This window comes from Talpa occidentalis, unplaced genomic scaffold (assembly GCF_014898055.3).
Source record: "Talpa occidentalis isolate TD23 unplaced genomic scaffold, MPIMG_talOcc4v2.1 talOcc4.16, whole genome shotgun sequence".
NCBI classification, from domain to species: domain Eukaryota; kingdom Metazoa; phylum Chordata; class Mammalia; order Eulipotyphla; family Talpidae; genus Talpa; species Talpa occidentalis.
The window spans coordinates 36950842-37022763 of record NW_023601653.1 but is presented as its reverse complement, the minus strand read 5'-3'; the positions used below and the strand labels follow the sequence as shown (position 1 = coordinate 37022763).

Sequence of the window (71922 nt, the reverse complement as noted above, 5' to 3'; positions counted from 1 at the left end):
GAGGTGGTGGGGCAATTGCTTTTGATTCCAAGTCAAAGTTGCAAGTAGGCCTGAGAGAGATAAGAAATGAAAATATTCCATTATGTGACCTGAGGATAACCTTGCAGTCTATTAAGATTTCTGAAAATGACTCTCTCATTATGTGCTACGTGGAATTGCTCACACTATGTGATTATACACATGCATAATAAACATATGAATGATAAGCTTGTCCTTCATTTCACCCTGCCTTGTTTGGAAATACAGTTCTGGCCACTGGAAGAGTTGAGAGAATAGTGAAAGTGTATTAGAATCAGGTTCCCAGGCCTCCCTGGTGGTGCAAGGAGTTAAGATGCAACCTATGAAGCTGTCTGCAGCTACTGCAGCATAAGTTCAATTCCTAGCCAGGGAGCTAACCACATGGCACAGCAGATCTCCCTTGGCAGTGTATTTCAGTCAATCCGCCTGTTTTGCTCCCCACTCTGTCTGTGGTGAATCCTTTCATCCCCCACATCTCTGGCACCCAGTTCTTGTATGCATAAATAAATAAATCTTTAAAAAAAAGAAAGAATCAGGTTCCAACTTCCCAATCATTTGATAGGCTTTAGTTTTCTCATCTGTAAAACGAGGAATTGGACTAGAACCATTTTCAAGTGCACTTTTACCATTCAAACTCCATTATTTATCAGTCTGCCAGGAAATACTTCTCCACCTGCCAAATACAGACTTGGCACCCACATGTTCCCCCAGATGCCCTCCATACCTCCTTGGCTTCAGCCTCCTACTTCCCAAGCCTCCTCCAAGACATCCTCACCTACTATTGGCAGCCCATTCCTAAAAATCTGATTTATTCCTGTTGACTTGTTCTTGTATCAGCCCTTTCTTCTTAATGCATTTAAATCATATTGGTGTCCAATATTTTTTCTGCTTGACTTTCACTAGCAATGCATAATTATTAATTTCATTTTGGTGGTTGCTTAAACATATATTAAGCACCAGATGTTTCTCAGATCTTGTGGTAGACCATGCATTTACAAAAGGAGAAAAATGTGATTTTACATGAAGTGAGCTCACAGCTGCCTGGAGGTGGTTGGGCAGCATGACTGTCATGGGCTCTGTGCACTTGTGCCTGTTATTCCACTGAAAAATATCAAAAATGGTATTTTACCACTGTGTTGGTATAAAGATAAAGTTTTAATATTGTATACTAAAACATTTTCTTCAAATTCAGTGTGTGTGTGTGTGTGTGCGTGTGTGTGTGCCCGTTTTGCCCAATGGATGCATTGATCTTGGAAGAGATAGACAAGTAAATGATTATAACATAGTATGGTAAATACGCTCATGTCCCATGAACCAGAAATTCTACTCCTAGACTTGTACCCAAGGAAAATTCCATTTTGTCTTCTGCATAGAGAGAGGGAGAGGCCAGAAATGACCCAGACATAGAGAAGCTAGAAATGGTAGATTAGGACTCTGGGGGATCCCTCTTTACTGTGCTGGTCTTCTATGGCTTTGAAAGTCCTCCCTTTGGTGATTGTAAGCCCTCTATTCTTTGTGTCAGTAGCGATTCTTTTACTCTTTGGATATCTATGCCACGCATTGTTCTAGGTGCTTGGGATATATCAGTAAATAAAGCAAAGTTTCTTGCCCTAGCTTGCTTGTCATATGAATCTGAATCTGAAGGCAGTTTTTTGAAGTGCCTTATTTCCCATGTTATGCATTGGGAACAAGAGACTGATGCATTTCCCACTGGCTAGAGGGTGAGTAGAGACCAACATTCAGTGCTCCCTGGCCTTGTTCAGTAGGAAGTGCTCCAGGGTATCGTGAAGGTGGTATCTGAGGAGTCACTTTGTGGCAGCTCACCTGATTACTTAAAAATTACCTTCCTAAATACAAATTGCTGTTGGGAAGCATGCTTGGTGGTGGGGGCTGGGCGGGGGGGGGGTTCCTCTCAGGTGCTTCATTTCTTTAGGAGTTTTGTGTTAAATATACTTTGTGGTATTGATGTAACTCTTGCAAAAAGTATTTCACCTTAAAAATAACAATCTAATGCTTTTATGGATGACCTGATTTTATTTTCAAGGTAACAGGCGGTGGGAAGAAAAAAAGAATACCAAATGTTCTGTGTTTGCAGGGAAAACTCAAAGCATTACTAATTCAAGTAATATTATTTATGAATTCATCATAAGTAGGAGACACAATGATGATTTTTAAGCGGAGGCCTAATTATTTCACTTTAGGAGTAGTCTCTGTGCTGGCCATTTAATGTTATTCCTTATTAGTTTGGGCACTGGGCAGACAGATCTCAAAGTTTCTAAAATTCTAGGGGAAATTGTTGGCTCCCAGTGGGAAAGAAAGGACATTAGCTACAACCCTGATGAAGGAACAGTGTCTCCTTTTCAAACTGACACATAAAAATCAATAGTGTGTCTCTCTTAGTCTCTGTGAGCTCAGAGTCCCTACACAGTCCGCACACGGGCTTCCTCCTGGTTTCATTCCACCCTATGGGGTGTGTGAGCTGGTTTAAGGAATAAGTAGGCATCATTGATTGAGTTCTTATGGCATCAACTGTTATAGGACAGAGTCACTCTAACAAAAAAACCAAAAAACAGAAAACCTGGGCCTTCCTGGTGCAGATTGAGTGCAGCACAGTGAAGCTGTTCTCAGCCTCTGCAGCACAAGTTCGATTCCCGGCAGCCAGGGAGATACCTGCGTGGTGCGGCAGACCTCTCTGGTCTTGCCCGCTGCTCCCATCAGCATGTTTTTAGTCCGTCTGCCTGTTCTGCTCCCTCCTATGTCTCTGGTGACTCTTCTCACCCTCCTATGCTCTGGCCTGTACCCCAGTTCTTGTATAAATAAAATAAATCTTTAAAAACAAACAAACAAGCAAAAACCTTAAGTAAGTCTAGATATCTCTGACTTATAATTATATCCTTACAAACAGGCAGACTTTTATTATTTTTTTTAAATTTTTAAAAGATTTATTCATTTATTTATGCAAGAACCTGGGTATAGGCCAGATGCGTGGGAGGGTGAGAGGATTCACCAGAGACAGAGCAGGGAGCAGAACAGGCAGACTGATGAAATACACTGCTGAGGGGAGCACCGAGTGAGATAGGAGAGGTCTGCTGCACCATGTGGGATTCTTGACAGCCGCTGGGATCGAACCGGTGCTTCAGAGGCTGCAGACAGCTTCACAACGCTGCACTCAACAGCCTGCACCACCTGGGGAGGCCCAACTTGCAGACTTTTAAAAACAGAAACCGCCCACTGAGGTTTTAGCTTGAACTGTAGCATGGATGGTTTGGGGCTTACACCATGAAATAATAAAATCTGTATAATTTACTCTTAATTATGAGCTCATTTCCATGACTTTCTATTTCTCTCCAATTTCTTACTCTTTAGGGTGATTAATTATAGATTGACAAGGAGAAGAAATAGACGTCCACACCTAAGGCTTAACGAAAGAAGTTATTACATTTAATAGTGGATCTAACATGAGGGCTGGTTAGATCTTTTGTTGCAGGTTAGTGTGAACAGGAATCCTGGGGAAAATTGGGTGAGAACAGTATTGAATTAAAACTTCCTTGGGTCCTCTTAGTCTATAATGCTCAGAAGCAGAAAAGAATGCAAAATTGGTCAGAACGAATAAGGAAAATGTAGGCAGCCTTGGCTGTGACTATGTAATTGCCGGCACTGCTCCAATTACACAATCCCACAGGGCACTGATGCGACCCACAGGTCATAAGAGTACTGTAAGCCCAGGGTTCAGGCCAAGCAACTTCAGGGACTATTTTGCCATTGGGTAGTTGGTGTGAAGAGAATTTTTATGAAGATTTGAAAGAAGCTGACAAAAAAAAAAAAAAAAGATGATTATCACAGCTCTTCATAGACTCCTTCTCTGAGGGAATAGCATGAAAGAGATAAGGAACCTCATTTGCAATAATTAGAGGCACAGTGTCATATAGACATAAATATTTTAGATTTCAGGGCATGTAATGGGTTTGTCATGAATATCGAGGTGGAAGGAATAAGAATAAGAGGTTGCCTTGAATAAGGACACCAAGATCTCAAAAGGCAGTGTAAACGGCTCTGACAAGAAGAATGATTTGGAAGCTTTTTGAAAACCACATGAAATGAAGAAGAAAAGAACCTGTCCAAAGTGTCAAAGTTTACAAACCATCATATGTAATTAGGAAAGAAATTGCATATTATGCAGCAAACTAAAATCAGTGCCAACGTGGGCATAAAGTTCAATGTAGGTACATGTTCTACATGGCTTCATTAGAGGGAAAATGTCCAAGATAGCTTCTCATCCCCTGTGGCTTTCCCTGTAGAAAGGAGAACCTAAGAATTATGACAAAAGAGCCTGGGCTTCTTTCACTTAAAACTGATAAACAACTGAATTGGATTCAAGACTCTGAATCTTATCTTCAAAGCTCTGAATAAATTAGATCTAGGCTATCTTTCTGAAGAATAATAATGACACCACCAAAGTTGGAGAGCTGGTACACTTATTTGGCACAGCTTTTCAGATACTGAAGATCATGATTTTCAAAACAGGACAGAGAACAACTGTTCTTTCACATCATTCAGTACCATCACTATAACCAAACCTTCTAGGCTTACTAGCAAGTTGTTATCATCACCATCATTGTCATCTTCTTCATTGTTATTGTTTTTATTGTTTCTCCTAGAGCCCTGATACAGTTTGTAAACGCATGTCCTTGACTTTGCTTTCACAGTGATATTAAACAATGCTTTCTTGGCCAAAACCCCCATGGTTTTCAGCCTATAACTTTATCAGAAAGGCAAAATGTATTACTTCTTCATTATCAGGTCAAGAAAGTGCAGCGTTTCAATTGACCTTTATAGAAAGCTATTTTAAATTGTGATAATTGCACCTTGCTTTTCTAGATAAAAATCTATAATGTGTAAATAGGACATTGGACTGTTCTTATAATTTCAGTGCATTATTAATTCCAATATTAGAGTCTGATAAATTTTGTGATGCATTAAATAGCATCATATGTTAATTGATTTTCCAGAATTTTAGTCAATATTGGAAAACATGAGATAGATTTTATCTTTAACCTAACATTATAATAAATTGAGGACTTGTTCTTATATTTATGAATATTTATAAATAAAACAATGATCCATAACTCCAAGATCTTGAATTTTCTGAACATTATGACCAATTGGTGGCAAAACTTAAACGAGACTGAACTCACTGGCAACATAATCTGACCTGAACTGACATGTGCCTATTTATTATTCTTTAACATTCTTAAATTTTTCTCATTTTATGTAAATATTACAAAATATTTCTACAGAAATATCAATGGGTATGATTGTGGGATACTGTATTAGAGCTACCATGTATATAAAGAACACATATTGTAATAGCTTTCTTTTTTTAATTGCAGTAACTTTGGCTATATCATTGTTTGTGTGTTAGAAGTGCAGTATCTAAATCCACAAAGTTCTGAATTCCAAAATATATCTGCCCCCAAGTTTGTTAAGGAATTGTCAGTCTCTTTAACTTCTGTATGAGACATGAAGCTTAAGGCATGAAAGTTGAATCTGAGTGGCCCAAAGCATTGAGTCATGGCTGAAACACCCTCTCCCTCCATAAGCAACTCCCCGTTGGAGAAATATGCATAGTGCCCACAAAACAAGAGATGGTCTTCTTATCTCCACTTCTTCACAGCAGCCATTTAGTTCCTTCTAGGGTTGCCAACTCATCTGTAATTGCCCAGAATTTTCCTGATTTTAACCCTAAAAGTCACATATTGCTGGGACTATACCAGGTAATCCAAGAGATTGCGCTACGCCTCACTTTACCTGGCAGTGGTCCTGGAGGGTTTGCTGGCTATTATTTCTTGCTAGTGTCTTGCTCTCTTAAGGCAGATCACTCAGCTTGAGGCCTGTAGCTTCCTCGGTTCACAGCCAAGGAGTCTTATGTGCTCATGGGATTCACAGATATCTTTCCCCTCCCCACTATCTCCCTCTTTCCTCATTTTTTAAAGTACTCACCTCCCAGCTTTCACCAAGATGCCTCCCACAATCTTTTCAGTGGGCTTATGATTTTGCAAGTGACAGGAAGAACAATTCACTCAGGTGGCTTCTGCTTTCTTCACAGTAAATATATCTGAGAGGTAGAAATTAAAAAAGCTCATTTAAAAATGAGAGAGAGAATTCAAAGAGAGCAAACCCAAATTAATGCACTGCTCTGCTGCACATAGTTCTGATTATAGAAGACGCCTTTCTTTTCAACTGGATGGACATCTTTAGAGGAAGTGTCTTTGTTCTCATTCCTTTGCTTGGACAGTGAGGCACTGGTTGTGCTAGAATCTTCATAATACTCTTTCACACACGTTATCATGGTGGGGTGGGCATTGTTATCCACACATCTAGGTGGAGAAATGAAGACTTGAAGGAATTTAAACAGCATCAACACTGGCATTACATGGAGTAATTCCATGCAAATAGTTTTTAAAAGTCTTACAAGATAAACAATGCTATCTATATCACTGCTTTGGTTTCCTAAATTTGGTTTATTTTTTCTTTAGAAGAAATCTTTTAAGGGATTACATACCCAAATATTGTGGATATAGTGATTGCACATCAGACAGTCCCCAATTTGTTGACTTAAGACTTTTTAACTTTACGATGATGCACAATTGATGTACATTCAGTAGAAACCATACTTTGAATATTGATGTTTTCCTGGGCTATCGATATGTATTGTGTCATTTTCTTGTGTTTCTAGTCAGCAGCAGTGAGCTATGGCTCTCAGCTGAGGAAGATCTGTACAAAGAATAAAAATAAAAACAGGGCCTCCCCGGTGGTGCAGGCGGTTGAGCGCAGTGCTATGAAGCTCTCTGCAGCCTCTGCAGTGCCGGTTTGATCCCTGCCAGCCATGGCGATACCCACATGGTGCAGCAGACCTCTCCTGTCTCGCCTGCTGCTCCTCTCAGCAGTGTATTTCAGTCAGTCTGCCTGTTCTGTTCCCCACTCTGTGATGAATCCTCTCATCCTCCTGCACATCTGGCCTGTACCCCGGTTCTTGTATGCATGAATAAATAAATCTTAAAAAAAAAAAAAAAGAAAAAGCAACAGTCCATATGGGAGATATTTTGGACCTCAAAGACTCCAAATCTCCACCGGCTTGAAGATTTTTCTCACTGATATCTGTTTCCAGCTATAAAGATCCCAGAAATCTCAAAACGTATGTTGGTATCTAGCAGATCTGAAGCCACCTTCTCAGCCTCCACTGTTAGAATGGCTTAAATCCCTCTGGGTTATGCTTCCTTCTCCTCTTCTCCTAAAGTTTTCTTCCATACCACCCACATCTCCCCAGCACCAAGCCTTGTAAGAGCTGCTGCTGTCCTTGGGTGCCAGGGTGGGGCAACACCCCATCTTCTAATCTTTACATTTTTGCTGTGGTTTCTGACTCTAAACTCCCCTTCCATGGTGGCTCTTGATGATGCCAGAGCTCAAGAGAGCTAATTAGAACTCAGTCTCCAACCGGAATCACCTTGTGTCACAACATAATCAATCTAAGGTCTTACGCTGGTGGCGTGTGGTGTTGTTTGCCATCTGCCTTTGGGTGGGGCGGTCTCCTTCAGGGTGTCTCTGCTGTTCTTTGTGCTTTGCATCTTCTTTATTTTTAATATTGATATACTGATTCTTTTTGTGAATAATTACTCTCTGTATTATTTTGTATCCTATTTCTTTTTTTAGTCTGTGGCAAAAGGTTAAGAGAGTAATATGTGATGGGTGTGGAGGAGAATTATTCCTCTCAAGACAGTTATAGGAATTCTATGCAGTACAGGCCAGCACCAAAGCAAGAAGTAGTATTTTTCATTGATTGTGCTCTGAGGATTTTCCCAATAGGCTTCAAAGGAGACACTCCTCTCTGAGTAACTTGGACAGGATCAGGTGCTGTGCTCAGCACATTTAGAGCTCCCTTTTTTCCCAGCACACACAAAATGATGCTAATGCTACATCTTGCTTCCCTGTCTGTATCCTTCATACCTTTAGGCCTTTAAAGTGAGAGTGATGGAAAACGAGAGAGAGAAAGAAGGAGGTGTGCCTGGCAACCATTGTCAGGGAAGCAGGTCTCAGTGAAGCTATAAATTAGGAAGCTAACCCACTTACTGGAGGTGGGTTCATATAAAATATTGATTAATCTGCTAGTGTGGAGAACATTGCTACCTTTAGCTTCAGCTAAAAAATATGTATCATTTAAGATTGCTAGAGAAGAATTTAATTTCTAGAGAAGAAAAAAGTTCATAATCCTATCATATAATCTGCTAACATTTTTTTTCTCATATAAATGTTTCTGTATATAATTTCAATGAATAATTAATATATAAATAATAACACAAAATTATTTTATATATTCAAATTATATAAATATAGATAATGTATAAGGCAAACAAAAATAAAACAGAAGAATATAAAACACAGAGTAAAAATCTATTTACATATGCTTCTGAAAACTTTCATACATATGTATAGATGTGTGCTCTTTTTATTTATATACGTAAGAGAGGTAATGCTGCTCGCTTATTTTTCCTTGCATCTGGAATTTTTACTTGTTGAAAAGGTAATTTTTAACTTGGTGAAAACATTGAAACTCTACTTCAATATTTTAATCCTACTCTATGGCTATATCATATTTTATTGATCCACTCTCCTTGACAATTGTATTGATGAGCATTGTTTTTAAATAATGATTAAGGAATGAAAAAGCTATGATATTTTATAATTAAAATAAGGATCAAAAATGGCATCACCTCAATGATCATTTTTCAGTTTATTCATCTGTTCAACACGTTTATTTATTTATTTATTTTTAAAGATTTATTTATTTATTTATTTATTTATTTATTTATACAAGCACTGGGTGCAGTCAGAAGCGCATGAGGGTGAGAGAATTCACCAGAGCCAGAGCAGGGAGCAGAACGGGCAAACTGACGAAGTACACTGCTGAGGGGAGTAGCAGGCATGGCAGGAGAGGTTTGCGCCCCATGTGTGACCCTCACCGGCGGCCAGGGATCGATCCTGCACTGTAGAGGCTGCGGGCAGCTTTGCAGCCCAGTGCTCAACCACTGTGCCACCAGGGAGGCCCTCAACACACATTTATTGAGCACCTACTGTAGAGCCAGATATTTTGTTAGGCACCAAGAATTTCAAGTAGGACAACTGTCTTTGTGTCAAGAGGGTGACTATTCAGTATCAGCAACTGTCACTGTTGAGAAACAGATCACCAAAGGACGCAACAGGGACCAAGATAAATGCCCAGAACAAAACCTGGGGAACAAACCTGGGGAAGGGATTATCAGAGGAGTCCTCAGGGCAGGTTACAGGGGGAAAGGCATGGAGAGTTGTAGCGTCCAGTATTTTCATGTTACTACAGGAATTTGGAAGCCCTGACATTTAAACTTTATTGTAAAAGTCATAAAAAGTCAATTGAGATTCTAAGTACTGATAAAAGAGAGTTACTGAGTGACATGCTACTTTTTTAGATAATCTAAGAAAAAGGAAAGAACAAAGGTAAAAGATAAACACAGGGAAAAAATCTCCTAGCTACAGATAAGTTCTTGGCATCGAGAAAGGGATAAAAGAAAGATAAGAAAAAGAAACATTTCAAATACAAAGATAAACATGGCAGAGTCTTGAACGTAAGAACAAGAAATCAAATTGCAGAGGGTGGCTAAGTAAGTGAAATTTTTGAAAGATTATTCTAATTTAAAACCTTTTGATGAATTTAAATTTTTTTTAAAAGATTTATTTATGCATACAAGAACTGGGGTGTAAGCCAGAAGTGTGGGGGGAGAGAGGATTCACCAGAGACAGAGTGGGGAGCAGAACAGGCAGATTGAGTGAAATCCACTTCTGAGGGGAGCAGCAGGTGAGACAGGAGAGGTCTGCTGTGCCTTGTGGGTTAGCTCCCTGGCTGGGATAGCTCGCTGGCTGGGATTGCTGCAGATAGCTTCATAGTGATGAGTCTTAACCCCTTGCGCCACCAGGGAGGCCCTGAACTTAAATTCCTAATTTATTTTCAGAACATTCATCTGGTAAGATTGACCTTGGAAAAGGAAAACAAGACTCTCTTCCAGGGGCATGCTGGAGCCAGCTAAATTGGTCATGGTGGGAGTATTTACACCATGAAAATTTGCAAACATTACAAATCAGGTTTAGTTTCCCTTCCCCCGCCCCCAGTACCTGTTAAACATTTATTAGCACATCATGGAATCATTGAAAACATCCACAATTTAATTCTTTCCAGAGAGACACCAGGCTGTTATGCATGTTCCCAATCCCCTCAAGTCCTAAAATCCATTTCATTGTCAAGATTATCAGCATTTCAAGAAATGCACTATAAAATGCATCATTGCATTTGTAAAGGGATTAATAAAGAAAAGCATAACCATAAAGGCAGGTCTGGGACTCCTCGACCCCGCCCTGGTGAAGACCAAGAAGCCAATGACAGGTGATGGTGGCAACTCTCCATTTTAAGAGCCTGTTTCCCACAGGTGAGATGGTCTTGGTGCCAGCCCATCAGAGGCCTGTGGTAGTTCTGATGATTCACAGTGAAGCAGCCGAGCTCGTTGGGCCAGTTTGAGAACTGTTTTCCTGACAGTCATGAATAGCCGTGGAGCTATGGAGCCTCCTTTCATCACCCAAAGTTTCCTTCTTGTTTCAAAGCCAGGGGTTGATTCTACTGCTACCATTTTGGTAGAATTTAATTTTTTTTCTTTCCATAAACTGCTGTATTAGAGTCAACATAATGGGAGTAGATCTGTCCTTTTTTTTTTTTTTTTTTTTTTTTTCAATTGTCCATGATCAGCCTACAGAGAAACCCAGCCTGAGTTTCAGAGCCAAGAGAAAACAACGGCCCTTTGATTAAGCTGCATCCACAGTGGGGCAGGGTCACCGGCTGTGGGAGGGGCCTCACTGCACCACCTCATTTCATTCTCCTGCCATGGGTGGGAGCGTGGTGGTCCAAACTGGAAAATTGAATTGACTAGCCCAAGGCTGGTGGAGAGTGGGCAGTGCTGGCTGAGATAATTCCTTTATTAGCTCTGGGTTAAAAACCAAAAATGACCATCTTACATCATCTCCACAGGACTGAAAATTTCACACGATTGTGCAAGTAACTGCAATGGTACATAGAGAGATCCTTGGATATGAGTGGGAAGAGATGGGAGGGGGCGGGGAAGAGAGGGAGCTGCCTGGTAGCAGGTTCTGGGCTCAGATTGCTTCCTACTCTCTCCCCAAAAAGAGAACACCAGGACCTGCCGATGGACACGGAAAAGGGGGTCAGTCCTGGCTTTCGGGGTGGTGTCCTGCCCAGGACACCCTCCAGTTTAATCTTTTTCAGAGAAACTCATTGCTTTAGGAGGGTTTCTGTGAATAGAGCACAGACTTAGGGAAACACCTTGCTAGACACCTCTGGGCAGGGGAGTGAAAAGGAGATGTTGGCTCCAGTCAGCTTTACTTATTATCAGGTAACTTCATTATTGCCAGGACAATCTCTCCCTGCTTTGTCCAAGACTGCGGCATTTCCGGAATGTTAACTTTTTTGTTAAAATAAAGAAATTCCCTTATTATAGTTAGTCTTTCCCCTGGTCCCTTATTTGGGTTTTCTAAATTCCTGCTATGAGTGAGACCACCTGGTATTTTTCTTTTTCTAGAAAATCAAAATCAACAAGCAACTATAAACCAGAGACTCACTAGGGAGGGTGGGGAGAGGAAGGATTAGGGTCAGAATAAGGGGGGTGCAATTGTATGGGGAATATAACCAAAATAAAAATGCATACACTGTGCAAAAATGAAAAATGATGTAAGAATTATATAAAATAAAATGTTAAAAATAAATAAATAAAGTAATTCCTGGCAAAGTGGGGTGAATTGATTACCCTAAAGATAGTAGTGTCTGATGAGGTGCCACAATTTTAAAAGAGACAATAAAAAGTGGTGAACGTTGGAACTGGTAAGATCACTGCAGCTTGGAGTTTCATATCGTGCTCTATAGTTTTACAAAGCACTTTCACACACACAATCTCATTTAATCTTATAACAGATTAAGGAAGGTAGAGAAGGTATTACAGTTGCTTTATGTTAATGAAACATTGAGTCACAAAGATGAAGTGACTTGCCCAATGACACACACAGCCAGTTAGCAACAAAAGACTCGGTGTGGTCTCCGCCTTCTGTGTGGTTGAGTGACTGAAGAGCAGCTGTCTGTCCATGGCGCCATCTTGCCTCTTGACTCATAGAACGATTCTCTCTCCTCAAGTTTTTTCGTCAAGATGCTTTGTTGTAGAGTGACAATGTTGCAGTGAAGAAGAATTAAATGGGATTCATGATCATTTTCCCCCTACGACAACCCAACAGGATGTACAATGGCTGGGATGATGGCCAGACTGCCACCTAAGGGCACTATAAAAAGCCACTGTCAAAGATGACATTCCAATGACCTGTGCTGGATTCCTGGAAGAGAGAGGAATTGAAGTCAGTGCCAGTGCAGCAGAGAATGCTGACTGGAGAATGTCAGAATGAGAGGGCCCTGCATGTTAAGGCAGGTGACAGGCCCAGAAGTGAACAGCCTCAAGGCCTGTAATGTGGAGAAGCACCAAGATTCTAGGATGAAAGACATGACTCAGCATTTCTCTTTCCCCATAAAACAGCAATGTGTTAAGGCCACCTTTGAAATTTGACTGCAAGACCAGTGACAGTATCCACCGTTGGTCTTGACGTGCATAAGTTGACACCAGGTAAGAGAGAAACTCTACTTAAAATTAGGGTCCCAAACATATCAATTCTGTGCATTTTTCAATGACAGTCACAAAAATATAAATATCTATGGGGAAAAAGTCATGAATCTACCCTTCAGTTCCATTTACATTTTCAGAACTTCAAGCAACATTTGATTTATGATAATTGTTCTGTTTCAAAATTAAAGATCCAGTTGATTACTGTTTCATAATACAAGAGAACTTGTTCAATATATAAGAATGACATACATACAATCTGTAACTTAAGTGACTTTATGCTAGTTAAAAGAAAACACTGAGGTGTTCTGGAAACAACATGGTATGTTCATGTGTATGTGTGTATGTGTGCGCGTTTGTGTAGTGTACAGAGAAGGGTGGGCTTCACAAGAAGACAGATTCAACTTCAAACCCCAGTTGTGCAGGGTATGCAGTCTTGGGTGTCCAGTTCCAATTTTTTCACCTGTAAAATGAGAATAACACGTGCACTTCATAAATTTGTTGGGCTCTTTGGATGAGACAATGTAAACATAGTGGCCTGCACAGAGCCTGGGAGGCAGTGGGCATTCATTCGACATGATTCCTGTCTCCCTTCTCTCCTGCAGAATTTGCTGCCCTGTGTGTTCCTTCACTATGCCTCTCTCCCCAAGTAGAACTGTAAGGTATAGAAATATAGTCTCCTCAGCTCCCTCTGCCTTACTATGTGTGAGAATGAGACACAAAACATAGAACACAAGAAAATGTCTAAGGATTAAAATCTTACAAAGCTTTTCCAAGTCGTGGTTCTGTGCCTAGGGTCTCTGACATAGGGGCCCTAGCAAGATGACACATGGTAAACTCCTAGTGTAGGAGCTCCCCTAGTGTAGGGGAGGTAGCCACACTGCTTGTTTTACAAATTACAATACTTACACTCTTTTTGGAGCAATTGAATAATGGAATGTTTCCAACATAGAAAAGTATTTGCAGCCCACCTTATAAAAAGCATGGATCTTTGCTTCCTTTATCTAAAATTAATGGTGCATGGAGGCACACTGAGGGGTACATGAAATCACTTGCCAGTTCAGAATTTCTGGCCCTTTCACACTTTGAGAAATTTTCTCACCTTAGAGACACTGCTGACTTTCAATGGAATAATTGTATTAAAAACGTCTAGTGGTGCAAGGGGTTAAGTCTCAGCACTATGAAACTATCCTCAGCCACCGTAGCACCAGTTAGATCCCCGGCCAAGGAGATGACCCATGTGGCATAGCAGACCTCTCCGGTCCCACCCGCCGCTCCCCGCAACAGTGGATTTCAGTCAATCTGCCTGTCCTGCTCCCCACTCTGTCTCTGGTGAATCCTCTCACTTCCCGCACCGCTGGCCTGTACCCCAGTTCTTATATGCATAAATAAATAAATATTTAAAAAAGAACACCTCTGGATGAGTACCTGTTTAAAAAAAAATTATGCTGTCTTCTTCCCTCAAACTTTTTCTGGATTGTTGGTGGTATAGTGGTTAGCATAACTCCCTTTCAGACTTTTTCTCTGGGTCTTAAATTGTTGAGTTATCTTGCCTTTAATGTCATGCTATTTTTCCTTGTGATTGTATACAGAAGGATGACTTCCAATGGGTGTGTGTTTTTAGAAAGGGTAACCTAAGGAAACAATTGTTTTTCTATGTTATTGAAAACTTTCATTGCAGAAAGTTTTCAGTTTAGAAATTGGATACATATCGATAAGATAAAAGTTGCATTATATTATTTCTAGTAATATTCTATCAGCCTTCATGTAGAAGTGATATTAATATTTATTTAATATTATTATTTTCCAGGGCCTCCCCGCTGGCGCAGCGGTTGAGTGCTGGGTTGCGAAGCTGCCCGCGGCCTCTGCGGTGCTGGTTCGATCCCCGGCTGCTCCCCGGCCACCGGAGGAGGGTCCCACATGGCGCGCAGACCTCTCCTGCCGCCCGCTGCTCCCCTCAGCAGTGTACTTCGGTCCTTCTGCCTGCTCTGCTCCCCGCTCTGGCTCTGGTGAATTCTCTCACCCTCCCATGCTTCTGGCTGTACCCAGTGCATGCATAAACAAAACAAACAAACAAACAAATAAAATAAATAAAACATGCCTCTATAAAAAAAATATTATTATTTTCTGTTGTAATAAGTTATGAATCTTTATTTAACATATTAGAAATGGGCATGTTGCTGTCTCCTGTAAATGTAAAATAAAAATTACATGTAAATGAAGTTGCAGGTGCATTTAGTCATGGTGCAATAAAACCTCAGAATTCATAGATATAAAAATGTTCAGATTTATTTGGTTACATAAGAAAAATTTCAGAATGTAAACAGTGTTTCTGAATATATTTTTAACTGCATTCAGATAAATATATAAACGTGTGTGTATTTCCACGATGGGATAATTTCTGATATTTCTCTAAAAAGTAACATTTTACAATAAGAAATAAGCACGAACAAATAAAAGCTGAAGTCCAGTAGATTTGGATAAAAGTATGGATTGTTTTCTATTTAACTTTTCAAAAAGTTAATCATTTAAAAACAAATTTTGTTGTTGATAAGTTTCACTGTGGTTGATAGGTTCATATCAGTAACAAATCTTAAATAAGAGGTACCTTCTAAATATTATACGTGGAAAAAAAGTGGGAATGAGGTTTATCTACTCTTATGAATGCTTCTTTCCTCTACAAATTTCTATGTTCAAGTCCTAACCCCCCATGTATTGGTATTTAAGATGGGGTCTTTTGGAAGTAATTGGTTTCAGGTGAGGTCATGAAGGGTGAAGCTTGGTCTGATGTGATTAATGCACCTATAAGAGATACCAGGGAGAGGCCCACCTCACTCTCTGCCACGGGAGGACAACTGAAGTCTCCCTGAGAGAACACAGCATGCAGGCAGCCATCTGCAAGCCAAGAAGGGAGTTTCACCAGAGACCAGACCACTTGACACCTTGATCTCATACTTCCAGCCTCTAGAACTGTGGGAAAATCAGTTTCTGCTGTTTAAACCATCGGGTCTATGGTGTTTTGTTACAGCAGCTGGAGCCAATGACTACATCCCTCAAAGGGTAGTTGGACTTAACACACTATTGCTAGGAAGGAATGAGTGCATAGCATTAAACCTAAATTAGTGGCTGTCTCCCTGGAAACTTGAACTTGTGCATTTATTTTGTTTTTTTGTTTGTTTGTTTGTTGTTTTCTTTCTTTCTTTCCTTTTTTTTTTTTTTTTTTGTTTCTAGGTCATCCTAGAAAAGAAAACTCACCGTTGGCAAGTACATGGCTTTATCTATGAAAAGAGGGTGGAGAATGTAAACCAACCACATTGGGAGTAAGGCCTAATGTCAGGGAAAGGTGAGGAGAATTTGACTGTTACTCTTGTGGGTGAGGACCTGATAATCACAAGCTACTTAGTTTGACTCTCACTATTCAGATTCTTCGGAAGACAAATGGAGAGCTGACTGGGGGTCCTCAGAGCGTGGGCTGCTAGACCACTTGTGACACAGCATTCCTGAAACAGCTGCTGCCTGGGAATTCAGCTTAAAATTAAACTGTGAACCTAGGAATTCCATTGAGAGTGCTTTTTATTTAAGCATTGATCAGAAGAAGGGAATTAACCTCATTCTAAATCCCAAATGGTAGAACCAGCTTCCTTGAAGGCCTTTAGATTTTATGGGCAACTTTTCTTTAGTCACACTATGTTGGTGAGAATTATGGCAGTAAGGGGCTGAGCAATGCTTGGGTGTGGAATTTGGGCTGAATCCCTAATCTGTGTGTGCCTTTGGGATTCGTAGATATTAAAGGGGAGGAAGTAGCTTTGAGAGTAAAAGACTGAACTTCCTGTTTGTCTGCATGTGGGTGCTGAAGCTTATTTTAAAATTTAATTTAGAACTTAAAATAAGTGACTGTACCTTGCAGTGGACAAGTTTGACTGGATGCTGAAGTCTGTGCATATTAGTGGTAAGGAGATGCTCTTGGAGTAACCTGAGGTCAAATGGATGGTGGTTCAGAAAGGATTCACAGTTTGTGTGTTACTTTTCAAAGGAATTAATGAAGAATTTCTTTCCTAAATGGTTAACATGGTGTTGAACATAAAACTAAATGAGTCTGAAAATTATTAACCCATTTCTGTATTTGATCTCTTCAGCAATCTTATTTTAATTGCTCTTTCAAGCTCTCTTCATGGGAAAAATGAATGGAAGAAATTTGTAAGATCAAACTTTGCAAAAGAATAAAGTTATAATTTCATTCTCCACTTGTGAGTCTCTGTGAAAATGAAATAGCTTATGAAAGCAAGTGCAGTAAGGTTAATGTCTGGGTGAACAGGCAGGTATAAAATCTAGATATTAATGGTCCATATTAATGAATCTAATTAAGATTTAAAAATGAAAATCAATTACATTTGGAGATACTAAATGATTTTAAGTAGAAATAAATTTTTTCTCACCTTGTCAAACACAGCCACTTCCAGTGGCTTCCAGATTCTACATTTTCAAATGGAAAAGAGACTTGGTTTTAACCATAATTTCTGTGAAGCTCTTTATCTTGGCATCTCTTCACTTTCTTTCATTCCTTACAGAAATCCCACCCAACTCCCAATTGTTGATTAAAATGTTTTCCTATCTAAGTTATTAGAATTATGGTAACAGTCTTAAAGATCCAATGGAAAAAAATGCATATAGATTTGAATAAAGAATCTTATAAAACTGAAATATACACATTTCTTATGTCTTCAAAATTAATCTTTCTCAGACTTGAACCTACACATGTATTATGTAAAACAAAATAAAATAAACTCTAATTATATTACAGTTAGTATGTAAGAAAACAAAATGGTAAGTACTTGGGTGACTTTTGGTTACTACTTTAGATTTTCCACACCTTGAACAGAAGATATGTAAGAAAAATGTTCTATACCTGTTTCCTGAATATTTGATGCAATTTATCCAGTGCCATAAATATGAAGGATATGTATAATTTATCATGTCATGAAAAAGTACCTTAAAGCATCAAAACTACCATAGACTTAACTATTGAAAACATCTGCAGATCAGCAGGTTAATAATCTTCATTCTGCGTTTCTCTTCCAACACAAACTCTAGCTCTTGTCCAGGATTTATTAAATTGACCACTTTGTCTTGTGAAATGCTTCACATTCACACACTGAAATTTCAGTTGAGAACTGTACTTGGCAAAGAAAATGGCAACACTGAACTTTGCTGTGATATGGTAGATATCCCACTAAAATGAATAAACAAAAGAACCCCAAAAAGATAAACCTTTCTGCTCTTTTGTAATTCATATGCTTTCAAATTTGATGCAACCTTGTTTTGTGGCTGGCAAAATGCTTTGTAGTTACAGCTTTTGGGCTCAATAACTATATTGTAGTTTAGAAAGGCCAACCGAATGTAGTTAATTGTTGAATTGTCTAAATTAGTCTCATTTCTAACTGGAAAAGAGCCCTGGAAAATGTCTTCAGCATCCAAGAAACACAAAATTTTAATGTGAAACATTTAGAATAAATAACATTTAGAAAACATTGTTTTCTAAGATATCAGTTATTTTCAAATACTTTCTCTACTGAAATTTGCTCTGTATACCACCATTAATGATACAGTATCTTAATCCTCCTAGTAGATATTGGAAACTTCCAGTGGCCTATGATAGATCAATACCTGTTTGATGATAATTAGCAGTTTAGTCCAGGTGCTATATTTTGCATAAAACTGAACAACTACATTGTTGTCTGTCTCTCACATGGGGTCATGATGTCCTTGAGACCAGGAGCTCCATGAGCAACTCTGACATCTCTTATCCTATGTACCTCTGCCTAGGACAATCCCATCCTTGTACTCACACATTTGTTTTTCTTTAAATAGTCATTGGATATTTCTTAGATGTGAGGCGTAGTGCCAAGGCTTTTATTTTAGTTACTTCATATTCTCAAAACAACATAATAGCATAGGTATATTATTGTCCTCATTTTTTCCGGGTGAGGAGGTGAAGACATAGAGAAAATGAATTACTTTTATAAATATTGCTTTACAGGAATGATCTCAGCTGAAGGTAGATGAGAAGAATAATGGTAAAGATAGACCTAAAAAAGACATAGTTAAGGTGGATGATAGAATGCAACTCCCCAAATCTTTAAGACAGATCTTTGAAAGTTGTTCCTAGCTCAATTCCAGTTTTCATTCCCTCAGTCACTCTCTTATAGTATCTGTAATTTATTTAAAATACCGCTGTATCCACATTATGTATACAGTTATACTGTATAGAGGCAGGTAAATAAGATTTGAAGTGGTTCAATTAGAAATCTATGCTCCAAGAATGGTAAAAGTTGGAAGGATCCTAGTAAGGGGTCCCCAGTCCAGTACTTTCTAAATATGTCTCAGAGGATTGATCATGCAGCACAAATTATATTAGAAATTATTTTTTTAATTGGTGAAATAAGTTGTGCTTATGATATGGTTACATGGAATGATCTTTATAGATTATAAAATATGTGTATTTCTGTCACCTGCAAACATGAACAAAGGATATTAGACCAGACAAAAAGGCCTATAAAAAATGTCATGAGATCCTAATGTCCCATTAATTGACTCTATAGCAAACCAGGGTTAAACAATTGCAAGTTCAAGAATGGTATGACAGAATTTCAAGCAATGCTAGCACCTTCACCTGGTTCCCTTCTCCTTTCTGAGCATATAAATCAATAGTGGAGAACAAAGGAAGGAAAGTACAGCTAGGTGTTACCCCAGTTGGAGAAATCCATATGGATTTAGGGGTAATCCAGAGGATGTTAGCAGAAACATTGCAATTGTACTTCCAGATGCACCTCTGCAAATGATTATCATTAAATCTATGCTGAGTAAAAATAAATCTACCATGCTAAGCATTTATATAATGAAGAGGGAAAAAATGCTTTGTTTTTTATGCCATTTTATGTATATCTACCATTTGGCACAAATATTTCTATAAGCCTCTTTATAGTTGTGGGATTGTTTTTCGATTTAGGTACTTACTTATTCCAGGGATGTGGATTTTAATGGGAAATTAGAACTGCTATGGCTAGTACCAAAAAAAAAAAAATCAGTAATTCAGTGCAAGGATTCTCAAAAAATATCCACAATGGTTCAATTATTGAATATTTGAGGAAGGCTTTAGAATTTTGTCTTTTCTTTAGATAAGGAGAAGTTTCAGAGTTTGTAAGACTAAATTAATTCAATTTTCCCAACTAAGAACTCAGCACTAGAAAAAACTGAGATTCCCTTTTGTTTCTTCCTTCTAAGTTAGTGTAAAACATTTGGGAGAGGTTGCATTGACAATGTCCTAAAATGTCTATGAACTAGAAGATTTCATATCAACCTTCCATTCCTGTAGAGCAACCATGTTTCATCTCTGCTTATAAATTTCACTTTGTGTCAAATTCTCTGTAGACCTGGCCTTAGTTTCCGACTTAAAGTAGGTTGTATTAGGAGTCTCCAAAGTATCTGGAGAAAGGTCATACTTAATAGTCACCAAGTAAACTTGGTAAATTGTGTGACTATGAAAATGTATGAACATTGTATTACTGTGATAAGCTATTCCATCTGACAAGTGCCTGTTAAGTACCAGACACTCTACCACACAAGGATAGATATATAAATGTATTCTGGCTCTTAAAAAGAACACCTTTATTTGTTACCAGGAAAAAGGTTGAAACCAGAAGTAAATGAATCCCACCAAAAGAAGTGGGATGGACATAATTTAATCAAGTAAATGTCAGGGCCTCCCCAGTGGCACAGCGGTTGAGCTGTCTGCAGCCTCTACAGCACGGGTTCGATTCCCGGCCGGCCAGGGAGCTACCCACATGGCGTGGCAGACTTCTCCTATCTCTCCTGCTGCTCCCCTCAGCAGTGCTTTTGGTCCATTAGCCTGTTCTGTTCCCTGCTTGTCTCTGATGAATCCTCTCACCCTCCCGTGTCTCTGACCTGTACCCCAGCAATCATATAAATAAATAAATCTTTAAAATAAAGTAAATGTCAAATGCTAAGTTTTCTACATACTAGTGTACTCATCTTGCGCTATCTTTTTTTCTCTTTTTACTTCTTGGGGGGAGAAAAAAACTAAAGGTGTAAAGGTAAATAATTGAAAGCATAGCTTCTAGAGCAAAGAGTCTTTCCATAGGTCCCTCATAGGCTAGAATACTCTTCTAGAAAAATAAAATTATAGAAATGAAACTTAGAGCCAATGTGCCTTAGAGCCTCCGGAGTGGCACAGGGATTAAGTTTCCATGGTATCAAGCTATTGCCGGCCACTGTGGCATGAGTTCAAGCCCCAGCCAGGGAGCTACCCACAAGGCTCAGCAGACCTCTCCTGTATTGCCTGCTGCTCCCTTCAGCAGTGTATTTCAGTAGATCCACCTGTTTTGCTCCCCACTCTGTCTCTGGTGAATCCTCTCATCCCCCACACCTCTGGCCTTCATCCCAATTCTTGTATGCATAAATAAATAAAATAAATCTTAAAAAAAAATGTCCCACAGTTGGTGTGTCAGATTAATTTAAAAGGAAACAAAAGACAACACTCAGGATTCTAGCCCAGTAATCCAATCACAGCGTGATTTTTTTGCATGAAAAAAGTACCTGAGTTTTCCAATGCTAACGATTAGCCACATGGCCATTTAATTTTTTTTTAAAGTAAAGATTTATTTATTTTTATACAAGAACTGGGGTACAGAGCAGAGGTGTGGGAGGGTGAGAGGATTCACTAGAGACAGAGCAGGGAGCAGAACAGGCAGACTGATGAAATCCACTGCTGAGGGGAGCAGCGGGTGAGACAGGAGAGGTCTGCCGTGCCATGTGGGATTCTCCCCAGCCAGCCGGGATTGAACCCGCGCTGCAGAGGCTGCGAACAGCTTCACAGATCAGCGCTCAACCTGCTGCACCACGAGGGAGTCTCACCATTTAATTTTTAAGATATGAATGGGTGATAGATTATTACTGTCCAACTTCCTGGAAGAGGTATCTTTCTTCTAGTAACTTTCTGCTCTAAGCTATCTGTTCATGTGTTTCCCCTAGCTTATAGGCACACAACTAGCCTACTTTTCCCAGCTTTTCTTGAAGTTAGGTTTGACTATGTGACTTCTCTTGAAGACATGTAGATCCCTTCCAGGCCTGCCCCAGAGATTTCCTACAAGGCGCTCCACACACTCACCAATTTCTTCCACTGGCAAAATGCTGAGCTTCTAGTAATGCACAGTGAGGCTTTATATGATGCCCCAAGGTGGATAAATTGTCCCATAGAGTTGCCACAACAAAGTCTCACAGACAAGGCAGCTGAAACAACTGAGATTTATTGTCTCACAGTTCTAGAGGCAAAAAGCTATCAAGGTGTCAGTAGGATCAGAGCCTTCTGAGGTCTTTGAGGGAAAGGTCTCTGAGGGTCTCTGTGTCATGATGCTCTCTTGGCTTACAGAAGAATGTCTTCAGGTTTCATGGCATTCTGCCTATACGTGTGCCTGTATACAATTTTATAAAGACGCAAATCCTGCTGTACTAGAGGCCTGTACTCTTCATCTTCACCAATTACATTTGCAACAACCCTCTTTCCAAGTAAGGTCATGTTCTCAGGCACTGGGGCTTCAGACTTCAACATGTGAATTCTTTCAGCCATGAGCAACCACATGGAAGGCTACCTGCCAAAGAGGAACACCTGCATGGGCATTGTGTAAGAGTTTAGGGTTTGCTGTCACAATAGTGTCTCTTATCATAACAAGAACACCAACTCATTACACTTACCTTGGCCTTGAGAGTTACAAAGATAATAATCTACCTATCCATTTGCCCTTTTTTAGATGTAAAGAAGAAGGAGGAAGAGAAGAAGATGAAAAGAAAGCAGGAGAAAAAGAAAAACATCCAATCAACCCTCAGCTTCTAAACTTGTCATTCTGCTTGCATGGCCAATATTTGATGGCCCCCTTGGGTGGGTCCCCATCTGAAGAGAGTCATCCTTAGTGCTGGGGTGCCAAGAGAACGGACCTTGAAGTCAGAGCACCAAGGTTTCAGTTCTGGCTCTTCCCTAAAACTCAGCATGCGCTTAAAGGAGATCATGTTTTTCTTTAAGTTTTCATTTGCACAAAGAAAACTTGGAAACTCAAGAGTCATTTCCCCTATGACACAATTTTTCATAGGACTGGCCCAGTCCACTTGAAAAGGACAAGATATTTCTCAAAAGCCATCTTCACTGCCATTGCCCTGCTTTGTCCTCTATAACCCAGTGAACACCTCATCACATCAGTCCCACATTCTGGAGAGATCCTACCTCTGCATCAACCCAGGCCATGCTTAGCACCCAGAAACCAGGGAGGTTTATACCCACAAGGAACTGGCAGCTGCTGGGTGTCAGACTCCTTCTTGGGCAGCATATTCTCAGTAACTGAAGAGCAGGTTGTTGACAGTGGACTTTCTGGACACAGAGTGGGGGTTGCCAACTCCATATCACTTCAAAGGGGGATCCCTTTAGAACCTTGTGGTCAGTTAAACTTGTCTTGCCTGGCATTTCTTTCCCTTAATTACCAGCTGTGATAGAAGCTTCCTGGCACCTATGCTCATCTCCACTTTTAGTGCTTCCTTTCCCTTGACAGCTTTCCACTGCTCCTCATCCCTCATCAATTTTTCCCTACAGAACCTCTACTCCATGGCACGTACACTCCCTACCTCCAACCCCTTTACCTGATTGAAACTCTCGCTGGACCCAACACATCTTCTGTAGTTGTTCACTCTCACACAGGACACATGTCAGGGAGGTGGGGTTGGGGAACCAGGCAACCAGCCCCTTCCCCCTGCCACCCCCAATTCATCACTTCTCTACCATAATATAAGAAACCTTCCTCCTGGGAAGGTTTATACCATCTGGATCTGCTTTCAGCTACATGCTTAATTGCTCCACAAATGGCAGAAAGGACTAATTTTAGCATTTCTGTCATTTAACAAATCATAAATTTTGAGGCATGAATTAATCCCACTTAATCTAACTTGGAATCCTTGCTCTGCCCCTTACCAGTTAGTGGAACTTTGGAAAGTTATCTGACTTTTTGAACTTCAATATCTTTATCAAGAAGGGAACAAAAATACCTGAACAGAGAATGTTTTTATAAACTGTGTGGCAAAATATAGGTGAAAATCATCATAGTAGGCATCAAATATGCTCAAAAAGTTATTTGCTGATGACACAAAAAAACCAATTGTGTGAAGCAGGTTTGTCCATGAGATGAAGCTGGTGATGGGCACATAAGGTTCATTATATATCTTCTTTCTACAATAATAAAGTTCTAAAGATCTATTTATTTAACTGAATCTCTCTTAATCAACCAGAGGGAGATATTTGACAACTTCAAATGCCAATATTCATTTTAATTCATCTAATATTTATTGATGTTCTGCTAATCACCAATATCAGTACTAGACATCAGGAGGGGTTCAGAAAGACTTTGGGACATAATGATTCCTCCTTCAGGAAGTCAAATCTTTGGCAGAGGCAAGAAAAATGAGTAACACCAATATGATTGAGAAATCAAATCCATGGAACAGAATACATGTCTATGAGAAGTCTGCAGGAAAGGAAATAAAAGCTCTATCAATAAATCTGAACATTTCTAACCATCTGAATGTCTGGAGTTCTGCCAGAGGAAATATATGGATTTTTGACTGACTTTGAGGCACAGGTTGTCATGTTCTGTTCAACTTGGATTTTTTTTTTTTTTTTTTATATACCAAAGTAAAGGAAAGATGATGCTGAAACCTTGTAGGAGGATCTTATCTTGAATTGAAAGTCAGGAAAAGATGAAACAATAGAAAAGCATGCTTTAAGGACTTCACTGTACCCAAAGTCGGGCTGGTTGCTATCTCCAAGCAGACTGCAGGGTCAAGCATAGAGCTAATGGTAACACGATATGCTGGTGGATGCTGGTGTTAGACTGTTAAGGCCCTGTTGGTTTGGTGAAGAGATCAGTTTCGTTTTAGTCTAGTTTAAAGTAAAAATATGTCTATGTGCATACTTGTTTCATAGACTTACTTTAGCCTTTGTAAAAATCTTAGAGATCTTATCGAGTACTTATTACAAGTATTATCTGATTGGAGAATTAAGTGATGGTTCTGCTGAAGATCCTAATGTTGATTCTCACAGAATTTCTATATTAAGTGATTTATCAAAAAAAGTAATAAAATATTGTATATTTAGGTTTTCATAGAGATACTCTGAAATTACATTCCTTGGGAACCAGGAACATTTGGGACACTTTGTGCAGGACTATTTGTTATTCCAAAATTAGATCTCAAAATCAAATTTCCTGAAACACAAAGTCAAGGGGGTTGTAAATTTCAAATTTTGGCAGCTTGCACAGCACACAGGTATCTGGTGGTGACTTTTAATTTAGATCTTGGAAAAGGAGACTGCAGATTTGGATCTAATTAATCTCTTTCTCTTTTTTTAAACTTGTGGCGTCTTTTGAAGAGTAAATAAACTTTTGAGGATTCAGAAGACTATCTCTATTGTGGAATTACTTTCTCTGACTTCTCAGGGAAGCTGCTAAATCATTCCCTGTGTTCCGAGCTGCTGCCAAATCCTAGAAATTGCCCTGGTTTTAAGAAACAAGTCCAAGAAACCACAGTTTTTATCTGGAGAGGAGAAAGAAACGTATTTGGACTGAGCACACTTTACACACAGAGGTCACTGTGGTCGTGTATCAAGCATAGCAGCTCTGGCTGGTGCTTTCCTGGTATTGACTGAGAATCCTGCAGCACTCGGCCAAGGAGCTGCTTCTATTTTCACAGGACTACACTGAGGGTCATTCTGTGGCAGGCCTGTGGACATGTGGCTGGTGCATGGCTAGTCTGACCCCCCAGCCCCAGTGTCATGTCATAATGCTGTCATAATTTTAGTTTGCTGACTCTAGGTCAACAATTCAACAGAAGAGAAATAGTGAGGCTCTTCTCTCCTCCCCTGAAGTCATTTTTATTATTTAAAAGATCATTTGTACACAAAACATAGAAATGAGCCCTTCTTGGGATCACTTAAGGGACACCTTCCCATAATGTAAAATATTCTTTGTCCCACCCTACAAAAGCATTATTCAAGTACATTATTGAGAATTCCACTATTATATATTCACCCTTTTGCATTAAATATTCTTTATCTTGGTTCTTCTTTTTAAAAGCAAAATATTCCCAAGAAAAGGATGGCCAATTAATCATTAAGAATATAGTCTTAATAATCAATTACTTACATACCTTTCCTTTTCTCAGAAGGGACTAAGGACATCCCAAAATACTAGAAAAAGGGAGGATAGACTGTCTATTGGATTGTAGATTTTTGAGGGTACTGGGATAAGGTACCTGAAATGGAAAAGCACTGAATTTTAAGCCTGAAAACCTGTTTCCAAGTTCTATGTTCACCACCATCAAGTTGTGTAACTCTACCTAGGCATCTTACTTTAAGCCTCAGTTTCTGTATTTATAAAGAAAAAAATAAGGCTGGATATTAATGACTTATTTTACCAACCTCCCAAAGCTTTCAGATGAACTAACATTTGGGGGGATATTCATCACAGTTTCTCAGAAGTGGTTAGGAGGAGGAGCAGATTGTGGAGCAAGAAAGAGACACTTGGCTTACCTTGTAGTTTTGCTCCAGGCCATTTCCTTCCCTTAAATAACATCTTTATCTCCTACACACCAGTATGACTCCTTTTTCAGCTCTAACTGTCAGAGGTCTATAAAAATGCCATAAATTGAAAGGTTAAAAATGTTAAAAGTTTACATCCTTGGTATCAAGATTTCCAAAGTGTGTGCCACTTACACACTTACATATAAACAATACAGAAATTATGGTCTCTTCAGAACAGATGGTGAGAATACTAGGTAAATACCAGCAGAATACCAGTGAATAGAAATCCAAGCAATTCATTTTGGTAGGTTGAGTAACTCATGCTGAGTTACTTGGTTCCTCACCAAATAAAAAATGGACAAATACTGAGGTGATAACCAAATGGGACATTTGCAAGACGCTCAGCCCAACAGTGGACATCCTGGCACAAAGCACTCAATGTTCAACAATATTTTGAAGCAATAATGAGGCTAGACCCTCCAGTTCTGAATGTTTAATGTTGAAAGTTCAAATCCCCTACTCCATATCTTCCCTGCGGCTGAATGAGAAGTAAGTTTTTCTCAAATGTTTCCATAATGGTGTCCCAAGGCAAACTGTTTCTCATAAGCCGTCAAGGTGGCCCCAAAGACTTGAAGCTGCTCCCTTGAATCTGGCCCTGGAAATTCTAAAAGGCAGTTTAGAATGTAAGCATGTAACCAAGCAGCTGCAATCCAGTGCTGCTGGGACATTTGAGGCTTAACTGGGGCGGATGGATCTGCTTCCAAGTTCATTATGGACTGGCTCTTAAAAGAAATCTAGGAAGGTACGTGATTTTGAGGTTGAGTAAGGAATTTAATTTAGCAGAAAATGGTGCTCCAGCCTCTACCTTGCCCTCCACTCTGAGCATTACACTTGATAGCCTCGTGTTGTTTTGACTCAGGAATGCTCTAAAATGTGAAGTGCCTTGCTGAAACTGGCATGGGGTTCATACCATAGCCATCCTTGCTAGAACAAAGGAGATTAAATGTCTGTGTGACCATTGGTAAGAAAACCACTATCCCACCCAACCTAACTGAAGAGTAGGAATAGAATAGCAAATTTGTTTTAAGTGTTCCAACTTTGGGAGAGGAAGGTTTTCAAAAAAATACTTAAAAGAACCAAAAGGTAAAGCAGAATGGAAATCAATCTTTGGAGGAAGGAACTGCTCACCTGGGTGAACTTGGGGAGCACTTCTAGAAAATTGCTTTTCCAGTGAACCAAGTATAAATACCAGAAGTGTTAATACAGCTTTGTTTCAGGAGACTATTTAGAATCCCCACTGTTATAATCACCAGGCCCTGAATCTGGAAGGAAATGGCGATCTGACTGTCCATGTACTTAGCTTGTTTTGGGGAGACTTGGGACAATCTGGGCCAGCAAGCATAAAGAACTAAGCCAGCTGCGGAATGAGAACCCCCAAGTGAGGAAGACCTCCTGGGGGATGCTTTGGACTCATTGAGCATGATTGTCTCCCAATGAAATGCTGATTTTCCAAACTTTCTAGAGTTAAAATTATTTGGAAAAAATAAGAAGGCATCTATTCTTAAAAGAATCAATACCTGTTTTTACTAGTAATTAAAATTAAATGGCTTGGCTTTTAAAAGCTAAAAAGACTCCTTAAGGAAAAACAGAGGTTGTTATTTCTTGATTTCTATCAAATTTGTCAGTAAGACAGCATATCATTGAAAAAATTACAGAAGAGTGAAAGACCAAGCTGGAAAACAACTCTTTTACCTAGTGTCTTGCTGGAGGATTTTGAGTAAGTTCATCAAGAGTTGAAAATTCAAATAGGTTCTCTTCCACACTTCCTAGTAAGGACACCTGTAAGTACTATAAGCTGACTCTGACCCCATCTTTTATTTTCCTGGTTGATTTTTTTAAAAGACTGGTTTATTTATGCATACAAGAACTGGGGTACAGGCCAGAAGTGTGGCGGGTGAGATAATTCACCAGAGAGATTGGGGAGCAGAACAGGCAGATTGACTGAAATACATTGCTGAGGGGAGCAGGGGGTGAGGCAAGAGAGGTCTCTGTGCCATATGGGTTGCTCCCTGGCTGGCCGGAGATCAAACTTTTGCTGCAGAGGCTGCGAATAGCTTCATAGGCTGTGTCGTAACCCCTTGTGCCACTAGGGAGGCCTCATCCTGGTTGATTTTTACATGAGAGATTTATCCTTGGTGTCTGTTCCTATTTCTATGAAATCGTTTTTTTTAAATGTCTTTTTTTTAAAAGATTTATTTGTTTATATAAGAACAGGGGTATAGGCCAGATGCGCAGGAGGTTGAAATAATTCACCAGAGACAGAGTGGGGAACAGAACAGGCAGACTGACGAAATACACTGCTGAGGGGAGCAGCAGGCAAGACTGAGAGGTCTGCTGTGCCATGTAGGACCCTCGCCGGCCGGCCGGGATCAAATCCGCGCTGCAGAGGCTGTGGACAGCTTCACAGTACGGCGCTCAACCACCTGCGCCACGAGGGAGGCCCTCCATGAAATATTTATCCTGTACACTTAAGGCTTAGCCTTACTTAAGGATCTCTGTAAAGCCAGTTCTGTTAATAATTTGGAACATGTTAAAATGCCCGACCATTAGTACCAAAGAGATTTGTCACCAGCTCAATTTAAAATAATCTGGAAACTTTATATACTGAAATATTAATAACGTCACATAAAAATCTATAATTTATATTAAGATATTAAAGTAAAAAAGCATTAGAAACATTACATATGGTTATTATTAAATTTGTGTACAAAAAGATAAACAAAAATAAATCATAAGACATGGCCATTCTAAGATGGGCATGTTAACAATTTAGTGCATATCCACCCAGTTTTTTTCATTTCTATGACATATTTGGACATGCTGAAATCTTGTCAGATCCTTGTCTCATGCTGCATCAAACCTGTCATTATGACTGTTTTTCGAAATCATTAATTTTTCATAAAATATTTACAGTGTGCAACTTCGTTTCTGAGTTTTAAATATTTTATTTCTTCTTCCTTCTTTTGAAAGATATATCATTTTGCTTGAAAACAATGCTGCCATGAACTTTTTCTTTTTTTTTTTGCCTCAATTTCTAAACAAACTTTCCCAGGACTAACAATAAGGAGCAAAAGGTGCGATCCTTTTTCAGATTTATAACCCATAGAGTCACATTGCACAGTGCGACAACTTCTATTTGCCCTCCCTAACAGTTTGAGAGTAAGTGCCTATATTCTCACATAATAGTCTCTCTCTCTCCCTTTTACCTCTTTTGTTTTCTTCTTGAAATACATTTTAAGTATCCCATGACTACTTTGCATGTTGTGGGTTACCAGTGTAGATAAATATTTCTATCAGATTGATTAGCTATTGTAGCCACAGGATAGGCACAGAGCAGGTTTTCTCTGATCCTGCAGACCAGTAAAGGGGAGTCCTGGAGCCCTCAGTGGCTTTCTCAGGTTTTTAGTGAGCTCTTACGTGTAGTGCAGCAACAAGGTACATGCCAGGCAGAGGTGCCAAGGGACCAAGAGGCCAGCAGGCCTCAAAGCCCCAGGTAAGTCTTCACTCTGAGCTTCTCTGGTGTTCTTTCTCCCCGCCTCTCTCTTGACTCTGCTTCTCCTGGCAAGTATCTCCATGCTTCAGCCATGGCCCAAAGAAGTGAACTACACGACTATAACAATGTAACAAATTCAGGTGCCCCCATCAGGCAGGATAATCCTAATGGCTGAGGGCAGAAAAGCCTGAAAATCACTTACCCTACAACCATTTATAATCTTTTTCTATAAAATATTTTCTCAAGCATAATTTTGAGATTGTCTCTATGCGACTTTTCCTTTTGACGAGTGTTAAATAATTTCTAGGATGAGTTCTAGTAAATTTGTACATTCTTTTTTAAAATGATCAAAACGGACATGATTCCAGAAGTGAGGATTTCTCTAATACTCCAAAGTTTACAGGAAACATTTGATTCAATGATGTCACATTGTTTTGCAGGATAATTATGTAGCTGCAACGACAAATTCATGTACCAAATCTTGAATATTTTTCCTCCCTCCAATTATATTCATTGAGGTAAAGTTGGTTTACAGCATTGTGTTTGCTTTAGGGGTTGTAGGTTGAAACCTCTACAAATGTTTGTTTTACCCAGTGCCCTCCACCAAGTGCCCTAATATTCCTCCACCATGTTCCATTGGGCCCCTTTGTTTCCCTGCTCCCCTCACCCCCAGCAGCCTCCCTTCCTAGTTGCCTCAGTTTTGCAATCAGATGTCAAGCATTTGTTATTGGTTTGGTTTTGCCAGATCCTTTGTTTTCAGGTTTTCTCTATATTCTACCTATATATGAAACCATCCAAGAGCACTTAATTCAAAGGGATCTATGCACTTTTATATTTGCTGCAGCCCTATTTACCGTAGCCAAGTTATAGAAATCCTGAATCCCTTGTTCAATGAACCCTTAACACTTTATTTTGCAATAATATTTAAAAAAATCAGAATTTAAATTAAATTATTTTATATGCCACCTTAAAATCAACTTGGCTGTGAATTTTGGGAAAATCCTATCCACAGGTCATAATGTTCCTGTGCCAAGATAACTTGGCTGACAAATACTGGATTAGATTCAGACATAAAGGATGAGACTTTCTCTTTGGCACAGAATTGGCTGCATCAGAAAACATTCAAGGCATATGAAAGAGGAAAAGAGGAAACTATCAATTAAGAGGGACCACTTTTTATTTACTAAAATAGAGCTAATTCCCCCCAAAAGGCTTCCATTCAAAATGTTAGCCCAAATCATGTCTGCCCTCTGCCTGGGAGTCTGCTCTGGTTCCCCTGGCCAACTTAGCCTAGACTTTAGGTCCCACATACCTTTTCACAGCATCTGCCCTGCCATCTCCTTCCCCTTCATTCACTCTGCTCCAATCACCCTGGCCTCTGGACTGTCCCTGGAATGAGCCAAGCAAACTTCTGCCTTTGATCTGGCCTTTGCATTTCTTATCCTAGACCTCCACGGGGAGAATACTTAGCTGCTTTTTCTAAAACTTGCTTAAATGTCACCCTCCCATGGAGCTTATCTAACTCCCTTATTTAAATTACAATCTACACCCTGTCCTCTTGCATTTCTGATCCCCCTTACCTTGCTTTACTTTTCCCCACTTAACAGTATCACCTAATAGCATATGTAACTATTTATTTATTATGTTTATGGTTGGTCTCCTTGTTGGACTGTAGATTTCAACAAGGCAGGAATCCTTTTTGCTCATTGTGTATACCCCAAGGACCTAGAATAGTACTGGCAAGTAGTAGAGAGTCAAACAATAATTTGTGGAATGAACTTCAAACATTTCTAAAGGATAATACAGATGGAGAATGTGTCATGGATGGCATTTAAACCAGTAGCTAGAAGTATGTAATCTAATTTAGTTGTATGTCACCTTTTTGATAATATAGAATATAGTTCATATGCTGATTGAGTAAACATTGGCTATAAACTTTGTATCAGCATCGTGCTAACTGCCAGAGATACAAGAGAGAGAAAATACAGTCACTATCCTCAAAGAATGAGTATACTAGCAGCATCTACAGGGACAGGCAACCGAGTCTGAGTGAGAGATGGTGAGGAAAGACTGAGAGTTGAAGCAGGGCCAGAAAAAGGGACAGGAGATGGCACAGAGGTATTCAGATAAAGGAGATAACTCATTCAAAGGTCTGGCATGCAGTGACTCCTAAATTATATGCAAAGGAATTTGGACTTTATCCTGACAGCAGTAAGGACCAATGGAAACTTGAAATAGGAGTGTAACATGACCAGATTTATATCTTAGAAAGAACACCATGTTCTCAGATTCTCAAGGTGTGTTAAAAAGCATTTCATTAGTGCTTAGTATAATCAAATGTTCTTCTTTTGTACCCTGGGGAAATGTTGAATGGTATGTCTAGGAAAAATAATTTGAAACTATATTGATAAACAATGTTTTAAGCATAAGAATAAGAGGTGTACAAAGAGTTGTGTTTCTAAAGTTAGTGACAATGTGGTTATGTTGGGAAAGATATAAAATCTTTGTAAACCTAAGGCATTGATCATTTTTGTTTAAAACTATTTCTCTATTAAATTAAATAATTTTGGAATCCCATTCTGAAAATGGAAAACTGAAAAAGAAATGCTTACAGAGTTGATTGAAAAGGAAAAGGAATATATTTACAATTTACAATGTCAGGAAACTTTGTGGTTGGTTCAGAAATGTGCAGCAGGCATTGAACATGTATTCTAAAAGCATGTTTTATGTACCTGACTTGGAATTTACAAGGAGACAAAGCTATTTTCTTTACAAGATCCTGGGGAGGTTGACCATAATGTCATTTGGTGACATATCCTGCCGTGGGTGTAGCTGAGGTGTGAAGAGACATACTGTCCATGTGGCCAATGGACAATGGACTAAAAAATCCCTGGACAGAATATCCTGGTAGGCCCTGATACCACCTTTCTGATGTTGCATGTTATCTAATATGCATGTTATCTAATATGCATGTTATCTAAATTTCATATCAGATACATGAGCAGATGAAAGACATTTCTGTAAGAGTTTATATTGCTTGAGGTTAGATTTTTACATTCTTAATTGGCTCTATCTGTTCAAAGGGAGTCAAATTCACAACAGTGCTATTGATTTGTCAAGAGAGAGATTTTATCTTAGATCTCCAACAGAACTTTCTTACTACTGTCAGGGAAGGGAGAATTTCTCCTTTCCTTCTTGGTTCTTTTAGTTGGTTAGATAATTCAATGAGCATCAGACAGATTAACAGGAGAAAAACAAATTTAATTATGTAGGTCTGGAGATGCCACGATATTATGAAAGGCCCAAAGACACTCAGGCAAAATGAGGCATATATGCCATTCTGGACTTAAGAGAAAGAGGGACTTCAAAGAGGGTGAAGATTATTTACAGGAAGATAAGAAGAGCAAATGTGTGGCAAACAAATGTTTGTAGGGCTATGCAGAGACAAAGGGACAGAAAGGAATTTTAACAGAGTTGCCAGGTTCCTCCCTGTCTGCCCTATCTAGCTTATATTATACTGTAGTTATCTATGGCAATAGCACCCTTCCTTGGAAAAGACCTCTACCTAATTCTTTTAAGCAGTTAAGGAGAAGGTCAAAGTTTCTTCCTAAATCTTTAGGACTTAAAATTATTTTCAGCTTGATATAACCTATATGCTAAAGTGGCACATCTTGGGGCTGCCTACCCTAACCTTAGTGGAACTGAAAATTCAACCCCTAATCATTTGGTCTTTGGGGTAACCAGCCCCACCCTGCATCTGTCTGGGAGCACCCTCCCCTAAGTCACTTCATTAGCATAAACTCATGTTTAAAGTCATCTTTTCTTATGAATAACAAATCATACTTCTGTCCCTCAGGAAACATCAAGACTTCAGGAACTCTGTACCAGAAAGTGGGAACAAAAACTAAGCATCTTGATTATACTACCTTTTTTTTTTTAAACATGATTAAGAGCATGGACTCTAGGGCCAATGACTTGGGTCAAACCAGACTCTGTCACTAGATTTGTAATTTCAGGCACAAATGAACATCAAACAGATTAACAGAGAAACAGTTATTTAACCTCTTTTTGCCTTTAGTTTCACATCTCTAAACCAGAGATAATAACAGTGATAGGGTTCAGGACACACTGCCCCAAAATATGACACCTTACGTATTAACTATCTTAAACTTAAGGAATTTAAAAAAACATCTGAAGGAGGAAGTTCATGCTGACCTCCCCATCCTTGCCTTTATTTTTTGAAACAGGTTATAAATCCCCCTTCCTGTGCTAAGAAGAAGGCAGACATTCTTGTCACCAAAGGTAGGGAATTTGGGACCAAGAGATCTGTGCAAACAGGTCTTGTTAAACTAACTTTAACCACGCTCATACACACACACACACACACACACACACACACACACACACACAACACACACACACACACACACACCTTTTTCTTGTCAATTCTTCACAAATTTATTGTTTCTTTGTCTAAAAGACGTAAAAGCTTCCTACTGTAGTCACTTCTTCCTGTCTTCATTCTCTTTTGAAAGCTGCTATGTGCATGTGAGAATGTAATAGAATTTGCATACTTTTCTCCTATTAATCTGTCTTTGTCAGTTAAATTTTTTTAACTAGTCTGGGACTCTAAAGAGTCAGAAAATTTTTTTCTTCCTATACAACAGTCTATACCTCATAACACTGTAACTTATTAAAATATGCAAAGACGTAGGAACAGAGATTGTACAGGCTGAGAGCTTTGCAAATTTTTGCTATTACCATATACCCAGCTTTACCTTGTCTCAGTGCTTTGAAGAAAAGTTAGCATTAAAAAATTCCCTGCAGGAAATGCAAATCAAAACTACCATGAGATACCATCTTACACCAGTGAGAATGGCACATATTAAAAAAACTAGCAACAACAAATGTTGGCGAGGGTGTGGAGAAAAAGGAACTCTCCTGCACTGTTGGTGGGAGTGCAAACTGGTCCAACCACTATGGAGAGCTGTGTGGAGATTTCTGGACCTACTAAACATAGAGCTTCCATATGATCCAGCAATTCCACTTCTAGGTATTTACCCAAAGGACACAGAAACATCAATTCCAAAGAACACCTGCACCCCTGTGTTTATAGCAGCACTATTTACAATAGCTAAGCTTTGGAAACAGCCCAAATGCCCAAAAATAGATGACTGGATCAAGAAGATGTGGTACATATACACCATGGAATATTACTCAGCATTCAAAAAAGATAAACACATGCAATTTGCAGCAACATGGATGGCGCTGGAAGGGATCATGCTCAGCAAAATAAGCCAAAAAGAAAAAGAAAAATACTGGATGGTCTCACTCATAGCAGGAATCTAGAAAACTTAAATAAGGGACCAGGAAAATGAATAACTATAAGAAAGTGAAAATCAAAATCAACAAAAACTATGAACCAGAGACACTTTTTGGGGGGTGGGGGGCGGGAGGGGAGGGATTGGGGTCAGAATGGGGGGCTTGCAATTGTATGGGGGAATATAAAAATAAAATTTATTATTTAAAAAAAAATTCCCTGCAATAAATACCAACTAGAGAATTAAAAATCATATTTGACAATTGACCACATCCCATTTTAACTTTTTTAGTGATATAACTTATTTGCTGGCATATGCAATGATCATACGCATGTCTAAATTAAGCCTAACAAATCATCATCCAGCGTAAACTTTAAGATGGCCAACATAGGGTCCATTTTGTTTTGTTTTGTATTGTTTTTCCTAAAGTAGCACACTTTGTTTTACTTTGTCTTTTTTTTTTCCTGAGGTTATATATTTTTCAGGTTCAGAAAAAGCATCTTACATTTAAATACATCATATTGTAACATCTTAACCCACATGAAGCTATAGAACTCCATTTAAAAGATAAATGGAGTTATATTATATTAAACATTTTAAGAGTTTATTTGAGTAAAAATCAATTCTAATCTGGCAATGCCAAAAGCAAGAGTGTTAAGAAGCACTCCACCCACAAGGAGCCAGAGAAGTAGTTGCACTATTTGGGAAAACTTGATTGGCTACTTGTGATTAGGGGTCCTTAGGTTTTCTTAACCTGTGCAGGGATTTACAGGTTTAGGTTTGGGTTTGCTTTTGTAGACTACAGAGGGCATTAAAAAAATCTCATTCTGGGCCTCCCCGTTGGCGCAGCGGTTGAGCGCTGGGTTGAGCGCTGGGTTGAGAAGCTGCCCGCAGCCTCTGCAGCGCGGGTTCGATCCCCGGCTATTCCCCGGCCACCGGAGGAGAGTCCCACACGGATGGTGCGCCGACCTCTCCTGCTGCCTGCTGCTCCCCTCAGCAGTGTACTTGGGTCCTTCTGCCTGCTCTGTTCCCTGCTCTCGCTCTGGTGAATTCTCTCACCCTCCAGCGCTTCTGACTGTACCCAGTGCTTGTATAAATAAATAAAAATAAATCTTAAAAAAAAATCTCATTCTAATGACCCTATTGTTTGATCAATTTAACAAAACAAATGCTGCATTCGAGGGTGGCACTGAATTATTAAATTGGATCTCAGACCCAGAAACTTGCCCCAAAACGACAATGGCCTAAACATGCCTCCCCAAGGGAGCAAAGTGAGCACGCAGGATGGGGAAGGGCAGAGGTCAGAGACCTAAGGGAGAGTCTGCAAATCCAATAGAAGCTTTGGCTACTGGAAGGACTGCAGCTTTTCTCTAGCTAACGGGAAGTTGGGGAGTTTGGAGAAAAGACTGTGTCCTAAATAGCCTCCTTACAGCTAAGTGCTTCTATAGTGCTAAGACATAATTGAATTTCACTTGCTGCTTGATGTAAAACATGCTTAAAAACTTCCAAAAGGATTCTAGAACCTCAAAACTGCTTTCAGAAAAGGTAAACTAGTAACAGTATGAACATAACTTGTAAGCTTATAAAGAGTAGAAAGATTCCCAAAATAGAGCTAACTCTGTTTACAGCAGCTGCAACAGGTGGCCAAAGGCCAAACAGTGCAGGTTGCACTGCAGTTCCGTCTCAAATAGACACTGACTTTAAGGTCTCCATGCTTTTTGGTACTAAGTATGCGTAGGTTTGATTGTCTTGCACAAGGGAAAACAATGTTTCTTGTGCCAGGTATGTGTTTTTTGGCAGCAAAAGTGGTTTGAAAGGCCTCAGCATGAATATCCAAATTGCAGTGGGCCTCTGTCAGGCATGGTGGGTGCATCAAGAGCAGGAATATAAGATATGAGAAGGAAGTGCTTTAAGCATAAATTTGAAGCAATAGGGAATAGCAGTGAGAAAATTTCAGGAAATAGGAAACTCAAAGTAGAGGTTGAAACTCCAATGTAAATGGGTGACAATAGCAAGGGGCATGTGAGCACTGGGAGTGTGTGTGGGGGTGGAGATGGGGGTGGGGCTGGTCCTCCCTTGCTGGACAGGACCAGGACTCAGTTTTGTTTTGTTTTGTTTATCTATATATATTTATTTGTTTTTCAACGAGGGGAGGGGGAAAATAGCAGAGGGCTGAGGTTGTCTTAGTGGTGGGTGTGTTTGATCACATTCATCTGAGGTGGTGTGATCCTATGCCTTTGAATCACGTGCAGTGTGGTAAACCAATGTATAAATAGCACTTCTCAAGAAAGCACAGACAAAACACATCTACAGTCTCCTTTAGGGCTGTGGGCCCCCACTTTGCAACTTCTAACTTTTCTATTTACATGCAAATAGTTTAATTATTGACAGCACTGAGCCATTAAATTCCTACATAGTTATGACAATTATTTCTGCCATACAGGAGAGACTATTATTGTTTGTGTCTATTACCCATACTCTCTTTGAATACAAGGTCCGGTCCTTGTATTCAAATGCAAAAAAAATAAATAAATAAAAACAAAGAAGCAATATAAGAAATATAATTTCTGATCTTTTCTGGATTTAAAAAATGAAAGTTACTGATTTTTATTGCTCTGCATAAATCATCTCAAATTAAACTTAAATCTATATTAAACTAAGTAAGTATGGTATGGAGTAAAGTAAGGGCATGGGGTGTTGCTTCCAAAATAGGCTGACATTTTGCAAGATTCTCCTGGAATGTTTTTTATGGCTGTTTGGTGTCAGAAATTTTATAGGCTGACAGGAAAGGAGTGGTTCAGACTGGAATGAGCAAGTGGTAGAAGAGATTTTCATTATGCTTAAGGGTAATTTTCAGTCTTCCCCAGTAACTCATTGTGTCCATCATTCCATCGTTCTATATAGAAATCTTCATTGAAAAGCAAGGATATCAGATGGTTGAATAGATTTGAGGGGGAATTCTTAAGCTCAGTTCTTTAAGATCCTGTGATCTTGTGGCCTCTAAGCTAGGACAACCTGAACAGGCCACTGGCCCTGAACCAGTTGCTGTGATTCAAGAGTGATTAGGGAACAGTTCTATTGTCCTGAGAATTTTCCTGTGCAGGGAGCTATGGGTGGTGGGAAAAGAAATGTCTTTTTTTTTTCTTTCAAAATAAGTGACAGAGCATTTATCTCCAGAATGGGGCACTAACTTAAAACTCCACTAACACCTTAGGCAGAAGAGTAACCATTTCCCCCCCCACCCCAAAAGGGACAGGGGAAAAACAAGATCATAAAGTAATGGCAGAACTCCAAAAAGTCTGAAAGGGTTGATCTGGAGGTGTGAGGATATTAATCATTTTTCCCTAGTGCTAGCTCCAATTCTCAGGAGAACAAGAGTACAGCTAGAATTTTCAAATTATTTATTATATCGTCCTACCAGTGACAAATCAAATGGCCTCAGAGTTGTTTTTTTTTTTTTTTAAGGGAATTTAAAAGAATCATCTATTACTTGGAAATTGAAAAATGACTTAAAATTTAGAGAGGGAATGACCACTTCAGTAAATGTTACTTCCCCTTTTATTGATAATCCTAAATCCTTTCAGTTAAAAATAAATAAATAAATAAATAGAGAAAAGATGCATGGAAAATTATGGAAGGAAAAACCGGGGTTATAAGAGCTTGGCAAAAGAGGAAATTTTTTTTTTTTTTTTTTAAATATTAAATTTTATTTTTATATTCCCCCATACAATTGCAAACGCCCAATTCTGACCCCAATCCTTTCCCCCCCGCCCCCCAAAAAGTGTCTCTGGTTCATAGTTTTTTGTTGATTTTGATTTTCACTTTCTTATATTCATTTTCCTGGTCCCTTATTTAAGTTTTCTAGATTCCTGCTATGAGTGAGACCATCCGGTATTTTTCTTTTTCTTTTTGGCTTATTTCACTGAGCATGATCCCTTCCAGTGCCATCCATGTTGCTGCAAATTGCATGTGTTTATCTTTTTTGAATGCTGAGTAATATTCCATGGTATATATGTACCACATCTTCTTGATCCAGTCATCTATTTTTGGGCATTTGGGTTGTTTCCAAAGCTTAGCTATTGTAAACAGTGCTGCTATAAACATAGGAGTGCAGGTGCTCTTTGGAATTGATGTTTCTGTGTCCTTTGGGTAAATACCTAGGAGTGGAATTGCTGGATCATATGGAAGCTCTATGTTTAGTAGGTCCAGAAATCTCCACACAGCTCTCCATAGTGGTTGGACCAGTTTGCACTCCCACCAACAGTGCACAAGAGTTCCTTTTTCTCCACATCCTCGCCAACATTTGTTGTTGCTAGTTTTTTTAATATGTGCCATTCTCACTGGTGTGAGATGGTATCTCATGGTAGTTTTGATTTGCATTTCCCTGATTACAAGTGATGTTGAACATTTTTTCATATGTCTGTTGGCCATTTGCATTTCCTCTTCAGAGAAGTTTCTTTTTAGCTCTTCTGCCCATTTTTTGACTGGATTATTTTCTTTGTTGTTGCCGAGTCTCATCAGCTCTTTGCAGATTTTTGTGATCAGTCCTTTATCATTAGTGTTGGGTGCAAAAATGTTCTCCCAGTTGGTGGGGTTTCTCTTTGTCTTTGTTATTGTCTCTTTTGCTGTGCAGAAGCTCTTTAATTTGATGTAGTCCCAGCTGTTTATCTTTCTCTTCACTATCACTGCTTTGGGTGATGTGTCTGTAAAGATGTCTTTGATGTGCAAATCCCGTAGTGTTTCGCCTATATTTCCTTCTATGTATTTTATGGTTTCAGGTCTTATGTCTAGTTCTTTAATCCATTTTGAGTTGATTTTTGTGTATGGTGTGAGGTAGTGGTCAAGCTTCATTCTTTTGCATGTAGCGACCCAGTTTTCCCAGCACCATTTATTGAACAAACTTTCTTTGCTCCAATGCATAGTCTTTGCTCCTTTGTCAAAGATTAGTTGACCATAAATCTGTGGGTTTATTTCTGGATTTTCTATTCGATTCCATTGGTCTGTATGTCTGTTCTTGTTCCAATACCACGCAGTTTTGATGATTATGGCTTTGTAGTATAGTTTGAAGTCTGGGAGTTTGATGCCTCCATTTCCTTCTTTTTTTTTCAGTAGAGCTTTGGCTATTCGGGGTTTTTGGTGATTCCATATGAATTTCATCAATAATTGTTCTATTTCTTTGAAGAATGCCATTGAGATTTTGATTGGAATAGCATTGAATCTGTATATTGCTTTTGGTAGGATGGCCATTTTAATAATGTTTATTCTTCCAATCCATGAGCAGGGGATGTCTTTCCATTTCTTTGTGTCTTCTTCTATTTCTTTTAACAGTGTTTTATAGTTTTCTTTGTATAGGTCCTTTACCTCTTTTGTTAGATTTATTCCCAAATATTTGATTTTTTTTGTTTCGATAATAAAAGGGGTGGTTTATTTGATTTCTTCTTCTTCAGATTTATTGTTTGTGTATAGGAGGCTACTGACTTTTGCGTGTTGATTTTGTATCCTGCCACTTTACTGAATTGATTGATGAGTTGAATTAGTTTTTCTGTGGAGATTTTGGGGTTCTCTATGTATATTATCATATCATCTGCAAATAGTGATAGTTTGACTTCTTCTTTTCCTATTTGGATTCCTTGGATGTCTTTCTCTTGTCTTATTGCTCTGGCTAGGACTTCCAGTATTATATTGAAAAGCAGTGGTGAGAGTGGACATCCTTGTCTTGTTCCAGATCTTAATGGAATTGCTTTCAGCTTTTCACCATTGAGAATGATACTGGCTGTTGGCTTGTCATAGATGGCCTTTATGATGTTGAGGTATGTTCCTTGTATCCCCAGAATTTCAAGGGCTTTTATCATGAATGGGTGTTGCACTTTGTCAAAAGCTTTCTCAGCATCTATTGATAGTATCATATGGTTTTTATATTTCTTTTTGTTGATGTGTTGGATAACGTTGATTGATTTTCGGATGTTAAACCATCCTTGTGCCCCTGGAATGAATCCAACTTGGTCGTGGTGAATTATCTTATGGATACATTGTTGGATTCTGATAGCTAAAATTTTATTGAGGATTTTTGCATCAGTGTTCATTAGGGAGATTGGCCTATAGTTTTCCTTTTTTGTGTTGTCCTTATTCGGTTTTGGTATTAGTGTAATATTGGCTTCATAGAACGTGTTTGGTATTGTCCCTTCCTTCTCAATTTTTTGGAAGAGTTTGTGAAGGATAGGCACTAATTCGTCTCTGAATGTTTGGTAGAATTCATTTGTAATCCATCAGGTCCTGGGCTTTTGTTTTTGGGGAGGTTTTTAATTACCATTTCAATTTCGCTGCTTGTAATTGGTCTGTTTAGGTGTTCTATTTCTTCTTTATCTAGCTTTGGGTGATTGTAGAGTTGTAGGAATTTGTCCATCTCCTCTAGATTGTTGAACTTGTTTCCATATAACTGTTCATAGTAGTTACTGATTATTCTTTTGATTTCTTTGTGTCCGTTGTGATTTCTCCTCTTTCATTTATGATTCTGTGTATTTGTGCTTTCTCCCTTTTTTCCTTTGTGAGCCTGGCTAGGGTTTGTCTATTTTATTGATTTTTTCAAAGAACCAGCTCTTGGTTTCATTGATCTTTTGGATTGTTTTTTTAGTTTCAATTTCATTTATTTCTGCTTTGGTTTTTATTATTTCTTTTCTTCTACTGGTTCTGGGTTTTTTGTTGTTCTTTTTCTAGATCTTTGAGCTTCGAGATTAGGTTGTTTCTTTGAGTTCTTTCTTGTTTTTGATGTGAGCTTCTATTGCTATATATTTTCCTCTTATTACTGCTTTTGCTGCATCCCATACATTTAGGATATTGGTGTCCTCCTTGTCATTCAATTCAAAGAATTTTTTAATTTCTTCTTTGATCTCCTCGTTAGTCCAGTGGTCTTCCAGTAGTGTGGCTTTTAATCTCCATGAGGTAGGATAGTTCCTTGCCTTCTTTTTATGATTTATTTCTAGTTTGATGCCTTCGTGGTCAGAAAAGATGGTTGGTATGATGTCAATCTTGGTGTATCTGTTGATGTTTGTCTTGTGCCCCAGTATGTGATCGATCCTGGAGAATGATCCATGTGCGCTTGAGAAAAATGTGTACTCCGTTTTTTTGGGGTTTAGTGTTCTATAGATGTCTGTTAAGCCCAAATGCTCTAGGTCCTTATTTAGAGCTTTAGTTTCTTTACTTATTTTTTGTCTTGTTGATCTATCCATTGTTGATAGTGGTGTGTTGAAGTCTCCCACTACATATGTGTTTTCTCTGATGTCTGTTTTCAGAGAGGACAACAGTTGTCTGATATATTTTGGTGCTCTTTCGTTTGGTGAATATATGTTAATGAGTGTTATTTCTTCTTGAAGTATTGTCCCCTTGATCATAATGTAGTGACCATTGGGGTCTCTTTTTATTTTTTTGAGTTTGAAGTCTGTTTTATCTGATATAAGTATAGCTGTTCCTGCTTTCTTTTTTGGCCCATTTGCTTGTAGGATTGTTTTCCATCCTTTGACTTTGAGCCTATTTTTATCTTTTGTAGCTAAATGTGTTTCCTGGAGACAGCAAAAGGTTGGGTTTTGTTTCTTAATCCAGGCTGCAACTCTGTGTCTTTTTATTGAAGAGTTTAGTCCATTTACATTTAGAGTTAATATTGATATGTTAGCATCTGTATTTGCCATTATGTTTGTCTTTCCTTTGATTTTATTTATTTATTCTTTTAATAACTTTTTTTTTTTTTTTGGTCTTCTTTCGTTGTTATTCGTCCCTCTGAGGTTCTGGCTTTAGGATTCCTTGTAGTATTTTTGGAGTGGGGGTTTAGTCGCAATGAAATTCCGGAGTTTCTCTTTGTCTGGGAAGGTCCATATTCTTTCTTCATGGAGGAAAGAGAGCTTTGCAGGATAGAGTATTCTTGGTTGGCATCTGTTTTCTTGGAGTCTGTTGACTATGTCCCTCCACTCTCTCCTTGCCCGTAGTGTTTCTTCAGAGAAGTCTGATGTCAGCCTGATTGGTTTTCCTTTGAATGTTATCTGTTTCTTCCCTCTTGCCAGCTTCATTATTTTTTCCTTGTCCTGGATTCTTGGGAGCTTTACTATTATGTGTCTTGCTGTGTTTTTCCTTTCGTCGTGGAAGTTTGGTGTTCTTCTTGCTTCTTGTATATCAATTTTCAGCTCCTTCTTCTCATTTGGGAAGTTCTCTTCAATTATATCCATGAATATTTTCTCTGTTCCTACATCTCTCTCCTCTCCTTCTGGAATTCCTATAACTCTTATATTTCCTTTCCTCATGGAGTCAGATAGTTCCCGAAGTCTTTCTTCATTCTTTTTCCTTCGTACTTCTCTTTCCTTTTCTGTTTTGGTTCTTTTTATTTCTGTGTCTTCAAGATTACTTATTCGTTCTTCCATTTCATCTATTCTGCTTTCATTGCTTTTCCCAGAGTTCTTTAGTTCCTCCATTAATTCTTTGATCTCCTGCATTTCTCTTACTTCCCTCTTTAGGGACTCAATTTCCTTCTTCTGATCTATCACTTTTTTAATCATGGCAATTTTAAATTCTCTTTCTGGAAGGCTCAGAAGTTCTTCCAAGTTGCTGTCGTTGCAATCTGGGGAGTGGTTTTCTTTTTGTGGTGTGCTTCTTTCCTGAGGAGTTTTTAGGTTGCGTGTGGTTCTTCTACTCCCTACTGTCTGTTTTCTAATTTGTCGTATGCGTTGGGACACTGTGTTGCTCGGACTGACTGACATCTTGGGTGAACTTCTCCGCTCCCCTCTGGCTCTTCCAGGAGCCATCTCTGTCTTCTGGGGGAGCTTTCTGCTGGTTTTAGGCAGTTTTTACTGAAGAAATGTCCCTGTTCTCAAATGGCGAAGCGGGATGCAGTCCCTGCGCCTCCGGTTTCAGGCACACTCTTCTGCGCACCCGGTCTGCCCCGGACGTGGGTGCCTGCTCCCTCTGTGGGCTCAGACTGCTGGTTGGAAGGGGCCTGGCGTGGAATAACTTCCCGGCTGGCCACTGGGTCCTCCTTCTGCCCTTTTCAAGCAGTCTTAAGAAATGTCCTGTTTTATAGGGTGTTAGTGACTTTTTTTTTCCTGGTCGCTAGGTGGCGCCAGAGATCTCTCCTATTGTCCTTGGGGGGCTGTTTTTCGCCTCCCCCCACCCCGTGGGACAGAGAACAGAGCGGGAATGGTAGGGTACACCTCAACAGCTTTGGGGTGCTGTGTCTGCCTTGTGCCCCACCGTCGTGGAGAACCCACGCCCCGAATTTTCGTGCCCCGGGTCTCAGTTCAAAGCCCTCAGTTCCAGGACGCGGGCTGTAGCCCAGTTCAGTGGCGCGGGAATGGCGCCTTTTGCACTGCTCCCGTGCCTGGGCGCCTGGTTCCTGCTCACTCAGGGAGGGACCTTCACCTCAGTGAGGACCTCCGCGTGTCTCCCCGCAAGCCTAGGTCGTCTCCCCGCAAGCCTAGGTCGCAGGCGCGGGGACCTGGGCAGCCGCGATCCAGGTCTGCACTTGCTTTTTAAGCTCCCCGAGCGCGCCGCGTTTCCGCGCCAGCTTACCGGCAGCCCGGGCTGTGTGCGCGTCTCCCGGGGTCTTTGTTCTTCTCTAATGGCGCCCGGAGCCGTTCGCTCACCGCCGCGGCGGATCCTGCAGGGTTCGCCTCAGCTCCCGTTCACGGGGTGTGGTGGCTGCAATAGTTCCTTTCCACTCACAGTCCCGCTTGCTGCGTCGTTTGTTCTTGTGGGTCGTTTTGGTTTGTTTCCCTCCTCTCTGCCGGTCGGAGAGTGCAGCCTCTGTGGGCGGGGGAGGGGAGCAGGGTTCTGCGCTTCCCTCCCTTCTAGTCCTCTTTTATGGCCACTTTCTTCTTCGGGCAGTTCGCTGGCGTCACCAAAAGAGGAAATTGATGAATGTGTCTTGACCACCTACACAGAAATTCAGCAGGTCTTACCTTGCAAACTTTGGGAAGATTTGCCCACATGGGGCTAGAAGGGGTAAGCCTCAGGTCAGAATTTGCTGTTGCAAATGTGGCCCTTCTCACAAATGAGGACATTCTCTCTCTCTGTGGACTCTGGTGCACATGCCTGCTGGCCATGTGTCTGTTAAGTGACCTCTTTGGCATTTTGTAAGAACTTGCAATATTTTATGAGATTGCTGTTTTCCCTTGACTTATTCTTCATAAATGATCCTTTAAGACATCCTTTATAAGAACCCTCATACACTGTTGGTGGGAATGTAAATTGGTGCAGTCACTATGGAAAACAGGATCGCAATTCCTGAAATAATTAAGAACTACCATATGATCCAGCTATCCCACTTCTGGGTACTTATCTCAAGCATATGAAAACAATAATTCAAAATGATGTATGCAGTCCTATGTTCATTGCAAGACAAGACAACCTACGAGTCTAAATGAATGAAAAAAGGACACACACACACTCATATATGATGGAATACTACTCAGCCACAAAAAAGTAAAATCTTGTACTGTAGGCAATAACATAGATGGACCTTGAAGGTATGACAAATGAAACAAGTCAGACAGAGAAGATAAATATTATGTAATTTTAGTCATATGTGGACTATAAAGAAACAAAGCAAACGAAAAACAAAACAAAAATAAACTTAGGTACAGAGAACAGATTGGTGGTTACAAGAGAGGAAGACAGTTGGGAAGTGGGTAAAATGGATAAAGGAGATTAAATATGTGGTAGTAAATGGAGACTAGACTTTTGGTGATAATCAGGATATAGTATATGCAGATGTCAATGTGTATCTGAAACTAATATAATGTTATAAAACAATGTTACATCAAAAAAAAAAATCCTTTGCTACCAGTTAGCTCTATCTAAAAGTCATTTTATTATTTAAAAGGGGGGGGTTATCTTTCTCTTTTTCATTACCTTATCAAGTTAGAGACCTATTCTTTCTTTTTAGAGGGTCATTGTATTATTTTCTTCTTGTTGAATAACTCTGAGTTATGGATATTTTGTCATCTAATGGGATCTGTCTTCTCAACTCACAATAGCTTTAGGTAAAGGGTGCTGTTATCAGGAGATTAGTTTGGCTTCTCATTTCTCAAGGAGGAAAAGCTCACCAAATACCATGTTGTGAACATTTTTTCAATTGTTTCAAAGATCTGAAATAGAAAACAATCTTGGTGATGAATAATCTTTTTCTACCAAATTTACAAATGTGATACTACTGAAGCACATCAAAAATGTGTAATTCTGTGCAGGACCACATATTTGATAGAGCATTTCTTTGCATAAATTCCCTGGGTCTTGCTTCATGTTTTCCCAGATGCTGTCTTAATAGCTCAATAGTTAGAAGAAACAACTCTGTTCAACAGAAATACGTACATAAGAGCAGGTTTAATAAGGATCCAGCTGGAAAACAGCACCATGGAAATAGACCTACAGTAAAGAGGATGAGACCCTGTATTCTGCTTGGGTTGAATGTGCTGATGGCAGGACTTCTTTGTAGGAAATTCCTCTTCCTTCCACTTGCTAGCCATTGAGAGTGCTGTCAGAAGGGACTCCACTTGAGGAAGTCAGTAGTCCCACTAGAGAAGCTGTAAGTGCCATTGTGAAGTCAGAGAGAACTGTGTGGGCATCCTTCATGCCCCAGACCAATGTGCAGTCCCTTCTGGGTAAGAGTGAGCTCTGGCTTCAGATTTCCCTAAATCAAAATTCATTCACTGCCAGTTACTAGCAAGCCACTTAACCTTTTAAAACCTCTGTTTCCTCCTCTCTAAAATCAGTATAATAACATACCTGCCTCGCTTTGGGTTTTGTGAGAATTCAAGGAGATGGTTCAGGGAAAATGCTTAGCACAGAGCTTGGCACACAGCTCAAGGATAAAGCAAGAGAAATTCTTTTTTCTAAAAAGGCATTGCATGAAATGCTTGGCAGGTTTCTCACTCACTACAGATTACACAAAGAGAAAAGAAATAGAACATTGATGTGAGAGGTGAGAGAAGGAAACCAGAGGCCTACAATGGAACCACTCCAGTAAGGGAAAACACAAATTCGTTTAAACAGAAATAGACAGGAGGCAGGAAGAATTCTTAGAGAAGCCACACACCAGGCATAGCAATGTGTATTGTAAAAAAAATCCTTGATTTGTGCATCCTATTTTTTTTAAAGATTTATTTATTTATTTATGCATACAAGAACTGGGGTACAGGTCAGAGGTGTGGGGGGGGGTGAGAGAATTCACCAGAGAGATTGGGGAGCAGAACAGGCAGATTGACTGAAATACACTGCTGAGGGGAGCAGTGGGCGAGGCAGGAGAGATCTGCTGTACCATGTGGGTTGCTCCCTGGCTGGCTGGGGATCGAACTCGTGCTGTAGTGGCTGGCGAAGCTTGGTTGAGCTGTCTTTAACCCCTGCGCCACCAGGGAGACCCCATTGTGCATCCTATTTTTTTCTATCTTTTGTCTTCTCACCTTTCTCTCATTAGTCCCCTCACCTCATATGGTCCTGTCCTTCTTATAAAAATTTCATATAGTATCTACCTCGCCACCTCTTACTCCCATCCTTTCCCCACACCCACTGTTTTCCTCTTCATTTTTACCAGTACTTCCCCTATGATTTTCTTTTTGCTGTTCTTTTAAAGCATTGCTCTCTCTACCCTGACAGCTATTTTACTTTTTGTCTCTTCCAAGTGATAAGAAAGCATTTATTTCCTTTCCCCCGCAACAATGCTCTTTTTACTGACCACTTAGCAAACTCCCTTCTCTCAGTGTCTTCTTATAGCTGTTATATAGATGCATACTGGGAGTTCACTATTCTTGGCTAATCTTTCTTTTTTTTTTTTTTTTAAAGATTTATTTATTTATTTATTTATTTATTTATTTATTTATTTATACAAGCACTGAGTACAGTCAGAAGTGTGGGAGGGTGAGAGAATTCACAGAGCCAGAGCAGGGAGCAGAACAGGCAGACTGATGAAATACACTGCTGAGGGGAGCAGCGGGCACGGCAGGAGAGGTCTGTGCGGCATGTGGGACCCTCACCGGCAGGCGGGGATTGAACCGGCGCTACAGAGGCTGCGGGCAGCTTCGCAGTCCAGCGTCAACCGCTGTGCCACGGGGGAGGCCCTCTTGGCTAATCTTTATTGTTTGTGCCAGCTGTTCAATGGCCATTTACCTCTGGTAAATACAGGTGTTTGCTTCTAGGTGTTTATATTTTCTGTATTTCAAAACGCTCACCAGAGAGCATTGTTGTGTGTCAATGGGCCTGTCCAATGTGATCTTATGAGAGATGACTCACAAGCATAACGCCTTAACTATAATTATATTTAGAGTGACTTTTTCTTCAATCAAGATATTTTGGAATATAAAAATGTTAAAAGTTGCCCCAGGCTACTTAAAAAAATTGCCCAGATTATTTAAAATCTGAAATCATCAAAAATGATTTCTCTTGCCTTTGGAATTTAAATGAAGACAAGGGTGGCTTTTTGCCTTTGATGATCTATTGATTGTACCATCTGATGAGCCAGCATATTGACAATGCAGATTTTAACCTGAATGAGAGTGTAGATATGCATAAATGTGTGGTTTCATGAAAAGATCCCCCCAAGGATCTAGGGGCCTAGAGTCTGCCATGGGATGGGCCACATTGATGGCCAAGCAAAGGCCCACTTCTAGTACCATAAATTATTCCTCTTTTCCATTTGCTTGAGGTAGAGGTGATACTTTGTTACAAAAGGATAAAGGGGAAATAATTAGTTGTGTTTGGACTTTTTGTAAATCTGGCAGTTAATTCTTTAATTCTAATCTTTAATAAACATAAGGCTCATTCCTGGAGAAGCCACAATAAGAGATTATCCCCAGTTTATCATAACATTTCAAAACTTGCCCATTATGTGGCCTGTGTTTCAGGGGTACATAGCCATTCATCTCTGAAAGGGAGGAACTCATAATAATTTGGTTTTAGAAAAAAATTGCTAGTGGTTGACAAATGTGGGTTCTGGACTTAATGTTTCCTTTCCCCCAAGTAGTTTCACCTCACAGTTCTCGTTAGCATTCTCATCTGTGAAGTGAGCTTGCCCCAGGTAATAAGATTACTAAGGACAGCCAGAGTTGAGTAACCATATACCATGAGACTCTTCTTTGAAAAGCTCATTTGTGACATGAAATGTTGTCGACAGTAATTATAAGATCAGGGTGGTCATGGTGATGATCTGGCCAGAGCCCTGTCTAGTGCTAAAAGTGGCAATTGCAGACTCCAGAGCCAGAATACTTATCAGAATTTCTTAGCTGTGTGATATTAGGCAAGTTAGTTAATCCACCTGTGCTTCATTTTCCCCTCCAAAAATGAGACTTCTGATGGTATATAACATGCAGGATGGTTGTAGGAATTATATCACATGGGTAAAGTTCTTAAAATACTACAAAGACATAAATTTTAAATATAAGTATTAGCTGTTATTTTGAGGATACTTAAGCAGCTAAGTTGCTACCATTATTCTTTGGACAGGTCCCTTAATATTAAATGCCTTCTACCTTCTTTCCACGAAATCCAGATCTAGGTGGTCTCAGAACCAGAGTCAGCTGAGCATCTTTGGGTAACCCTGATGAGCAGGATTATATTAACCAGACTGAATTTTCCCTATATCCAAGGAAGACCAAAAGTTGCATCTCCGATCTTGGTATTTGCAGACCTGGAACTCAAGGGTCCAAAGATATAAGAATGGCTCAGATACATGTCTAAGATATATGAGGCCTCAGGGCCCAGGGCTACCTAGCAAGCTGGGGCATGGAACATTCCAGATGCTATTGTGTGCCAAAGCATCCCTATCCTTCATCTTTTTTATAATACATCTTTAAAAGCAAGATAATGAAGGGAAAGGGATGGAGGTATCTTCAGAGTTTGCATTTTCTTTACATGACATAGACTTTTTAGCTTAAATTTAAATATCCTGTACATAATATCAATCAGAAGTCAGTGCAACATTCCCATCCATAGATGAGACATTAATTAATAAAAGTGGATGCTAGAATCCACTTTTTATTTCTAATTTGTAATATTTTATTTTCCTTCTGAGTGACTGATAATCTTTTCTACAGACCACAGGAAAAGGACATGATGGGGGTGGGGGTGGGTGTCTTTGCAGATTTTAAGCTTTCCTGACTGGTTATCTCTTAATTATGTTGTATTTTAGCTGATTATTTTTCTTTCTTTTTTTTTTAAGATTTATTTATTTATACAAGAACTGGGGTACAGGTCAGAGATGCGGGGGTTGGGAAGTGAGAAGACTCACCAGAAACAGAGTGGGAAGCAGAACAGGCAGACGGACCGAAGACAGTACTGAGGGGAGCAGCAGGTGAAACAGGAGAGGTCTGCTGCGCCATGTGGGTTTCTCCCTGGCTGGCTGGGAATTGAACCTGCGCGGCAGAGGGCAGCTTCACAGCGCAGCGCTCAACCCTCTGCGCCACCGGGAAGGCCCTTAGCTGATTATTTTTATTTATTTATCTATCTATCTATCTATCTATCTATCTATCTATCTATCTATCTATCTATCTATCTATCTATTTATTTATTTATTTTAAATTGAGCCTCCATCGTACTTTGTGAATATGGCAAGTACTTTTTTTTTTTTCTTTAAAGATTTGTTTATTTATTTGTACAAGCACTGGGTACAGTCAGAGCCCGGAGGGTGAGAGGATTCACCAGAGCCAGAGCGGGGAGCAGAGCAGGCAGAAGGACCGAAGCACACTGCTGAGGGGAGCAACGGGCAGCAGGAGAGGTCTGCGCGCCATGTGGCACCCTCCTCCGGTGGCCAGGGAGCATCTGGGGATCGAACCGGCACTGCAGAGGCTGCGGGCAGCTTCTTAACCCAGCGCTCAACCGCTGCGCCACCAGGGAGGCCCTAGCTGATTATTTTTAAAGAGTTTTATTGCAACATGCCTAGATAAGCAGCTTTAAGAATTATGGATGCTTCTGAAGCGCAAAAGGAATAAGGAAAAACAACTGGTCCTTCTATTACTTCTGGACGCTCTTACTTCAAAGGTTCTTCTTTGGGCTCTAGAATGAGCATCACAATGAAGAGTATCTGGAAGAGTTCACAGTGGTGTCCTGGGAAGAACTTGGGCTCACCTCCTACCATGGACACACCAGATATGCAATTACATATGGAATACTTTTTTTTTTTTTAGGTTTTTTTTTTTTTAATAGAGGCATGTTTTATTTATTTATTTGTTTGTTTGTTTGTTTTGTTTATGCATGCACTGGGTACAATCAGAAGCGCGGGAGGGTAAGAGAATTCACCAGAGCCAGAGCAGGGAGCAGAGCAGGCAGAAGGACCAAAGTACACTGCTGAGGGGAGCAGCGGGCGGCAGGAGAGGTCTGTGCGCCATGTGGGACCCTCCTCCGGTGGCCGGGGAACAGCTGGGGATCGAACCGGCACCGTAGAGGCCGCGGGCAGCTTCGCAACCCAGCGCTCAACCGCTGCGCCAACGGGGAGGCCCATATGGAATACTTCTTGCTGAAAAAAGATCTGGAAATGATTTAAACAGTTCCTCCACAACAGGAGACAAAAGGATTACACCAAACTGCTAGGAGAGGTGGAGATGCAGACTTTACCAACACCTCCCACTACTAACACGGTGACCCACAATTGATAGAGCTCTTACAAACGTGGAGCTTCTTCATGAGAAATGGCAAGGGGGTGGTGACCAACATCAGATACCCCCACCCATGGGACCTACCTGCACCAAAGAGACCGGTTCCCCCAAAACGTCTAACTTTGAAAACCAGCAGGGCTTGCTTGCAACCAGGGGATCCAAGAAGCCATGGAGAAAGGAGAGCTTACTCTTAAAGGGCAAGCAAGCAGACTCACTCACAGCAAGACTCAGTGCAAAAGTAACAATTTGAAAAGCTCCTAAATTATAAATGAAAGAGACTCATTAGCTAATCCCAAGTATCTGCCAGAGAACTAGAATCTGCCCCAACTCTCTCTAGAGACAGAGGCACTCGAGAGCACCATTTTAGTGGACATTCATCATACCTTGCTGGAACTTGTGGGCACTGTTTTAACTCACCCCCTCCATTACTGAGGTCACAGGACTTACCATGGCTCCAGTACGCCAGCCATGCTGAATATACCAGGCTTCCCATGCCCACCTGTGCCAGCCTACCAAGATATATCTCACCACACATCCAGCTGCCACCCAATCTGACGAGAATTGCCTCAGCACACATACCCCCTTCTCAGGCCCACCATGGCTTCTCTGAAGCCGGAAGAGCTATTAGGGAGCGTAGGGTATAAGCCTTGCTTTGTGCTGAGGTCCTATAAAATGGCCTCTGGTCGGCATTAAACTAGGTGCTAAAGAGATCCTTCCCTTTGGAACACTGACAGGTTTTGGCCCACCTTCAGCAATGAGGACAAGGCTGTCTACACAATCACAAAATATTCAAGAAACAACAATAACAACAACAAAAATAGGGCAGAGTTTAACTATGAGGTTCAACACCTACATGAGACTGCTCTTTCAAGGCTGGAAGAAGCAGCTGCTTGACCTAATACAGAGAAACAACCAGTCATGCAAAATGAAGTAACAGGAATATATACCAAATGAAAGAGCAGGATAAAATCTCAGAAATGAAGCAGAGATAAGCAGTCTACCAGATAAAGAATCAAAATAATGGTCATAGACTCTCACTGAAATTGAGAGAAGAATATATGAACAAAATAAGAACTTCAACAAAGCAAAAATATAAGAAAGTATTAAGCAGAAGTCACAGAGTGGAAGAACACAATAACTGAATTGAAAGACACACTGGAGAGATTCAACAGCAGAACTGATGAAGCAGAACAGATAAACAAGCTCAAAGACAGGGCATTGGAGCACATTCAAACAGAGCAAAAAAGAGAAAAATGAATAAAAAAAAAAAATGAGTCTTCTTAAGGAACTTACGGGACAATACCAGCAGAACAACATTATAGAAGGAGAAGGTAATGAGAAAGGGGTAGACAATTTATTTGAAGAGATAAAGGGTAAAAAGTTACCTAACCTTGGGAAAGAAACAGACATTCAGGTACAGGAAGCATGGAGAGTGCCAAATAAGATGAAACCAAAGAGATCCACACCAAGATAAGTTATGATCAAAAGTTAAAAACTCTTACAAGCAACAAGAGAAAAACAACATGTTCCATACAAGGGAACCCCCATATAAAAATCAGCAGGTGTTTTCAGCAGAAACTTTGTAGACCAGAAGGAAGTGGCATGATAAATTCAAAATGTTGAAAAAATTTCTTCCATCCAAGAATGCTGTACCTGGCAGGGTTATCACTCAGAATTGAAGAGAAAGTTTTTTTCAGCCAAACAAAAATTATAGGTGTTCATCAAAACAAAATTGGTATTGCAAGACATATTATAGCATCTTCTTTAAGTTGAAAAGAAATGGTACTAAGTTGAAGCAAGAAAACATAGGAAAGAAAAATGTCTTCCTGGTAAAGGTAAATATATAGCAAATGTAATGATTTAACCATTTATAGAGCTTTATAGAGCTAGCGCAGTAATAAAAAGACAAAAATAGTAACAGCAAATAAAACCATAATAATTAGTTAAGTGACATGCACTTTAAAATGATGTAAAATGTGACATCAAAAATATAAGGGTGGGGAAGTAAAAATGTGGAGTTTTAGAGTGAGTTCAAAATTAAATTAGCATCAAGTTTAAAAAATGTAGTATATATATGTTTATAATATATATCAAATATATTACATTATATCTTATATATCCTATAATTTTATATAATAAATATCTGATATATTTAGTATACAAATATAATTTTGTTATATATGATATACATTTACATATATTATTTATATATATAACACTCTATGTAACCACAGAGCAAAAATTCATAACAAAAGAAAATAAGAAAGAAATTTAAACATAATACTAAAGAAAGTTATCAAACCACAAGGGAAACAAGCAAGAGAAGAAAGGAACAGAGAAAAACTACAAAAACAGTCAGAAAGTAGTTTGAAAATGGCAATAAATACATACCTATCAACAATCAGTTGAAATATAAATGGACCAAGTTCTCCAGTCAAAAGATACAGAGTGGCTGAATGAATTTTAAAAACCTAAAAAAGTTCCATTTCAGATGTATAAACCTCCATTTTCCACAGTGGCTGCACCAGTTCATATTGATAACCACCACCAAGGGAGGGAATGCTCCTGATCATAGAGGAAAGGCTGTCAGCTTTTCTCTGTTGAGTATCACAGATCCTGTCCCCCTATTCTCTGCTTTTAAAGAATTGCATCACTGTTTCTTTTACAGCAAACAGAGCTGCTGCTACCATCTTTACTTACTCATCCTTCACCAGATGAGGACCTAGCACAGCTCCTGGTCCCTGGAATCAACTGTTCCAGGCTCATTGCTCCCCGTGAGTCTTGTGGGTCATGGGTCAGCCTTCCAGAGGGTGATGTTCTTTTTTTTTTTTGGTAAAGATTTATTTATTTATTTATACAAGCACTGGGTACAGTCAGAAGCACAGGAGGGTGAGAGAATTCACCAGAGCCAGAGCAGGGAGCAGAGCAGGCAGACTGACCAAGTACACTGCTGAGGGGAGCAGTGGGCGGCAGGAGAGGTCTGCGCGCCATGTGGGACCCTCGCCCGGCAACCGGGGATAGGGGATCGAACAGGCGCTGCAGAGGCTGTGGGCAGCTTCGCAGCCCAGTGCTCAACCGCTGTGCCACCAGGGGAGGCCCCAGAGGGTGATGTTCTGTGTGTTCCACCACGGGGTGATGGGGTGACGGTGGCAGTGCTGTTCTGGGCAGCTGCTGGGGAGTGTACTCAGACATGGCACTCCCTTTGAAGCTCCTAGATACCCTGGCACCACTCTGCTGGCATTTGTCCTGGTTTGAGTGGAAGGGAGAGTTTGAGTACAGTTTCCATCAGACTTTTTATCATGGTACCCCACCCACACTTTAGAATATAGCTTTTTCTTTTCTCTCTCACTGGTTTATAACATTAATTCTGACCTGAGGGTTCAGATGGACAAAGCAGATGAACTGTTCCATCCCCAACCTTTCCAGGTACCTAACTTGCCTTAGAGACAAGTGTCCTTCCCTCCCCCTATGATGAAAGAAATGAGTCTGTAAGTATTCTGACCAAAACATGACCAACCTGCCCAGTTATGTCAGATCATCAGCTTTCTAGTGGTATAAAAATCTCATCTTGGTGTACACACCAGCAGCAGTCGGGCGAATGTGAGCATCTAGTGGGTGGTCCTGCGATCCATGCCCCTGTATCTGAGGAGGTTACATTCTTGGACTTCAGGCCCTAAGGTGTCCATGCTCTTCTCTAGGTCGCTCTGGATTTTGGTGATGGACACATAGGAGGAGCCATCAGTTAATGGTGCTCTCATAAAGGGAGCTAGGTTGGCATTACTCATAGGTTGTGTTACCCCAAATGAGTCAGGTCCTTAGTAATTTACTTGTTTTAAAAGACTCTGTACCTTGTTTTCCTATTTCTATAGCTGCTAAAGTTTTGGCTATTTCTTAATCTCACTCTAACATTCATTACTCTAACCTTGTGAAGATAATAATACCAGCCCTCTCCTGCCCAACCCAAGCTTTCTGAACTGCTTACCCTGCTCCCAGAATACAGTAGGCTTTCTTAGACCTTGGTACCTCTGCATACCCTATGTCTTCTGCTTAGCATGTCCTAGCCTGACTTGCCTGATGGGCAAACTCCTAAGCACCTTGAAAATCTTCAATGGAGGGCAGTGTCTTTGATGCCAGGTACCCCCTGAGTGGAGCTCAGCATTCCCTCCAGTATGCCTCTATGTCCCTCAGTTTCCACCCCATCATGTTATTAAGTGGCTTGTCTCCCTGACTGGACTGTGAATTTCTTAATATCAATGACCAGAATCAGGAATTATTTATTAACTGTGTAGTGTCAATACTAATAGTGTCAAAAAATATGTTCAGAGCTTATTGTTCATTGCTTAATTGAATAAAAGAATGTGATCCTAATGTTGAATAGATTGCCAGACTGAAATCTAACCCATTACATCTGATGACTCATCCTATCCCCTAGGCCAAGCACGTATTAAATTCTTTGTAAATGTTTCTGGGATAAAAGGATTAAATGAGTGAATGTGTTTAGAAACCAGCAATTTTCTTGTTCATTTCCAATTTTCTCTGTGATCAGTGAAAAATCAACTTCCTTCCACCTGGTTCCATTCTGAGCTCCCCAAAGTTTCTTTTACTCTAACCCTGCCACATCCTGCTACCTACTTGTTGTTTGGATCTGGAGTTCATAAACATAGAGAACAGATGGAGTTTTTACAGAGGGCCAGAACCACGGTGACTCTTACTAATTGAATGGCGCTCCCGAGAAGGTTACTAGTTAACATTGACATGACTCTAGTCAGGTTATGAATTGCAAAGATTAAACATGATAGTATTTGTGAAAGCATTTTACACAGAGGTAAATGTACAGTGTAATTAATAGTGCTACATTAAAATAATAAAGCAGAGGGTAATCACTCCTAGAATTGACTCAGTTCATTCTCCTTAAAATCTCAGGGAATGCATTTGTATGTGTATTTTTCTTGTTGAGGCCTTCAATAGTTAACAGAGTGAGAGAATCCAAGAAATTGTAAATACTAATTTCTGTGCCACTAAAAATATAATTTTGAAAGATGCAATATTTAAAATAATAAAAATTAAAGATTAGGTAAAATACAAATTTTCTTGAAGAAGCAAAAAGTAAGTAAAAATGAAATTAGACTGGTCATATCTTAAAATAATATACTAGGCAAAGTTTCCTAGATATGTATCTTTTTCTTTCTTTGATGAGGTTTGAGATTTAATGATTGTTTCTGTCTCCTTTGTAAAGAAAAAAAGCCACTACCCCTTTTTCTTAAGCTTAATGTGTAAGTTAGTATTACTAACTGGATACTAATTTGGATTTTATACAGACTATACTATCAGTAGTTAGCTTTTTTTTTCCTCATGAAAAAGCAGTAGCACACTGAGCTTCTATAGAAGTATTATAAGAACAGTTTAAGTAAAAAGGGGCATCAGGTTATATTAAAATTGACTTTTTTGCTTCAAATTTTTATTTGAACATTAGTTGTATTGAGTTCTCATAAAAAAAGAAAATGGTGTGAAATAATTGTTTTAAAAGGAAGAAAAGAGAAGAGGTTTGAGATTTAAAAATCAAAGGTGGTGTAATAAATAGTGTAATTGGATTGGGAGGCAGGAAATGGCATCTAACATCATCTCTACTACTTAGTACCCTACCCCTTTCTTTTAGTTCATTCTGAACACTATGTTTCCTCGTGTGAGTTTAAATGCTTTATCTCTGCTGAAGAGCAAAAGGAATATTTCTTGCTGGGGTCAAATCAGCTCATCATTCTCTAAAGGCATATTGGATTGATTACTTCATTGTAGTCCTACTTTATGAGGAGACTGCGCCAACAGGGTTTGTGTATTTTTTGGGAGGACCTATTACTAGGCAAAATTCTGCTCTTTGCACCTGTTACTTCTCCAAATGTCCCCTTATCCCCTTATCCCAGTAGGAGCCCTGGAGATTCTGACAGGTTCACACTGCATCTTTAAAACAATCAGTTTTGGGCATTCGGATAAAACTTAGGATGATCTCTCTGGTAGGTTGCTTCCACAATTTTGCAAACGGGGACCATGGGACTTAGCAGGAGGTGGTCCTCTTCTGATTTGAATCTGCCTTAGTCTAGGCCTGCACACTTGGTGAAGGTAAGGAGCCGCAGATAACACCAAGCAGAGCACCTTAGAGACTAGTATCTAGACAACTTCAGAAATCTTGTATGTCTCAGGAAGGAAGTGCACCCCAGAGCTCACCCACACCTCCACCTCTCACACCACACACACACACACACTTCAAGTGAAAAAAATCTGCGACCTTTGGAGAAAGGTACATAGGATGTGCCACACGGGGTTGGGGGTGGGGGTGGTGGTGGTCAGGGCGTGAGATGGGCAAGCAGTTCTACAGTCTGCAAGGAAAATAAGGGTGCAGGGCAATTAAAAAGACGGGGAAATTCTCCACGTGTCTTGGAAGGTAAGTGAAGAGCCTTCGTTAGGAGAGGAATTAAAGGTGTCCTTCCCTCTGGCAGAGAGCTGAAAAGAAGGTGTGTCTCTCCCAGCGGCCGTGCAGGGGAGAGGCTCCGAGTTGTAAGGAAATGGGAGGTGTCTCTGATGTTTATTTTTGCCTAGCAACCCACAGCCAACTGCTTCGCCAGCAGCAGTCCACGCGCGCCTCTCTGCCTCCCCTTGTCCTAGCGACTGGAGAGCGGTCACTTGGTGTCAGTAAATCGGGGAGGGTGTGTGCGGCGGAGGTGGGCTGGGAGGGCAGCCCCCTCCTTGGCCCACGCTGCGGGGGGGGGGGGTGGAGGGATCACCAGGCAAAGCTGCGGTCCTCCACCTGGCTTACCGAGGTGACCCTCGCACAACTAAGTATCTACATGAAAAATTGGGGGGACCGGGTGGTTCAACCACTGGGACCGGGAAGTGGGGGGCAGTATTGTTTGTGAGCGGCCATTAGCTCTGAACAGCTGAAAATGCATTTGTGTTTGGGGGCGCGCATGGCAGGGGAGGGGTCTCTGCAGCGCTCTCGGTAGGAGCGCAGCAGGGGTAGGTTGCACCGCGGGGAAAAGCAGGGCTGCTGCAGGGGCCGGAGAGGCCCGGGAGGGGAGAAGGTCGAGGGTGGGGGAGCGAGGGGAGCGGGGCAGCCGGCCGGCGCGCGAGGCGGAGGGCGAGCCGGGCGGCGGAGCGTTCCCGGGAGCGGAGGGGTGGCTATGCAGATGCTGGGGGGCGGGGGGAGGGCCCCGAGCGGGAGGCCGGGTGGGGGTGGGGTGTCGGGGAGGGTGTGTGGCTGGCTTGGGGGGAGCCCGGGGGCGGGGCCTGCACCCGCGGCGGAGGGGAGCGGGGGCGGGGCCGCCTTCCCGGGGCGCGCCGCGCGCGGGCGCCAGAGTGCGCGGGGGCGCGCGCGCGAGCCCGGGGCCAGGCTCCCGAGCGAGTGGGTCCAGGCGGCGCAGCCCGCTCCCCCGCGCCCTGTGTGAGGGACCCGGGGAGGCCGCGGCTCGCAGGGGAGGGCGAGGCATGTGCACGGGCCGGGGGCTGTGGCAGCCGCCCGCGGACGAGGGGGACGGCGGCGGCGGCGAGGAGCGCGGGGGGCTCGCGGCGGCGGGCCCGGGCCGCGGGGATGCAGCGGCCCGTGTGTGTCTGGCCCTAGCTGACGCGAGGCGGCGAGGCGGCGCCGGGGACCCGCGCGGGGCACGGCCAGGCGGCGGCGACGGCGGCCGCCACAAGTAGCAGCAGGACGGGCGGCGACGGCAGCCTGAGATGCATGTTCCTCTCCAGCGGCCATGTTAACCAGGAAACCTTCGGCCGCCGCTCCCGCCGCCTACCCGACCGGTAAGGAGCGCCCGGCCCGCGCCCGCCCCCCGGCGCCCTCCGCGCGCGGCCCCCGCTCGGCCCCGGCGCCGGCCCTCGTGGCGCGGCCGCTCGCGGCCCGCGGGGGCGCCCCCGAGTCGGCGCGGCGGCGAGGGGAGCCCCGGGCGGACGGCACGCCCTCGCCGCGCTCCGCTCATTGTGCGCGCGCCCCGGAGGCGCCTCCGAGTGGACCCCGGGGCCCTCCCGGCCGCTCCGCGCGCGGGACCTGGCGAGACCCCGGCGCCCGCCGGCCTCTGCAGCCCCGTCCCCCGCCCGGCTCGCGCCGCCGGCTGCTGCGCCGCCGAGCCCGGCCCGGGCGCCTCCCGAGCGGGGTCGCGAACTCGCGAGCCGGGGCGCGCCTGAACTTTGCGGCTGCCGGAGCCCCAACCCGGGATGCGCGCCGGGAAGTCCCTCCCGGGCGCCCCTTCCCTCCCCCGAGCGTCCACGCGCCGGCGTTTGCGCTGCCCGGGTCTCTCTCTCTCCCCCGGGAAGAGCGGGGTTCGCTGCCCAGAGGGGTGGGGCGGGGCGGGGCGACGGGTCCGGGTGACTTTCTCCCCCCTGACCCTCTTTTGTCTCCTCCCGCGCGTGGCTCCTAGGCCGAGGAGGGGACAGCGCCGTTCGTCAGCTTCAGGCTTCCCCGGGGCTCCGTGCGGGGCCCCCCCGGAGCGGAGTGGGGACCGGGCCGCCCTCCCCCATCGCCCTGCCGCCTCTCCGGGCCAGCAACGCTGCTGCCGCAGCCCTCACGGTGAGACCCAGCCCGCGGGCGGCCGGGGGGAAGGGGTGCGGGAGAGCCCGGGGAATAAACACCCACATTTGTGGGGTTCTGACGCCGGGAGGAGCGAGGTCGAAGTGCGAATGTCTCCACGATCCTGGCGGTGGCCTCTCCTGGACGCCGCCCGCGGTTACTCGGGCGAGCCCAAAGCTGCAGTCACAAAGGAAGATTCGCGTCTCTGGCCCCTCACTTCCCCTCCGGAGCCCGCCCACCCCTGCCCTACTCTTCCTCTGAACTTCCTTCTTGCTGCTTTCTTCTCTCTCCCCTCTCTTTTGGTCCTTGCTAACCAGAGCGCCTTTCCATGCTTGGGTAAACATGCCCCCCTCTCCCCCCCCACCCCAGCCCTCCCCACTTCCCCACAAGCACCACACTGGGTAGTGGGTATTTATAGAAACAGATGTGTTAAGGGACAGCCTGGCCGTCCTGCCCAGAAAATCGATCGCCCAAAGAGCTTCCCGGCCTGGCTCCAGCCAGCAGGGAGCACCGCCAATTGTCCCCCGCGTGTGGAAGCATGTTTTATGAGTGCTACAGGTTTGAACACAGCAGAAATTGTAATTAACATTAACAAAAATAAGAACCACAGCAGCCGTCAAAACAACACGCCACCCCTGTAGGATTCTGCCAGTTGGATGTTACTCAGAAGGAGAGGGACTTTGCTTTGGAAGTGGGAAGGGGAGGTATCAGACAGGTGCAGTGGCCCCTCAGCGGGCTGTCAGGGAAGAGAGCCCGGCGTGGGAGTGATGGCTGCAGAGGTTGGCAAGCTGGGTTTGACTTCAGCTTGTACCTTTTCTCAGTCTCCAGAGATGGCCCTTGGATGGTGACTGCCAGCCTAGAGGAGGTGTGCACTTGCAGGAGGTGATGCCTTCCAGGTCTTATTTCTCTTGATCTTGCAGTGGAGCCTTTTAAGCCCCTTAGCAAGCATCTGAAGGATGCTTGTAGTGATAGAGCTTTGTTTGCCAAGTGAAAATCAAGTTGGAGTTTCCAGCTTAGAGAGGAGCAACTCAGAGGGTTATGTATAAAGGGGAAACTTGTTTGTCTGAGAATTTGTGAGAGGATGTCTAGAATGGAGTATCTCTTCTTGGAACTGGACAGATAGGTATGAGTTTCATAGAAAAGTATCTTGCTATCTTCTTTGTTTACCCTGATGCAGCCACAGAAGTTAATGGAAGTGTGTTACACTGTTCATGGTGAAAGAGAATCTGTCAGTAGGCTGATGGGTTCTTTGTGTTATGGTTGTCACTGTGATGTTCTCATTGAAGACCTGCCATTGGTTTTTGGAGGGTTGGGTTGGTTTGTCTGATTCGGAATCACCTGACAATTTGGAATCTGTAACATTCAAATGTTTGTTTTTTTTTTTCCCCCTCTTGTGTTGATGTATCAGATGGCAGGGAATGGAAGGAAGAGAAATACTTTGTGTCTAGATTCCAATTTTGTAATGGTGGGCTTTGCTTAAAATCAGAGCCTTTTTGCAATTGAAATGTGTAATGAAATTAAATGAACGTGTCCTGGAGGAAGAGCCTGTAGACCAGCAATGAAAAGGTGTGAGGGTTACGACTCCTGTAGATGGAAAACTGTATTTTGCTGTGGCATCTGATTTACATTTACCTGTGTTGAACTTACTTGTTGAACTTTAGTTTGCTGTTAATCATTAGAGATTTGGTTTGAAAAGTGTGAATTTGGGTTTCCATTATTGTTTAGTTTTGATTTTATTTGAACAACATTGCAGACACAGGACCGGAAAGCATAAGAGAGTCAGCATTTATCTGGTTGTACTCCTTTATTTTACAGATGAGAAAACAGTTGAACAAATTATATGGTTTGGTCAAGATTCCCAAGCCAGTTCATAAGCAAGGCAGGAACTAAAGCCCAGACTCTCCTACATGGAGCTTTAGCACACTGCTTGACACTGCCATTTCCAGGGAACTGTACCAGTTTCATTATAAATGTGAGAAACTTTGCAGATCTATATTCCCGTAGTCTTTCAGGTTTTTATAAGATTTTAGATTTTAATGCACAACAATTATAGCTTGGAGGAGCTATTTAGAATGAGTAGGGGGAGAAAGCATTAATGAGAGGAAAGTGAACGTGTCATAGAAGCTTATTCATGTTTTTCCTTGTAAATACATGATTGTAAAGATTATGCAGTTTGGAATTTACTTCATTGCCCTTTTATCCCCTTTCTCCATGGATATATGCCCCAGTCATTTTGTTTATCTCTGCTTGTCCTAAAAGTTTGCCTAATAATTCTCTGGGTTTCTGTTAGTTTTTTCTTTTACACTTGATCTTAGCCAAAAGGCGGAGAAGCAGTGTTAGTTTTTTCTTTTAATGTTATGTGAGAGATACATATTTTAATTCTTAAATGTCAGTATTGTATTACTTTTGTAACTGTCTTTATGTTTAAAGCAATCTGTAGTTAGAGTTTTACCTTTAATAAATAATTATAATTAAGAATAAATATTCTCACTTAAAAATAGTAGTATTTCGGAGAAGAAAAAGTAGGTAGGTATTTTACTCAGGGCCACTGTCAGTGTGTTTGAGGAGGAGCTAAAATTCCATTCTTTTTTGACTCCGTTCTATTCCCATAATGGTATTTACCATTCCTAAGATGACATCAGAGTAGTTTTAAAACTCCCAGAAGTGTTAGCACAGTGAAATGTCTGCTATTTTCCATTTTATTATCGGAAGAGATTAAACCTACCAAATAGTTATTCTCACATAATCTTTGATAGTAAAATATTTCCCGGTCAGAGAAGGCTCTTGTAAATCTCTCCATTTTAACCCGTATGTCATATCTAATGATGTGTATATTCTTTCAGTGTATATTTTTTAAATGTGACAGGCACTGTGCTAGACATTTGCAAATAGGAATCAGCCACAATTTCAGACTTCAAGAGACTGAGTGGGAGTGAGAGGTTTCTGATTTCCTTGAAGTTTTGATGTAGTCCTGACACATGTATTTTGGAAATGTTTTGGCTTTTCTGGGATTTTTCTCTCCTTTATAGATCAGTTAATTTTATTTCTGTGTTTGGTTGGAATTTACAGTTCTATAGTGTTTGAGACTCAAAGTCCCTTACTAGAGCTTTTCCAGTGAATGTCCTCAACATCTGAGAAATTATTGAGGAGTCCACATCACTTTCAGGTGTTTTAATTGCTGTATCTTCTATAGGTATTTTTTTTTTAAAACTAGTTGTCATTTGCCCACAAGTCTCTGCTGGTACATTGCAAGCCTAACGTCTTGTGACTTGTGTCACCAGGGACCTTTCCCCATTCCCTAGGTATAACTCTCTGTTTTCTTATGAAAACACAAAATGTAGTTCTGAAGAATAATTCAGAGAGGTGAGAGTTAAAAAGGATTCATTGACGTGTTCTTCCACGCAACAGATAGTTATTGAGGGCTTACTGTATGTTTGGGTTTATGTCAAAGATAAGAGGTGACCCCGCCCCAGAATTGCTCATAGTCAGGTGGTTATATCAGATGTTAATGATAGTAAAGTATAATAAATGTTTTATTAGTGCTCTGTAAGCGTAGCAGAATGTTTCTGTAGGTCAGGGCAAGTTTCACAGACTAGATAGGAAAAGTTCATAAAGGAACTGGGTGTTTGAAGAGTGAGTAGGAATTTATCACCTAGACCTGAGGAGGAAAGAGATTCCAAGTGGCATTTGGAAAGGACAGTAGTAATACTCTAGTGAGTGTTACACTAAACATTTTATACATACCACCTTATTTAAACAGTCTCACACATGTAATGAAGTGGCTTTGTGACCTTCTTATTGACAAGAACACTGAAGTTCAGAAAGCTGAAGTCAATTTAGCCCAAGGTCACAGAGTTATGGTAGAGCTAACATTCATTTTCCATGTGTCTAATTCAAAAATCCCTGCCCTCCTAACTATTGTGAAATTTGACCTCACAGTTTAAAGGAATGTAATGTTTCCATGGGTTTTGGGGGAGTTCAACTTTGTTACTTCAGTAGAGAAGAGAAACATTGGTAGGTGAGAATGGAAGCAGGCTCCATAGTTTAGGACCTTGTGTTCTTGCCTTAAGTGCTTACATTACCTATTGAAAGGGGGTGTGCTTGGTAGATACAATGAGGTTTAACAGTAACTTAAGGAGGTGAAGGAGATGTTGCAAAGGATTTCCAGGTGTACAGCTTGAGTGATAGGAGGTGAAGCCTTTTGTTTATCAAATTGGCCGTCATGAGAGGAAGAAATGGTTTTGGTAGAAAATCATGAGTTGAGCCTGAGTTGCATGTTGGAAAGGAAAGATCAGTCATTATTACAGGGAGAAGATCTTCCCTCTGGAGACATGGATTAGCACCTCTGAGCTAGAGGTGTAGATGAGAGGGGTGTCAGCCTGCCACATGGTTTGCTGTGGTCAAGGTCAGCCAGGGAGGCCCTGGCTGTGGTCAAGGTCAGCCAGGGAGAGTTATGGGAGTGAGAAACCAAGAGAGTTAAGGGTTGAACCCTGGGGAACCTTTGGATCCACTTAAAAAAGGTAGGTGGTTATTAATTGAAACTTCTGAGGAGACCAAGAGAAGTTAGTTGGAGAGATGGGTGATTGGCAGACTCTAATTCTGGAGTCACTAAATTTTATGTGATTTTATTACTGTATTTCACATTATCCAACATACGTAAATTGCTCTTGCAAAAATTGAACTGAGTTTCTGATTCTCAAAGTTTTCCCTTGTTATCTTTTTAGGAGTTCCTAAAGCTCCAATTGTTAATTTTGTTCCCAATAAAGTCTCATGATTTTTGTATTATATATACTGATAGGTTTTTCTTGTAATATACTTCCATGCTGCCCTGAGGAAAATGGATCTTCAGGAAAGATATATTTCTAATTTCAGGCCTTTTTATTCCCTCACGCTTGAAAGACCACAGCGGGGAGGAGGGGTGCAGAGTGAGGCATGGAAAATGAAGCAGTGGACAAGCTTGGACTACTTTTTATATACCAACATTTTCCTAAGTTGTTTTTATGGACCGCTCTACTTTTGGATGCAATGAGGGTAAAATAACTTGCCCAGCTGCACTTACAGAAGATAAGGTCATTTAGCATGGAATATCATCTATGGGTTTAATGGAAAGATATGACCAGAAGTCTCCCAAAAATCTCTGAAAAGTAAAATTACTCCCTCGATGAAATTGCACTACAGAAAGGCCCAAGTGCAATACTATATTCTTCTTTGTTTTAGACGCAAGCAGAGAGAAAGTGATTCCTCTGTCACTGCATGTTGTGGGTCAAGTAAAGAAAATTGGAAGGTCTTGATCTTCTATTAAGGTTTTAGAATTTCATTTTATAGTATAGGTGGTTCCAACCCATTTCCTGAATTACTGTATTGCATATACAGAACACTACTCCTTCAGTAACTTCTAGAACCCAAAAAGAAGGATTTAGGAGGTAATGGGAAAAAAAATCATTTGCTAGCAAAGTATCAAGTATCATTGATTATAAGCTCCTAGAGGGCAGGGACTCTGCCCCTTCTGTGGCTCGATCTCAGTTACTACTGGTTCAATGAGCTGGATTATGTGTGATAAATTGCTCTTTATGATTTCATATAGAAATCACCTAGGAGAGTCTTATTTGAGACTGGCAGGATTTCCTAACTGTGAGGGGATCCTGGCTTCTACTTTTCCCCCAGTACACCTCTTTGCAATAATAATGCCTGAAAGAAATTCTACTTAGATTCTCAGTGGGAGGCTGGAGGCCCACTTACACCATCCCTTTTGTTTAGACAGGAATGTATAGGGCTGGTGTGTGCCTGAAATAGAAATTGCTACTTCGTATAATCCTTGCTGGAAACCTGAGTATCCCAGCAGCCTGGATAAATGCATGTCTTCAGAGAGCTGAGTGATTGACCACACTAAGGCCTGGAAGGGTGTGGTGGTTGATTTTGTTGGACAGAAAAGCCTTAAATTGGTCATTGCTGTTAGTGAGGCCCAGAATATTTTAAATATAGGTTAGGGGGTCACAAGATCATATAGTGCTATCTACATGGGAATCTTCCAAGCCCGAAAGTGCTTTTTTCTTGGCCACTGGATGGTACATTTTCCCAGGTGTGATCAGTTATGTTTCCAAGTAGTGGAGGAGACTGGAAGTGAAGATAGCAGTGTTTTCAGAATAAGTGAAAGAAAATGGGAGAAGTAGTACACAAGACAGATGCACCCTCCAGGTAATACAGAGCTACTGGGTGAACCATGAAAGGCGTTACTATCAGGGGGAGGGGGAGCCAGTATAGGAAACAGCATCTTTCTGTTTCCTGTTGCATTTCTATATCAAGTATGGACTGAGTGGATCATCTGTGATATACCAGGCTTTGTGCTAAATGTTAAGAAAGATGCTTTCTGCCCAGAGAACTTACTCTAAGGTTCCTGACTCTGTACAGCTGTCTCTTTAGGTGTAACTTTATGAAGTCCCTTTTCCAGATCTGAAGTATCGTATCGTAGCCTGACCCAACCCATTTGCCTGTTTTTATTTTGTCAGAGGCTGTATCACATCCACACTCCCTGTCAAGGGTCTTATGAGGTCCCTCCTGGGCGTGCAGGACTTTTTAATCTTCTAAACCTGATTCTGATTGTAAATTCAAACCAAATTGGATTTTGCAAAGGTGGGGCTAGGGACTGACATAAACTATCCCTTTTGAGCAGAGGGGCATCTTCCCTTCTATTTATGTGTCCTTTCCACATTCCAGATTGGCGGTGGTAAGCACACAATGAATGATCACCTACATGTCGGCAGCCACAGCCACGGACAGATCCAGGTTGAGCAGCTGTTTGAGGATAACAGTAACAAACGGACAGTGCTCACGACACAACCAAATGGGCTCACAACAGTGGCCAAGACGGGATTGCCGGTGGTACCAGAGCGGCAGCTGGAGAGCATCCACAGGCGGCAGGGGAGCTCCACCTCTTTGAAGTCTATGGAGGGTATGGGCAAGGTAAAAGCCAGCCCCATGTCACCTGAACAAGCAATGAAGCAATACATGCAAAAACTAACCACCTTTGAACACCATGAGATTTTCAGCTACCCTGAAATCTATTTCTTGGGTCCAAATGCAAAGAAGCGCCAGGGCATGACAGGTGGGCCCAACAACGGTGGCTATGACGATGACCAGGGATCCTACGTGCAGGTGCCCCACGATCATGTGGCTTACAGGTACGAGGTCCTCAAGGTCATTGGGAAGGGAAGCTTTGGGCAGGTGGTCAAAGCCTATGACCACAAAATCCACCAGCATGTGGCCCTGAAGATGGTGCGAAATGAGAAGCGCTTCCACCGGCAGGCAGCGGAGGAGATCCGGATCCTGGAACACCTGCGGAAGCAGGACAAGGACAACACCATGAATGTCATCCACATGCTGGAAAATTTCACCTTCCGCAACCACATCTGCATGACGTTCGAGCTGCTGAGCATGAACCTCTACGAGCTCATCAAGAAGAATAAATTCCAGGGCTTCAGCCTGCCTTTGGTTCGCAAGTTTGCCCACTCGATTCTGCAGTGCTTGGATGCTTTGCACAAAAACAGAATAATTCACTGTGACCTTAAGCCTGAGAACATTTTATTAAAGCAGCAGGGTAGAAGTGGTATTAAAGTAATCGATTTTGGCTCCAGTTGTTATGAGCATCAACGTGTCTACACATACATCCAGTCCCGGTTTTACCGGGCCCCGGAAGTGATCCTTGGCGCCAGATACGGCATGCCCATCGACATGTGGAGCTTGGGCTGCATTTTAGCAGAGCTCCTAACTGGTTACCCGCTCTTGCCTGGGGAAGATGAAGGGGACCAGCTAGCCTGTATGATTGAACTGTTGGGCATGCCCTCCCAGAAACTGTTGGATGCATCAAAACGAGCCAAAAATTTTGTGAGCTCCAAGGGTTATCCCCGTTATTGCACTGTCACGACTCTCTCGGACGGTTCTGTGGTTCTCAACGGAGGCCGTTCCCGGAGGGGAAAACTGAGGGGCCCACCAGAGAGCAGGGAGTGGGGGAATGCACTGAAGGGGTGCGATGACCCCCTTTTCCTTGACTTCTTAAGACAGTGTTTAGAATGGGATCCTGCAGTTCGCATGACCCCGGGCCAGGCTTTACGGCATCCCTGGCTGAGGAGGCGGTTGCCAAAGCCTCCAACAGGGGAGAAGACGTCAGTGAAAAGGATAACTGAGAGCTCTGGTGCTATCACGTCGATTTCCAAGTTACCTCCACCTTCCAGCTCAGCTTCCAAACTGAGGACTAATTTGGCACAGATGACAGATGCCAATGGGAATATTCAACAGAGGACAGTGTTGCCAAAACTTGTTAGCTGAGCTGAGTCCCCCAGTGCTGGTCATCGGAAAGATACGTTGTTTGCTGAGCCTTACTGGGTTGAAAAGGAATAGCTCAGACCTGTTTTTATTTGCTCAATAACTCAACTCATTTGTATCTTTTCAGCACTTATTTTAATGTAAGAAAGTTTTTCGTTTTGTTTTTATAAAATACATGGGGACAATGCTTTAAGTTTTTATACTTTCTGAAACTGTTTTTGTGTTCTAAAAGTACGATGAGCCTTACTGTATTTAGTGTGGCAGAGTAATAAAATCAGTGGCAGGCCATTGATTACTTCATGACTGCCACGCATTTACAGATTGGTGTCAAAGACATTCACTTGTTTTTATGGTTCATAGTATATTCTCCCCAAGGTGATTGCCCCTGAAGGCGCCCCTTCTCTCTCCATGCCCCAGGTTCATACACAGGTGTGGAATGTTCTGCTTCTGTTTTCCATAAGCTTCTGGGTGGTAGTGATGGTGGGAAGAGAATGGTCTGGGTGAAAATGACATCCTAGGGAGAACTGGCACCTTAGGGATTTTTTTTTTCCCTAAAAGAAAATAAAATCCCCAAGGTTTAAGTGCTCAGTAAGTATTTCTGACATTCTGAAAGCCGGCAAAGCAGACCTGGTGGATACATTGAAATGTGTGTGTTCCTCCACATTTTCTAATATGGGTGAGCTATTTTATAAGAAGCCTCCTCTTACAGAATTGGTTTTTGTACCTAAATTTAGAAATGAATTCCCTGAACCGTTCTTTGCTTTCTCCTCTCTGTTCTTCTTTCGCCATACATTTGTTGCTTGCATTAATTTTATTTCTTACTTCAAATATATATCCCAGACTGTTAATACAGAAAAGAGACATTTCAGCTGTGATTATGACCATTGTTTCATATTCCAATTTAAAAAAGAACAGCAGCCTAGCTACTTACAGTGGTAATTTCCATAGCTCCAAAGAAGGGTTGGCAGATTAGAATGAGTTCACACTTTCAGGTGCCACGATAAGGTTCTCTCTGCCTGGGAAAGTATCAACTCTTTCTTTACAAAGAAAGAGGGTTGAAAATCCTCTTGAACAGATGTCATTGTGGCTATTCTCTAAGGCCAGTTTCAACAATTTCAAGAAGGAAAAAGTTCAACCTCAAGTTAAATGGTTTGACTTACTCTTTGCATCGTTAGAACCACAGATAATGCATTCCTCTGTTTTATTTTACTTTCTTTTGGATTGCACTGATTGTTTTGTGGGAACGACACTTTAGCTGGAAAAGTAGCAGTTAGGTAAATATTTTCTTCTCTGAATAATTATTTTCACAGTGAAAATTTCAGTATTTTATCACTAATGTATGAGCAGTGATATATATCAATTTCAAGGCACGTGGAAAAAAACTTTCAGTATGTGCAATTTAATATAGGAAGATTTCTGCCTGTTTGGACATAGGTTTTGGGTAGTATAAATTAGGATAAGTGCTCTTTTATATGCACAGATATTATTGTATTGCCTGTAAGTTGATTTACAAGTACTTAAAGCATGGTCCCCAGTGAGGCCAAGAAAGTTTCCGGTTAAGTTCTCGTAATGTTAACCCTGCAGTTTCTCTTACTTTAAAAAAAGTAGTTTTGAACAAAACACCTTAATTATCTTGAGGCTTTTTCAGTTGATGGTGGAGAAAAATTGCTCAGGAAATGTTACAGATATTTGCCAAAAAACAGTATAAGATTATTAATAAGATAGTGATGTTGATATTTGCTTTACTATTTAAGGGTGTCACTGATAAATTAATTTGTACTTCTGTATTTAGAATTTATAGCTGCTTTCCCCTAGTCAAATTCTTTAGCATATTGTACACGTTTTTGTGTAATCTGTGGAAGTGCAATAACATGTCAGTAAGTTGCATTTTAAGTGATGCTCATGTGATGATGCCCCCCAATCAGCGGCTTATAGAATTTAAAGGTTGTGTATTTATTATTCAAATTTTGGCGTAAAGGCATAAGAAATGTAAGACTCAGTGTGGTGGCTTTGAAAACTATGAGCCTCTGAATGATGGTTAGCTCCTTTAGGTCATTAAAATAAACAGAAAGGCTATTTTCCCCATGCAGTGCTCCTTTTCCATAGCCACTCCGACTTTCATATTTAGGTTTAAATACATGAAACTGAGCTGGCCATTAATAGGAAATTCCCTATAAAATGGTTACATGTGTGAACATTTATAAATGGACTAATACTTCCTGTCTTCCCCCCACCACACAAAACTAGATCTTAAGATGCCAACTGTGCATTTGTGACTCTTGACTCACAAATGCAACCGGAAACTTTTAAGCCAAACTGTGATTTGCAGCACTACGGGGCTTTCCCCTCCCCCAAGATTCAGTGAAATTTCCTTTATTCACAAGAGCTGCCATGTTCAGTGTTTAGTGATAGAGCTGCTTTTAAAAAATTCTCGCTTAATTATGTCAAAAAAAGAAAAGTTGCATCTTTTGTGATGTTAAAGCATAAATAAATGAAGGGCTCTCATAGGCTACTAAGAGTTGGCTTGGAAACAGTCCTTGGTCTCACAGGTTACCATTGTCTAGGGATGTCTGAGCTGTTTTCAGATTTAGGAATAGCACAGTGTCGTCTTGTCTTTGGTTGCAGTCTCATCTGGCTCCGTTTCTTGCACCACCAGAGCGTGCATTACCACTTAAGTGTATTGCTACAACAGTGGAACAGCAGATGATGCAAGACAGTGTACATTAACAGTAGAGGAGGAGTTGTGCCCTTAGTGTTAACAATGTGCCTTTTGTTCTGGATGCCATGTTGTAGGGCATGCATTTTTTGGCCGCTTTAACTCTTTGAATACTAGGATGGAACCCACCTCTGCAAAGACACTTCTGTCTTAAATATCCAGTTATATACAGGCCTTAATACAAATCATAAGGCATGAAGCATCATGAGGCACTGAAAAAGGAAACCATTGGTTAGTCAAGCAGGGAATTCCTATGTTTAAGGGGCTAAAGATGGCCTTTGTTGTATCTTAACATCAGACTGATTTTTTAAATAATATTGTTTTTTGTTATGCTAACACTAGACAAAAATCAACTGTATTTGTAAAAATTTACCTCAAACCATTTAATTTTCTAGTGTGATTAATCCCAGGGCATTTGGTATGAACCAAAGTGCATTCCT

General features: G+C 41.1%; 1 protein-coding gene and 1 long non-coding RNA gene across 4 annotated transcripts; one reads left to right on the top strand and one right to left on the bottom strand.

Moving 5' to 3' along the window:
- Positions 1 to 22107: 22107 nt before the first annotated feature.
- On the bottom strand, positions 22108 to 27048 carry LOC129146031 (uncharacterized). The gene is made up of 3 exons (XR_008552340.1): positions 26601 to 27048; positions 26410 to 26506; positions 22108 to 22435 (listed from the first exon to the last, which is right to left on the bottom strand). It is a non-coding gene; the product is annotated as an uncharacterized LOC129146031 (long non-coding RNA).
- Positions 27049 to 27116: 68 nt separating this feature from the next.
- DYRK2 (dual specificity tyrosine phosphorylation regulated kinase 2) lies at positions 27117 to 68959 on the top strand. Of its 3 annotated transcripts, XM_054696244.1 has the most exons (4): positions 27117 to 27202; positions 34201 to 34255; positions 54562 to 54667; positions 67162 to 68959. In XM_054696244.1, the coding sequence occupies exon 4, from the start codon at positions 67183 to 67185 to the stop codon at positions 68767 to 68769; it is 1587 nt and encodes a 528-aa protein (XP_054552219.1). In that variant the 5' UTR covers positions 27117 to 27202; positions 34201 to 34255; positions 54562 to 54667; positions 67162 to 67182; the 3' UTR covers positions 68770 to 68959. The 3 variants fall into 3 exon arrangements, with proteins under 3 accessions (XP_054552219.1, XP_054552220.1, XP_037369930.1); XM_054696245.1 differs by lacking the exons at positions 27117 to 27202; positions 34201 to 34255 and adding an exon at positions 60299 to 60447 and having other exon boundaries at positions 54566 to 54667; XM_037514033.2 differs by lacking the exons at positions 27117 to 27202; positions 34201 to 34255; positions 54562 to 54667 and adding exons at positions 59503 to 59684; positions 60299 to 60447.
- Positions 68960 to 71922: the final 2963 nt, after the last annotated feature.

Excerpts from the sequence above, each read along its gene's own strand:
- DYRK2 (XM_037514033.2), top strand. The coding sequence starts at position 59,636 with ATGTTAACCAGGAAACCTTCGGCCGCCGCTCCCGCCGCCTACCCGACC. Across the intron at positions 59,685-60,298 it reads TCCCGCCGCCTACCCGACCG|GCCGAGGAGGGGACAGCGCC; the intron begins GTAAGGAGCGCC and ends CGTGGCTCCTAG. Across the intron at positions 60,448-67,161 it reads CTGCTGCCGCAGCCCTCACG|ATTGGCGGTGGTAAGCACAC; the intron begins GTGAGACCCAGC and ends TCCACATTCCAG.